Below are 72,089 nucleotides of genomic sequence, written 5' to 3' on the forward strand. Positions count from 1 at the left end.
GCCATCACATTGCATTTAAGAACAGAGAGAAAACAAGCCAAGGAGATACCAATGAAAGTATTTTAACACAAGTTTAAAAAGAAAGGTGACTGTGCTTGGTAGAGCATGGACACATACTTTGGAGGCGTGCACTGATGAGTCTCCCCCTTTTCCAGTGCTCTGCACATGGGTGGGTTTGGGCTGATGAGTCCTCATTCTGTGATCGTGGGCGTCAGACTCCATGTCTTCAAAAGGTTGCAGTGAAGATGAAATGAGGTTCCGTATAAGAAGAACCAGTGCAAAGCCTGGAACATGGTGATCATCCCCATCATCACCGTTACCACCACCACCAGTGTCTTCACCATCATCACCATCAACATCAGTGTTATTGTTGTCATCTTTCCTGTTACCTAACAGAAGCAGAAGATATTAAGAAGAGGTGGCAGGAATACACAGAAGAACTGTACAAAAAAGATCTTCAAGACCAAGATAATCATGATGGTGTGATCACTCACCTAGAGCCAGACATCCTGGAATGTGAAGTCAAGTGGGCCTTAGGAAGCATCACTATGAACAAAGCTAGTGGAGGTGATGGAATTCCAGTTGAGCTATTTCAAATCCTGAAAGTTGATGCTGTGAAAGTGCTGCACTCAATATGCCAGCAAATGTGGAAAACTCAGCAGTGGCCACAGGACTGGAAAAGGTCAGTTTTCATTCCAATCCCAAAGAAAGGCAATGCCAAAGAATGCTCAAACTACCGCACAATTGCACTCATCTCACACACTAGTAAAGTAATGCTCAAAATTCTCCAAGCCAGGCTTCAGCAATATGTGAACCGTGAACTTCCTGATGTTCAAGCTGGTTTTAGAAAAGGCAGAGGAACCAGAGATCAAATTGCCAACATCCGCTGGATCATCGAAAAAGCAAGAGAGTTCCAGAAAAACATCTATTTCTGCTTTATTGACTATGCCAAAGCCTTTGACTGTGTGGATCACAATAAACTGTGGAAAATTCTGAAAGAGATGGGAAAACCAGACCACCTGACCTGCCTCTTGAGAAACTTATATGCAGGTCAGGAAGCAACAGTTAGAACTGGACATGGAACAACAGACTGGTTCCAAATAGGAAAAGGAGTACATCAAGGCTGTATATTGTCACCCTGCTTATTTAACTTATATGCAGAGTACATCATGAGAAACACTGGGCTGGAAGAAGCACAAGCTGGAATCAAGATTGCCAGGAGAAATATCAATAACCTCAGATATGCAGATGACACCACCCTTATGGCAGAAAGTGAAGAGAAACTCAGAAGCCTCTTGATGAAAGTGAAAGTGGAGAGTGAAAAAGTTGGCTTAAAGCTCAATATTCAGAAAACGAAGATCATGGCATCTGGTCCCATCACTTCATGGGAAATAGATGGGGAAACAGTGGAAACAGTGTCAGACTTTATTTTTTTGGGCTCCAAAATCACTGCAGATGGTGACTGCAGCCATGAAATTAAAAGACGCTTACTCCTTAGAAGAAAAGTTATGACCAACCTAGATAGCATATTCAAAAGCAGAGATATTACTTTGCCAACAAAGGTCCATCTAGTCAAGGCTATGGTTTTTCCTGTGGTCATATATGGATGTGAGAGAGTTGGACTGTGAAGAAGGCTGAGCGCTGAAGAATTGATGCTTTTGAACTGTGGTGTTGGAGAAGACACTTGAGAGTCCCTTGGACTGCAAGGAGATCCAACCAGTCCATTCTGAAGGAGATCAGCCCTGGGATTTCTTTGGAAGGAATGATGCTAAAGCTGAAACTCCAGTACTTTGGCCACCTCATGTGAAGAGTTGACTCATTGGAAAAGACTCTGATGCTGGGAGGGATTGGGGGCAAGAGGAGAAGGGGACTACAGAAGATGAGATGGCTGGATGGCATCACCAACTCGATGGACGTGAGTTTGAGTGAACTCCGGGAGTTGGTGATGGACAGGGAGGCCTGGCGTGCTGCGATTCATGGGGTCGCAAAGAGTCAGACACGACTGAGCGACTGAACTGAACTTCCTGTTACTAGGAGTCAGGTGTGACAAGCCCCCAAACCTGCTTCCTAAGAGTTGGAGTGTGGGGGTCAGATTGGGAGTACTTTGTTTCCTCCTGTGTTAGGCCCAGTTGAATGGAAAGACAAAGAGAACCAAACTGAAGTATCTGAAGAGTCCTGACACACGGTGTGAGTGTAGTTCCAGGGTGTCTGCTTGCTCTGCTGGCAAGGAAGCAGAATTACTAGATCTCCTGGCATATAATCAAACATGTATTTGCATTTTCCATATGCTTAGTCTCTTAGATTGGCCTATTACCCACCTAATTATCCAAAGGAAAGCAGGAAAAGATATGTGGGAATGGACATCGTTACAGATACTGTAAAAGTGAAGGTTGGAAAAAAAAAAAAGTGAAGGTTGGAAAAAAAATGGGGAAAAGATTTGAATAGAAACTTTACCAAGAAGGAGATACAAATGGCAAATCAGCACATGAAAATCATCTCAACATCAATAGGCGTTTGTTGCTTAGTTGCTAAGTTGTGTCCAAGTCTTTTGTGATCCCATGGACTGTAGCCCACCAGGCTTCTCTGTCCATGGGATTTCCCAGGCAAGAATACTGGAGTGGGTTGCCATTTTCTTCTCCGGGGGATCTTCCCAACCCAGGGATCAAACCTGGGTGTTTTGCATTGGCAGGTGGATTCTTTACTACTGAGCCACCAGGGAAGCCCTCATTAGGCACTAGAAACATGCAAATTAAAACTACAATGAGATATCATTCCATCACTCTTAGGTGGTTAAATTTTTTTTAAAATGCCCAAGAGGAACTCCAACCCATTGCTGGAAGGAATGCAAAAAGCGTGTGAACACTTAGGAAACATTTCTTACAAGGTTAAACATGCACTTACCGTATAACCCACCAAACCTGCTCTTAGGAGTTTACCCAGTGGAAAGGAATGCCTCATTTCTGGACAGAGGTCCATGAATTATCTGAGAAATATTAGTCTTTAAACTTTATTTAGCATTTACTCTATGTCAGACATTAACTCCTAGAAGCCTCAAAACCATCCATTGAGATTAAGCCTGAGCAGCGCTCCCCATGCTGCTGTCTGCACCCTCCCTCCCCTCCTCTCCCTCCAGCTTTATGGGGCCCCCTCACCTGGGAGGTCACAGAGGTGCACCTCTCCAGGCCAGGGTATCAGACAAGGGCTGCATATACTTTGTACAAGCACAGACAATTTACTAGGGCGAGAAGGAGGAAGGAAGTCAAGGCGATTGCTGATCTTAGCTCTCTGTGACTTGGAGGGTCTTTTGTGCTCCCAGAAGTGAGGCTGGGCAAGGCTGCAAGCACTGCTGTGGGAAGACCCTTCTCTTCCTGGCTTTGTGGGAGCTTCTGCTCCTGGAGGGGACCGTGCCCCCAGCTCAGAGGGCTGCATCCTGGCCCCTCATTCTCCCCTGGCCACCACTGGGTCCAAGGATTCTGGAGAAGGGGTTCTGCTCTATAGAGCAGCTGTGAATGTGTGCGTGTTTGCTTGTGTGTGTGGTTCTTTGTGCTTGTGCATCTGAGGTCTTCCTTATCACCCTCAAACCTACAGGTGAGTGACCAATGTGGGCCAGGAGCAACACTGACTACAGAGTTGCAGGGCCTCCTGCTCCTCAGCGGTCAGCAGGGACCAGGCTGGGAGGGTCACCTGGGACCCCAGGACATTCCCTGCTGCTGGCAGCGGGTGAGGAAATGCTCACACAGCTTGCACTTCACAACCGCCAGGAGGAGGCTGGGGGTTGAAGACATACTAACATTGATTTAGAGAAAGTGCGCAGCACCTTTGCAGGCTCCTGGGAGTTGGCAAACTGCTGTCCACCGTCTACACCTGCGGGCTGGCTGGCTATGTGGGCTTTCCTGTCCATTGCTGGCGGATGTGGAAGCACAAACACCGTGGAAGAAAGCTTCGGAAAAAAACACAAAATGGTAGCTGTAGTTGTGCTAGAGTGGGAAGGTTCCCCTTCTTTTCTGTTCTTTCTTTGGTGTGTGTGTGTGTGTGTGTGTGTGTGTGTGTGTGTGTGTGTAGGGGGGAGTATTTTCAGAATGGTCGATCAGCATTCTGCCTTCAATGCACGAGACCTGGGTCTGATCCCTGGGTCGGGAAGATCCCCTGGAGAAGGGAATAGGTACCCACTCCAGTATTCTTGCCTGGGAAATCCCATGGACAGAAGAACCTTGTGGGCTACAGTCCATTGGATCGCAGAGTCAGACACAAGTGAACGACTAAACACAACGATAAACTGCTTTCTATTAAGGAAAATCCTCTATGCTGTGTAGGGTCCCGGAGTGGCCGGCAGGGGGCGCGCGCCATCGGGGACTCGAGACGGGCAGTGGGGCTACCGGGAGGTTCGCGCGCAAGACCTGGACCAGGTCTAGGGTTAGGGAGCGAGGATCTCGAGCGGGGTGGGGAGTGGGGGAAATCTGTGGACAGCCCACTCGGTCCTGAGCACTGTATCGGTAGTAGCCCAGCCTTGTGAAGAGCCTTCTGGGGAGGAGAGGAGGCTCCAGCTGAGACCTCAGGGCTGGGGAAACGGGATGCTTGGTGTGGCAAGGAGATCGGCATTCAGAATAGTCGGGAGCCCTAAGGAGTCCTCCTCGTCGCCCGAACCCCGCAGGGACCCGCTCAGCGAGGAGAAGAGGTGGCAGGTCCTCTCAGAGCCTTCTCGGGCCGGGCACGTGTCGGTGCTTTGCAGGTTTATCTCGCGGGATTGCACATGGCGTCTCCATTCCACAGGGGAGGCCCGGCAGCTGGGGGCCCTGCGCCGTCCCGGGGCCGGGGTGTGGGGCGGGGCGGCATACATTCTCCGCCTCCCTCATCCTCTTCAGCTCTGCAGAAACGAGGAAGAAAAGCGATTTCCTAGGCGTGTCGTGAGTTTTAAGCACAGAAACAGAAGGGGGGCGTTCTGTATGCAATGACTGTGGCTGTGAAGCTGTAGGGTTTGCTGAGCATCTAAGTCTTCTTTTCTCTGTAAGGTCCTTTGTAAGAATGAACCCCAGAGGGCGCCGGTCCGGCCCAGCTGCTTTACAAGTCCGGAGGGCAGAGGGCAATGGTCCCAGGTAGCAGGGCTCAGCTCCTTGATTCCCCTTCTTGTGAGTAATTTGGCTTCCCTGGTGGCTCAGTTAAAAGAATCTGCCTACCAATGCAGGAGACGCAGGTTGGATCCCTGGGTTGCCAAGACCCCCTGGAGAAGGAAATGGCAACCCACTCCAGTATTCTTGCATTCTTGCTTGGGAGATCCCATGGACAGAGGAACCTGGTGGGCTACAGTCCTTGGGGTTCCAAAGAGCTGGATAGTACTGAGCGACTAAACAACAGCAACTTGAGTAAAGATTCTATTTCCCGTGGGGCACAGGAGTCCTGTGACCTGGTCCTGGCGTGGCTTTCCTTTGGGACATCACCCATTCCTTCCCCCATCTCATGGTGGATGGCTTTGTCTGTGAGATGATACCTGTGCTGTAGTCTCTGGGGGTCTGACAGGCCCCCACGAGGACTTCTAAACCAGATGGCTTGTCTTGAGTCATCCAGCTGAGTTCTGAAGGCTCCTCTGAGCTGCCTCTGTTTGCCAAGACTCCCACCCAGAGTCCTCCAGGTGTTGCCCTTCCTCCTGTCTTCTGTCTCTGGTGTTAAAAAGGAACACTTGGGATCATTCCTTTTATGACAAGTAAAGACCTTGCATTACAGTGACCAAAATGGTCACACAATGGAAATATTCTATTTGTCTCTTCTGTGTGTATTGCCTACAAGGACTGTATTTACCTTAGGCATTTACTCACTGCAATCACATTATGACTCTAAAGTACAGTTTTTACAGGAAAATCAGGATAAATACTTGATTCCTCCCTCCCTTTTTACTTACAGTTTTCAGGATGCATTTATTTCTTAGAATCCTCCCATGGTGAACAAGTAGAGTTTTGTTTGTTTTAGTACCTTTCTGAATTCCTCAGTTTTTAACACATGTGATATATTTCCATCCACCTCTGTGACTGCTTTTTGCCTTTAATGTTAAAGAACAAGAAGTGTGAATACACAGCAAAGTGAAAGTGAAAGTCACTCACTTGTGTCTGACTCTTTGCAACCCCATGGACTGTATAGTCCATGGAATTCTCCAGGCCAGACTACTGGAGTGGGGAACTGTTCCTTTCTCTAGGGGATCTTCCCAACCCAGGGATTAAACCCAGGTCTCCTGCATTCCAGGCAGATTCTTTACCAGTGCCCAAGAATACTGGAGTGGGTAGCCTATCCCTTCTTCAGGGGATCTTCACCTAGGAATCAAACCGGGGTCTCCTGCATTGCAGGCAGATTCTTAACCAGCTGAGCTCCCAGGGAAGCCCTAATACACAACAAGGGCCATGACAGGGGGCATTCCAGTTGTCCCATGTTCCATTTCTGGAATTCAGCTCTCACGAAATCATTAAAAAACAGGTTTGAGTAAAAGCTTTATGAACAAAGATGTTGGTTGAAGTATTTAAAAAAATGGAAGATTGAAAATATTCTCATTCTGTAGTTCAATAGTTATTTAGTAAAATGGGGCACATCCATTTGATGAAATATTGTACTCTGATTAAAATGGTCATTCTTAAAACTGCATAACAGAACCTTTACGGAAATACATAATATACATACAATAGTCACCCAATTTAAATGTATTCAGTTAACTTTTTTTAAAAAGATGTATTTGTTTACTTATGGCTGAGCTGGGTCTTCGTTGCTGCATGTGGGCTTTTTCTGGTTGTGGTGAGTGGGGCTCCTTGTTGGGGAACAGGAGCTCTAGAGCGTGTGGGCTCAGCAGTCGTGACGCACGGGCTCAGGTGCTGTGTACCATGTGCAGTCTTCCCCGAACAGGGATCAACCCATGTGCCCTGCATTGTCAGGAAGGTTCCCAGCCACTAGACCACTGGGGAAGCCCTAAACGTGCAGAGTTAACTTCTAACACATGCATAACAGTTGTGCAAGCATGACAGTCCAGTGTGGGTTCCCACTGCCCTCAAATTCCCTCATGACCCAGCTGTTCCTCTCCTGGGTCTATACCCCAAGGAAACGAGAACAGGTACTGAAGAAAAAACTTGTTCGTGAAGGGCCACAGCAGCACTGTTGACAACAGGGAAGATGTGGAAATAACTCAGCTGTCCATCAGCTGAAGAACGGGTGAAAACTGTTGTATGTTCACACAGTGGAATATCATTCAGCCCTAAAAATGCATGAAGTACCAGCACGTGAAGCAATGTGCCTGAGCTTCAGAACATTATGTTGATAAAAGAAGCCAGGTGTAAGAAATCACATGTTATAGAACTGTATTCATAGGAAGTGTGCAGAATGGGCAAATCCACAGAGACAGAAGTGGGGTCTGTGCTGCTGAGGGCTGAGGGAGGGGGAAACAGGAAGTCACTGCTTACGGGCACAAGCTTTCCTTTCTCGGTGATATAAAGAGTTCTGAAACTAGAGAGGGGCTCTTGTTACATAGTGTTGTAAAGGTGCTAAATGCCACTGAACTGTACACTTAAAAATGGTTAGCCATGTTAATTTTACCACAATAAAAAACAATAGCCATAAATGAATGGCTTTTGGTAGCCTTTTGAGAAGTAGAGTGATACAGTGGAAAGAGCTAAGATTTTAGATGTAGGATAATTTGATTACCACTCTGCCACTTTGTCTCTCTGTGACTTGGGCAAACCTCTTGGAACTGGTTTCCTTACCTGAAATATATGGTAAGTCAGTGTTTCTGGGTGGATGAAATGTAAGCACAGATGCTTCGCTTACTTTGAGATGATGAGTAAGACTGGTTTTTTGGAGGAGGAGTGGGAAAGGAGGAGAAGAAAGAAGGACCATGAAGAGTGTACAATGAAAAGAGCAAGACAGATAGGTGTTCTCAGTGATTATGTATCTCACAGCCACCAAGTGCTGGGCCTGCCCCTCACTTCCATCACCCTCATCCCCAGCTGTGTTACTTTGGACAAGTTGCTTAATTTTTCTGTCTGAGTTTTCTAAAGACTAAAGTTGTAATGATGAATGAGGACTGGCTAGGCAGTGCTGGTGTTGCTGGTTCCTGGTGTGCTTGTCTTCAATAAGGAAAGAAGGAACATGGTTGTAAACTTGATAATCTCTGGGGGTGGTGTTTTTTTTTTTTTTTTCTTTTTATTTTTCAAACTGTGATTAAACTTTTCTGTAACATTTTAGAATTATACTCTGGTTGGTGGTCACTGATCTCTTTGGAAGAGCTCAGAGCTCACAGAGCCCTTTTGGACCCCATTAAAGAGCCACCTGCTCTCAGAATGGTGTTGTGAGGATTCACCCAGACTGTGGTCTCAGTGACTGTCTGACACAGACCTGGAAGGGAGCACAGAACATTAATCTGCAGATTACAAGTTTGGGCTCCACCACTTTTAGACCTCAGATCCTCCAAGTAAAGGAGGAGATTCTTGGCAGGCTGCCATGGCATTGTACTAGGGTGGAGTAAGAATGTCCCATGCAGTGTGTGGGACGTACTTATACCAAACAGTATTTGTTGCTCGTTTATTTACTTATTTTTTCGCTGCAAAAACCTTTATTGTTTCCATTTTGTCCAAGGCTTGAGAGAGGTCTTGGGGGTGTTAAAAAGCTGCCTAGTGGCTGCAGAGATGGACTTCAGGAAGCCCTGACATTAGCGGGGGGCTCCTCAAAGGCCACTGGCCTCAGAGGCTCCTAGTCATGCTTGAGGGTGAACCATTTGAAGAGATATGCACCCAACCCAGCCTGGGGACCAGCCAGACTGCAGAGGTTGGTCAAGTGGTCACCCAGCTTCTTGATGAGTTTCATCTCCTCACCTAGGAAGTGGTTCTCCAGGAAGTCACAGAGGTGGGGGTCTGCACTGGCAAAACCCAGGCCACGCAGATCCAAAAAGGCCTGGTTCAGATTCTTCTCTATGAGAAGGGCAACATCCATAGCATCCTGGGTTTTACCCCACTCATCTTGAGATGGCTTCTACACGTTCAGGAAGAGGGCATGGCTGCTGCACTGGCTTTGCATTTGCAAGAGATGCTTGCCGCCCTTGCACTTCTCCTTGGCCAATTTGTGGAAAAAAGTGGCCCACACCCTTCCTGAGTCACATCGTCTTGGTCGAAATAGAAGCCCAGAGACAGGTAGGTGTAGGAGTCCCCAGATGCTTGTTGACCAGGTGGTTGACGGCGGCCTCCACCTCAGTGGAATAATTCTGAGGAATCTGGGACTAGTGGTTGATCATTAATCAGGAGTTAAGCTCAAAAAATTGTGGCTGGTCCCGGTAATCATGGACAGCAGAGTAGCTGATGCCAAAAGTTGCCACTGGAATAAAGGTTGGGGGATGGTCAGAGGCTGGAGAAAGGGGCATCCCTGGGCCTGTTCCATCCAAGCACTGCTGAAGCAAGAGACAAATGCCTAGGACCGCACCTCCTATGGCTCATTTAAATTCAAGTTTAATGGGCCCTCCTGAACTCTCCCTTGCTGACTCTGGTGACCCTAATGGGCTAGAGCTGAGGTTGGCATGGGTGTGCGTAGGTTAAAAGGCAGCTGCTGTTTTGGGCCCAATTCCAGGTCCACACACAGGAACTCCTAGGGGCGCAGGCTGACTTGGCCTTCCCACCTCTGAATTTCCTGAGCCCAGGGGCCATGGCTTGATGCAAACTAAATGTTGAAGAACCAGCAGAGCCCCTGGCATTTAGAGTGTCGAGACCAAAAAAAGAGGAGGACAGGAGAATGGAGGAAAGAGGAAGGAAGGAAGGGAGGAGGGGAGCAAGCAAGGGAAGAAAGAAAGGAAGTGGGAGGGAGAGAACAGACCCTTCTGCCCTTTCAGAGCATCCATTAGCTGGGAGACAAGGTCACAGGTTCCAGACTCATGTCCTTTGGGGACCATCGTTGAGAGAATGCTAGTGAGAAAGTTGGCATCCGAGAAAAGGAACCACACGGCAGGTCACCTTTGTAGAGGCTTGCTGAACTCACAGGAAGCAGGCATTTGATTCCTGGTGGGATGTGGGACTGAAATGCTCGTTTGTGAACATGGAGCTGGGGGATCCTGAGACCCTGCCAGCTGTCCTGGTGAGCCAGGTGCCTTCTGTGGGTGGCCGTGGAAGGAGCAAGGTTTTGAGGAAGGCAGTGTTTCCTAAGTGTTTTTTTTTTTTTTTTTCTGTTTTGGTTGCACTGCATGGCTTACAAGATCTCAGTTCCCCAACCAGGGACTGAACCCAGGCCCAAGCTGTGGAAGCATGGAGTCCTAAGCACCAGCAAAGTCCCCTAAGTGGGGTTCCTGCTGCTTCTATTTGTGCTGCCCATGTTGGCCCCAGAGCCAAGCACCCTGTTGGCACCAACTGCCCCACTGCCCGCCTCATGGCTTCCTTGCTCCGAGAGGAGGTGGGACTGGGGTGTCTGAAGCCTGATACTGTCACCTGGAAGAAAGTTAAGAGGGGTCTTCTTCAGATAGAGAATCTGGAATTTAATCTAGCTGTGGGACAGTAGAGGCAGGTGCACTTGGCTGTTAGCAGATGTGAAGAGGCTGCCGGGAAGGCATGTGAAGAGCCCACATAGGCACCCGGGCACCCTTGAAACAAAGGGCATGGATCCCAGGGCATGGCTGCCCTCTCGGTCAGCCAGCCCAGGGCTGCCTGCTTCACGCCTCTGGTCCCAGCTGAGGCTTAGTGGCATCCTTTCCAGCTCCAACGAGGCCCGGCCTGGAGGATGAGATGGGCCACTCAGCGTTAGGGGAGAAATAAATCATGTTCCTTCTTTCCAGACACCAGCAACTCCATGAGATGAGCTGTTCTCGTCTTCTAGATCAATTGTGACTTAGAGCTGGGCTTCTCACTCTACCACCCTCCCACCTTCTCCTGTGCCTGGTCCATGTCAGTATTTCACACTGTCTGCTCTGTTTTTTTCCAATGACTGTGTCTGACAACCTGCAATTCCTCTGGATTCTGCAGCCCCGTTCTGTGGATGCTGTTCTTTCCTCTAAAATCCTGGCTCTTTTCAAACGCACTAGCTCCATGGTTCTATAACCTCTGCCTCCCTGAGTGTCAGTCTCCCAGCCCCCGGAGCCCAGGCTGTTTCATGGCCTCTGATAACCTGAATGCTGTCTCAGAGTCCTTCTTCTGGTGGAGGCCCCTCCAGCTGTGTCTGGGCTTGGCCATGTCCCTGTGGGGCCATGCCATGGGGCCTCTATTGGGGTGGTGTGGCACTCATTGACTCCAAATCAGATTTTCCTTTGGTATTTCGGGGGAGGGAGTGGTGTGCTGTGTCGAAGGTGAGAATTTGGGCCCTGCCCCCGGTGCCAACCAACTGCGTCCAGGCCTTGGGAGGGTGTCTCTCCCCCATGGACTGAGTTGGGTGACGTCCAGACGGCAGGTCCTCCCGGCTCCTGGGCTGGGCCACCCGTCCTGCACCAGGTATGCCCCCTTGTCCCCTGGCCCTGGGGCCTGGGCCCTGCTGGCTGCCAGGGTTTTCTCTTCATTACTTTCATAGGACATTGTCCTTTCTTGTGTCAATGGAAAAAATCAGTAGATCTAAGAAAGAAATGGAAAATTTTATTTGAGCCAGACTGAGGATTATAACACGGGAACAGACTCTCAGAAAGCTCCAAGAACTCTTCTGCCTGTTAGAAGTCAAAACACAGTTATGTAAGTTTTTGAGACAGAGGGCTGTGTACTACATGATGCATTATTGACAATTTGCACCGTCCAGATCTCCTTGAACAAAGTGATGGTGGGTCATGGGTCACCATGGCCCCTTACAAGGTTAAGAAGGAAGGTTCTCTCCTAAGGGGTTTGATCAACGCAGATGCACAACACACACCAGAGGTGAGGGAGGAGGCCCAAAGGGGCAAAGAAAAATTTGTTTAAATTTTTTTCATCTTGCCATAAAACATGAATTTTATTTCACCAACTGTTTCTGAAGTAAGCTAGTACTTTTAGTAGCAAAACCCCTCCTTTGGGGCTGCTGCATATTCTCAGTGGCTCCCCTTGTGCATTCTCTACCCAGAGGTTGCACCTGGGACTCAAATCCCCAAAACCGAGCAAGTTGCTCACCTCTTCTGTGGGCGCAGCGTCAGTGCTGGGGAGCGCTGCTCACTGGCCGTCTCGGCGGGGAACAATGGGGTTTTTGAGTGTTGTTGCCTGTGAAGTATCACACCTCAGCTGGACCGCTGACCTGCCCTGGAGGCTTCGGCATGGTTTCCCTCAGTCCTTGTCTGTAGAAGATGAGTCTGGACTATTTGATCTGGGCTGTGTGTTCTCATACCCCTCGATGTGTAGGGAGAACTGATGTGAAGGTGTGTGCAGCAATTTAAAGCTTTGCCCACAGTTGCCGTGTGTGTGTGTGTGTGTGGGCGGGGGGCAGGTAGAGTTGAAGAGATACACACCAACAAGCAATTCAGTTCCATCACCCTGTCCCCACAGACAGCATCAGACCCCAGAAGACTGCCCCCTCCCCCAGCTCAGACTCCAGTGGAAACTTCAGGTTGTCACCTGTGTTTCTTCTGACCAGTCTGCTCCAGGGAGGTCCCCATGACCCCCCTCCTCAGGTTTGATTAACTTGCTAAAGTGGCTCAGAGGGCTCAGCGAAACATTTTACCCACTAGATAACCAGTTTATTGTAAGGGGATATAACTCAGGAACAACCAGAATGGAGAGATGCAGGGGGCAAGACATGGGGAAGGACATGGAACTTCCATATTCTCTCCAAATACCCTACTCTCCCCAAATCTCCCTGTGGTCATCTACTGGGGAGCTCCCTGAACCCTGCCTTTCTGGATTTTTCTGGAGGGTTCATTACATACGCAGGATTGATTAAATCATTGGCTACTGCCAATTGATTGATTCCCCAGAGGTCAAGGGAGATGGAACTGAAAATTCTAACCTTCTAATCACAGGACTGGCTCCATTGGCAACCATGTTCCATTCCCAGAAGCTTTCCAAAGTCACTCCATTAACATAAAAAGAGACACCTATTGCTTTCTTCACTTAGGAAATCTCAAAGTTTCTAGTGCCAGAGATGGAGACAAAACCCAAATATACATATATATACATATATATATATATATATATATATATATATATATGAAGAGGGCATGGCAGCCCACTCCAGTATACTTGCCTGGAGAATCCCATGGACCGAGAAGCCTGGCAGGCTATAGTCCATAGGGCCGCAAAGGGTCAGACATGACTGAAGTGACTTAGCATGCTTGTATATATATGTGCTGTGTGCTGTGCTCAGTCACTCAGTAGTGTCTGACTCTTTGGGACCCCATGGACGGTAGCCCACTAGGCTATCCATGGGGATTCTTCAGGCAAGAATACTAGAGTCGATTGTCATGCCCTCCTCCAGGGTATCTTCCCAGCCCAGGGATCAAACCCAGGTCTCTCTCATTGCAAGCTGATTCTTTACCATCTGAGCCACCAGGGGAGCCCAAGAATATTGGAGTGGGTAGCCTATCCCTTCTCCAAAGGATCTTCCTGACCCAGGAATCGAACTGGGGTCTCCTGCATGGCAGGTAGATTCTTTACCAGTTGACCTACTAGGAAAGCCCAGGCATATATATATATATATATATTTATGATTATACATATATAATAATAAATATACATATATATATGTATAATATATAATCACAGTGTCACACAACTCCAGGGCCATGAGTGGAGAAGTCCTGGAGTGGATTGTCCACAAATCTCTGAGTTTCTCCATGTATTCAATTCCATTTTAGGGTAAATTGTTTCTCTCTTTTGTGCATGTTTCTCATAATGAACCAAATTCTGTAAAATATGATTGCTTGGCTCTGTGCAACTTCACATTTCTAGAAAATCATGTCACTCCCCAGTGAACCATCAAAAAAGATAAATCCTACTTTTTCTTACCGTACAGACATTTTTTTCATGTTTTCTGCCCTCTCTTCTCTTACTCAGAAAACAGATATTTCTTAAAAGCCACCACGCTGTGGTATTTTCCTAAACAAGTGCCTGTTATAAGATGGTAGAACTTTCTATCATGGGATAAAAACCTAGAATTGGCCATAGCGAGGGAAAATGTTTGACCCGTTTTGGGATCTGTTTTTTACAAGCTGTTTCTGTGGCTGGTGATACAGTCCATGGAGTCAGTTACAATCACTTCTTCCAGGGTGGGGGGAGCCTGCCAAGACAAGGCACCTTCCAGGGACAGCCAGGCTGCCTGGCTTTCTAAGCAGCTGTGAGGGGTGCCCAAGCGGACCACATCACGAGGGCTGCTCGGAGTCGGGGTTCACTGGGATCGGGTTAGGATGCTGTGTTCCTCCACCACCACCAGTGATGTAATAGAAGCCAGGGAGACTGCTGCTCAACAGAAGCTGACTTCTCACATTCCATGTTCCCGGGGGACTGCCACTCTGTCCTGCCAGCTGCAGGTCAGCCGTGACGTGGCTTGATCCTCCTGGCCCCCGCCCGTGACTTTTCTGCATCCTCGGTCAGGGACGGGGCCTCCCTTTTTCCTCGGATCTGGAACATCCTCTTCTCATAGCAGAGGGAAAAGAAGGCACCAAACATCAAGTTGAATGCTTCCGACAACATCAGCTTGAATCTGGTCCCCTACCGCACCTGCTCCCATCCCAGCATTCCTGGCAAATCCCAGGAGGAGAGCACCGCTGGGCCTGGAAGCACGCGGCATTTAAGAGGCGAGACACTGACCCATGCGTGGCCGTGGGCCGTGGGTCACAGTTTCCTTGCACAAGCAGGGCCAACTAACTGGGACCAGGATACAGGCTCCCATGTGGTCTTTTAGGTGCTGATGGCAAAAACCCAACCTCAACCAGGCTGAAAAAGGAACACAAAGGAAGCCAGAGGTACAGAAAGAAAAGCAGAGGGTCACCGCACTCCAAAGTCGCTCTGCTTCTGCAGGTCTGACCAAGAGTTAATGACCCAGCCTCCACACTGGGTGTCTAAAGGCAGTCTCACCTTCACTGCACTGACTCTGTCCCCTCTCGAGCCGATGGCCACCAGCCCAGCCCACATCTTCTCAGAATCAAGCTTGCTCCAAATCAGAATCGCTTTCCCCAGGAGCCCAAAGTCTTTTTGCTTCATGTTGAGTCAAATCAGGGTCACCCTTCCTGCATTCCCCCTGGGGTCAGAGGATTGCTCTGATTAGCCAGGTCTTAGGCCGCACTGTTAGAATCAGAGGGACAGGAAGAGGGGACGATGAGTCCAGAACCCAAACTTTCTTCTTAGTCGCTGGAGTCTGTGACCACTTTGAGACCAGGCAGATCACTCCTGGTGGATTTTATAGCCAATATAAATAGTATATATTTGCACTGGTGACTAAAAGGCTCAGAGTCAATATTTTCCCTCCAATTTTATTTTGAATTGTGCAACCCTCATGGAGCTCGGTTCCATGTGACCACCGCTCATGTCCATCAGTCATCCCAGCCGTCCCTTCTGATGTCCTCCTGAGCACTGCCCAGTGCTCACCCACCATCTGGGACCCCATAAAGATACTGGTGCTTTGAAAATTAAGTCAGATGATTGTACACTGGAAATGCTTTTGTTTTCTTCCTTTGACCATAAGCAAAGGATATTTTCTTAAGTTAGTTTTGTCCCTTTTAAAAGAATAAAAGAAGTGTCCACGAGGTTATAGAGAATTCTTTATTTTAGACTTCTAAAGTCTCATGGGGAAATTGACAGTTCTTCCACAGTTTCTCTAGTCCTAATCTTGAATACTGTCGGTGGAGAACAGAGGTCTGAGGCCACTCGAATAACAAGATTTAATTGTGGAGGAAGAAAGGGAAAGGAAAATAAAAAACCATACACAACAGTGCTGTCAGTGTAACCAAGGTCTGTGAGTACCAACAGGAGTCTCAGACAGCCCCTGGTGGTTACCACCAGAGCTTCTGGAGCCCCTGAGGAAGGCAGGCAGGGGTTCCCCCGCCCTCGACGGCCATTCTCTGAGAGAAGCTGTTTGCTCGTCTTTATTTTCCCAACACCCGGTATGATCCCTGGTACAGAGTGGGTGTCGGGCAAATGTTGGAATCAATGTTACTAACCCAGCGCCTGTATCAGCCCAACCCCAACTCCACCTCTTTCCCTGTCTAGTGCTTGTCCGTCACTAAGACCCCGATTATACTCCTTGTTTGTCATCTGTTTTCTCCAGAAGAGAGTAAACTCCTGAGGGTGGAGTTGGCTTTGCTTCTTACTGGTTTCCCTCCAGTTTGCACAAGGCTGGCTCACACTGGGTTTTCGTTAGTATCTGTTGACCAAATGGACAAAGTGAGAAATGTGTCCTCCCTCTGTAGATGTCCTCTCAGTGGGCATGGTGGCTTGTGTGTTCTTGAGGGGTAGCATTTACATTCATGGAGCACCCACTCTATGACCAACTGTGTGCTTTTTGACATCATCATGGTTATTGAATCCTCACACCAACCTGGTTTCCTCTAACCCATTCGTTTCATTTAATCCACTTCTGTTCTTATGTGGCACTGAGCTAAGATGTCAGGGGTTAAGGGAAGCTCATTTCTTACTGGGGAAAGGAAGATCTTATTTTCTTGCTTGATGGCACTTATAAGAAAGATAGCAAGTATATTCTGTCACTAGGGAGGAGGTGATTAGTTCTAGTGCTCAGTCGCTTACTCGTGTAACTCTTTGTGACCCCAGGGACTGTAGCCCATGAGGCTCCTCTCTCCTTGGGCTTTTCCAGGCAAGAGTACTGGAGTGGGTTGCCATGCTCTCCTCCAGGGGATCTTCCCAATCCAGGGGTTGAACCTGGTCTCTTATATTTCCTGCATTGGCAGGTGTATTCTTTACCACTAGTGCCACCTGGGAAACCTTGGGGAAGAAGTATTTATGGAAGATCAAATGCTCTATTAATTATTTGTAATGATGGTCAGGAAGGGCCACCATGGATGTGAGAGGCAGACGGTTTTGTGCTAGCTGCCATCACAGACCACCACAGGCTGAGGGGCTTAAACAACAGACGTTGGTCTTCTCGTGGGTCACAGAGCTGGAAGTCTGAGACCAGGGTACTGAGAGGGTTGGTTTCTCCCGCAGCTTCTTTTCTTGCAGATGGCTGTCCTCTTGCTGAGTTCTCTTGAGACCTTTTCTCTCTGTGTGTTTGTGATAGGGACAGAGTAAAGGGACAACTTAGGAGATTAAATAATTATTCTCACTAGGGGTTCATAAATAGAGAAAAAGTATGGAGACTCCTGTAGATTAATGATCTATCAAGAAAGCAGGCTTGCTTAAAAACAAACCATGCAGACTTGCTTGGCAATGAAACCATGCAAAGGAAGCATGAGACGTGCCCCAGAGCATAAACAATGGTGGAATGAGGCCTACATCCTGTTCATTGAAGTCAACAAATGAATGATCCTTGAGAAGGGGCTTTTTCTGCTTGTACTAAGAGCAGAAATATAGGGAAAGGTGACATTTTACTGAAACCTGAGATGGTTTACCATATTTTAGTATATGTTATCGCCTTTTTGCTCATTTCCATAGCTTCATGACAGTCCTGGTTTGACCACGTAGGGACAAGAAAACTCCACTGCATGAGGCAGAGGAAGAGCTGATGACAAAAACTTGACATCAAATATGAGGAAGAAGGTGGTCTTCTTCCCCTCCCTAATTTTATTTGATTATAAAAATGTAGCCCACCCAGCTTTCGGGGGATGGCACTCCCTTACCTGCTAACTTGTATCTCTCACAAATGTCCTGTATTAATAAACTCTTTCCTTACCCATCTCTCTGCCTTTTGCTGAATTCTCTCTGCACCAAGACAGAAGAATTTGTGCTCTGCTAAGACCCAAAATGCATTCTGTGGTTTCATTTTTCTGCGCTCTCTCTTTTTATAAGGACACCAGTCCTATTGTGTAATGACCTCATTGTACCCTAATTACTTTCTTAAAGTCTTCTATCCAAATATAGTTACATTGAAATTTAGGGTTTGCCTATGAATTTTGGAGGAGACACAATTCTACCCATAATGATTATCCAGCAGTGGGGAGACTGCCAGAAGGCAGGGCCGTAGAGCTCCATGGGCCCTCGGGGAGGTGACCAAAGGGAAGACCAAGGGAGGGGAGATTATTTCAATAGAACAGGCATGGCTGTTAAAACACAAAAGTCAAGGTTGCAGGGCAGTGGCTGAGATGGGATGAAACTGGAGAAATAGGAGGGCCTGGAATCTCACCTGTGGAGTGTGGGGACTCTCCAGAGTCCTGAAGAAGAGACTTGGTAAGATTGATGGTTGAAGAAAGTCAGTCTGATGACCACTGAGGTTTCTCTGTTGCCTAGCCACTCATGTGCTTCTGCCAAGGAGCACCCCAGAGGAAGCCCAGAGCCAGCTCTGGGGTCTTCTTGTGGCATGAGGGTGCTATCTCCTCATCAATTGTCAGTGGGGAGCAGAGGCCTTGGTTCCCTAGTGGCCTTTCAAAGACGTTGCAAAACACTGTGAGGGCTTGTGGGAACCCAAGCCTCTCCTACCTTCCCTTTTCTGTAAACAAAGAAACTGCCAAAATGGAAATGCTTTCCCCCTTGTCCTTCCTTCAAAGGCTGATAACGTGAACTATTCATCATTTTTATTTCAAAAAGATCAACACTCCTTTTCCCATTGGCCCATGCACTTTTGTCCCCATCAACAACTGGATCTGGCATCTACTGATGTTTATTTCAACTTCATAATTAAAGAAGAATGTTAAGTGTGTAACTCAACTCTATTCCAAGTGCTAGAATGATCTGGAACAATGTAACCCCTTGAGAAAAGTTTAGGAAAGGAAGAAAAAACCACATTTACAAATAACACTTTTGGAAATAACAGATCATCTCAGTTTGGGACACTTGCAACTTGCCTAGACTTTTTAAAAATCGCTGATCTGAAAATCAGCTGAAAGAGGTCAATTGTAATAGCAATTTCAGAATAACCGTTAGAAACCAAACAAAGGAAAACATCTGGAGATGATGAATAAGAGGATATAAGAATCTGCATGAGGATCATTTTATAGAAGTGACTGATGAATAAATACAAAAATTCAGTCACAAACTATCCTGTTTACTCATTTGTGCCAAATTACAGAATTTTAAAACAGAATATTACAGAATTTTAAGAATTTTAATAACTCTCTGAAGTTACTTCTCCACTGATCTCCAGTAGCATATTGGGCACCTACTGACCTGGGGAGTTCATCTTTCAGTGTCCTATCTTTTTGCTTTTTCATACTGTTCATGGGGTTCTCAAGGCAAGAATACTGAAGTGGTTTGCCATTTCCTTCTCCAGTGGACCACATCTTGTCAGAACTCTCCACTATGACCCATCCGTCTTGGGTGGCCCTACAAGGTATGGTTCATAGTTTCCTTGAGTTAGACAAGGCTGTGGTCCGTGTGATAAGTTTGGTTAGTTTTCTGTGATTGTGGTTTTCAGTCTGTCTGCCCTCTGATGGAGAAGGATAAGAGGCTTATGGAAGCTTCCAGATGGGAGAGACTGACTGAGGGGGAAACTAGGTCTTGTTCTGATGGGCGGGGCTATGCTCAGTAAATCTTTAATCCAATTTCCTGTTGTTGGGTGGGGCTGTGTTCCTTCCCTGCTATTTACCTGAGACCAAAATGGCGGAGAAGGCGATGGCACCCCACTTCAGTACTCTTGCCTGGAAAATCCCATGGGTGGAGGAGCCTGGTAGGCTGCAGTCCATGGGGTCGCTAAGAGTCAACTGAGCGACTTCACTTTCACTTTTCACTTTAATGCATTGGAGAAGGAAATGGCGACCCACTCCAGTATTCTTGCCTGGAGAATCCCAGGGACAGGGGAGCCTGTTGGGCTGCCATCTATGGGGTCGCACAGAGTCGGACATGACTGAAGCAACTTAGCAGCAGCAGCAAACTATGGTGGAGGTAAAGAAAGAAAGCTTCACCTTTCTATGAAGAAAGCTGAGCACCGAAGAATTGGTGCTTTTGAACTGTGGTGTTGGAGAAGACTCTTGAGAATCCCTCAGACTGCAAGGAGATCCAACCAGTCCATCCTAAAGGAAATTAGTCCTGAATATTCATTGGAAGGACTGATGTTCAAACTGAAACTCCAATACTTTGGCTACCTGATGCAAAGAGCTGACTCATTTGAAAAGACCCTGATGTTGGGAAAGATTGAAGGCGGGAGGAGAAGGGGATGACAGAGGATGAGATGGTTGGATGGTATCACTGACTCAATGGACATGAGTTTGAGTAAACTCCAGGAGTTGGTGATGGACAGGGAGGCCTGGCATGCTGCAGTCCATGGGGTTGCAGAGTCAGATATGACTGAGGGACTGAACTGAACTGAACTGACTTGAGAAAGGGGATGCTTTTGGCCTGGTGCTGCTCCTCCCTGTAGGCTTGCTCAGAAGTGGAGTTCAGTCCAAGGCAGGGACTATCTGGAGTTCAGTCCAAGGTAGGGACCCACTGCTCTGCCCCTGGGGCTATCTGTTGTGATGGGGAATGTCTAAATGAGATTACAGGTGTGATGCATATTTCCTGTAGTTGTTCCTCTTAATGCATTTCTCTAGGTACGTACTGTTTTAGAATATTAGCTTTCCTCGGAGAGGCGAGGAATGGCAATTCAACTCTTTACAGCATCATCAAAACACCAGAACATGTTTTTATCAAAGGGGATACACATTTTCTGATGGAAGTAAAATAAAAGTGTTTAAGTGTTAGTCATTCAGTTGTGTCCGACTCTTTGCAACCCCATGGGGTGTAGCCCCCCTGGCTCCTCTGTCCATGGAATTATCTGGAATACTGGAGTGGGTTGCCATTCCCTTCTCCAGGGGACCTTCCCCACCCAGAGATGAACTGTGTCTCCTTCATTGCAGGTGGATTCTTTACTCTCTGTAAAATGTAAATGGCTTGGCAAAGGTGAATGTCAATTGTATCCTACCTTAATGGGCTTCCCTTGTGGCTCAGATGGTAAAGAATCTGCCTGCAATGCAGGAGACCTGGGTTTGATCCCTGGGTTGGGAAGATCCCCTGGAGAAGGGAAAGGCTACTGTCCTCCAGTATTCTGGCCTGGAGAATTCCATGGACTGTATAGGTCTGGCCTAGAGAATTCAACAGACTATATAGTCCATGGGGTCGCAAAGAGTCAGACACGACCGAGCAACTTTCACTTTTATGTAGAAAAGAGTGCTGGGAAGTTGGAGGCAACAACAGGAGGCTTTGGAAGGCTGCACAGCTTGAGCCCTGGAGAGGCTGGGTGTGAGTTATTCTTGTGAAATGGCCAGGTTCTGGGACAGAGAAAGCTGGAGCTGGCTGGGAGGGAGGTCCTGCAGGAAAGGTGTCCTAGGAGTAGCTCCTGGCAGCACCTTGCTGAAGTTCAGCTGGCGTTGTCTATGATGCTCTAGGGTAGTTCTCCTCCACGAGGCCACTCCATTCAGGAAACCCATGTCCCAGGTCACAGCCTCATGCTGGTGGCTATTGTAGAACTAAAGGGTGTGAGTTGACAGGAGCAGAGCAGAGGATATCAGGGGCAGGGTGTGACCCCAGGTCTGAAGGTGGGTGGTGGGGAAGGGGTAGATGGAGTTTCCCAATGAAGACGGGATACAGGACATTGAGTCATTTGCACTTCAGTGCTCAAGGAGTGAGACCCTACAGGGATGGTGGTGGTGTTTTAGTCTCTAAGTCATGTTTGACTCTCTGACTCCATGGACTGTAGCCCACCAGGATCCTCTGTCCGTGGGATTTCCCAAGCAAGAGTACTAGAGTGGGTTGCCATTTCCTTCTCTGGGGATTTGGAGAAATACAGTTAACTGATGCCTGTGGGATTATAAATAAGAAAGAAAAACTGAAATCTCATCTACTGTGTACATAATTCAGTTTAGGAAGAATCAGCTTCACTGCTACCCAGGAAAAAATGTTTTTTTGGAGGGGCATGCAACCCTTGTAATAAAATCTGATGGCCTTAGAACCAAAGCAAAAAAAAAAAAAATAAAAACCACACACACAAAAATGAAAACAGTGCAGAATACATAAACCTGTCTGCAACACACTCCACAGCAACTCAGGCAGGAGGGCCGGCTGGCTCCGTACTGCACTCTCCCTTCACTGGGCCCATGGCTTTGCTTTCTTGCAACATCTTTTTTCTCTGAGGCCACTCTACACAGCAATTTTGGGTTCTTACCTAAGACTTTGACCAAGGTAATCCCAGAATCACCTGAGACCTAGCAAATTCTTTAAATCCTACTATACACACACACACGCCCACACAAAGCCCCCCCCACACGTATACCTGTGTGTGCCCGTTCATGTGTGGGTAGACAATGCTTTCATTCCTAAATTTAAAGCATTTTTCTCTTGTATATTTAAAAGCTTTGGGCTTAGGACCTCAGAGGAATGATCAGAGCAGTCAGCATGGACAGTGTCCAGTTTAAGACTGTCCCATCGGGCCTCTGTTTCGACACCATGCTCTGAGCACAGATTAATTGGACCCTGGACTGTTGCAGTGAAACTGGAAAAAGAGGAATGTGTTTTTCTTTCAGGAATGAGCTTTTCTTTCTTTTCTTTCCCTTTCCTGAGAACAAAGAAAATAAAGAGAACAGTGAACAGGCCTGATCACTCCTTGTTTTTGCTTCAACTCTTCCTAATCTGTAGTCTATAACTTAAGTTTATAGTCCTCAAAACTAACCTGACACTATGTAAGTTACATCCACACCTATCCTTTAAAGTGTGAAAGTGAAAGTGTTAGTCATCCAGTCGTGTCCGACTCTTTGCAACCCCATGGACTATAGCCTGCCAAGCTCCTTTGTCCATGGGATTTCCCAGGAAAGAATATGGAGTGGGTTGCCATGCTCTTCTCCATGGGATCGTCCCAACTCTGGGGTCAAACCCAGGTCTCCTGCGTTGCAGGTAGATTCTTTACTGTCTGAGCCACCAGAGATTACCCTTTAACTCTGTTAATTACGTCCTGTCCTTCACCAATCTCTTCAGACCACTCCTTGTAGCTTTTTGCATCTCAGAAATAAGGCCGCAGTGTAATAAACCAGAGATGAATGGACCCAATTACTGGGCTACCTGATGCCAGCTATGACTGTTTGGAAACAATGCAAGAAGAAGAATATTCAAGATTCTTATTACTTTGCTCCATATCACCTCCTCTTCCCCACTGAGAGCCCTATCTATAAAGTCTCTCAGTTCCCCTTGCAGGGCAGCACACAGTTCTTGAGGCAGTAGTCTGCTGTGTTCTCCCCTTGGCTCAGTTCAGTTCAGTTCAGTTACTCAGTCGTGTCCAACTCTTTGCGACCCCTTGGACTGCAGTATGTCAGGCTTCCCTGTCCATCACCAGTTCCTAGAGCTTGCTCAAACTCATGTCTATCGAGTCAGTGATGCCATCCAACAATCTCATCCTCTGTCATCCCCTTCTCCTCCTACCTTCAGTCTTTCCCATCATCAGGGTCTTTTCCAATGAGTCAGTTCTTCACATCAGGTGGCCAAAGTATTGGAGCTTCAGCATCAGTCCTTCCAATGGATATTTAGGACTGATTTCTTTTAGGATTGACTTGTTTGATCTCCTTGCAGTCCAAGGAACTCTCAAGAGTTTTCTCCAACATTACAGTTCCAAAGAATCAATTCTTCGGTGCTCAACTTCCTTTATGGGCCAACTGTCACATCCATACATGACTACTGGAAAAACCATAGCTTTGACTAGACTGACCTTTGTTGGCAAAGTAATGTCTCTGCTTTTTAATATGCTGTCTAGGTTGGTCATGTACTATTTAGAAGTGTGTAATTTAGTTGTATGTATTTGGGAAATTTTTCCAGATTTCTTTTTGTTTTTGATTTATAGTGAGAAATTACTATCAGTAAAGAAGGATGTTGCCAGGGTCCAGCCCCAGCAGGATCCAGGGGTACCCTCAGGATGATGGCCTAGGCGATAAAGATAGCAAAGCAGAGAGTAGGGCTTGATCTTCCTTGGTTTACACAGATAGCCAATAAAGCTCCTGTGTTCCAAGGAGTCATCCTGAAAGAAGAACAAAGAGAGAAAAGGAGGGAAAAGGAAAAAAGAACGACATGGGGAGACCAAGCTTCGGTGAGCGAGGCTCATAACTTTATTTTCAAAAGGAACTTTTATACCTTGACTTGTACATCGAGGGAAATGAAAGTTACAAAGTCATACAGAGTCAGCCCAAACATTACATCTGTTTTGTCTTTATCAAAACCAGGATTTTTTCTGCATACCTTTCCCATAAACAATGTTGTGTACATTATCTTCTGGACTTGGAGGCCTGTGGACATTTTATGACCCTTTTTTGATAAAGGCTGCTCAACCAGAAAACTTATTTTCCCTTAAAGTGTTTCTTCTTTATTTCTCCCAGCCTCAGAAAGTACTAAACAGAGTTACATTCTCAGGGAGCAAAGGTGCAGTGGGTCACAACAAAGAAAGAACCAATTAGCTCAAAGGTCTGATGTGGTGAATTCCAAGGCTGCTATTTGTTTTTCTTACATTCCAACTATGTTAACCAATGCACTCCCAGGTGCACAATGGATAAGGGATATGGGCACTTGGCAGCAAGCATTGGCCCAATGATGAAGCCCTTTACCAGTACTATCTGTTCGAATAATTTGTCATCCCTTAAAGGACTCTATGCTCATTAGGACTTTTAGAATGTTTTGGCTTCCCGTGCCTTTCAAGGTTAGGGAGATGTGAACAATCATGTGTGTTAATTGCAAGCATATGGATAAACCTGTCAGGCAAGCTAGAATGCCAACAGAGGGGTTAAAATAGAAATATTCCTTTCATGCCCAGGAGACTTATTAACTAAAGCCCTAAGTTGATTTTTTCCAAAGAAAGGTGGTCGGGGATAGCCCCTTGTTAATGTCAGAAGAGTTGGTGAAAGGCATAATATAGTAAGACAGACAGATTCTAGTCTTGGGGTAGATGCTCGAGCAGATTCAGGGGTCCCTTGAGCCATGATCTGCCTTTGCCTGTGATGGCTCTCTCCGCAAGACCTTTGTCATGGGTGGGATCTCCCGTGGTGGCTCCTGGCAGGATGTTACAGTTGTCAGTGATTGCGGGGCTTCCCTGGTAGCTTAAAGAATCTGCCTACAATGCAGGAGACCTGGGTTCAATTCCTGGGTTAGGAAGATCCTTGGAGAAGGAAATGGCAACCTACTCCAGTGTTCTTGCCTGGAGAACCCCATGGACAGAGGAGCCTGGCAGGCTACAGTCCATGGGGGTCATAAGAGTCGGTCACAACTTAGTGACTACCACCACCAATTTGAGCTGGTGAGTCCTACGGGAATGCGGGAAGAAGGATACCTGCCATCTAACAGCCATCAGACTACAGCCACTCCCTGCAGTAAGCCCTGAGGAAAGGAAGCTCAGGACCTGAAAATAAGATACTGGTCTCAGATAGGTGAGATGCATATGAAAGGAATGCTTTCCATGAGCCCAGACTCTTGCCTCTTCCCATAAATAAACACCCACTAAATTCCTTTACTTGGGATATCTGGTTTTCTTTAATTAACAAACATCTTTTGATGTTCAGACTATCTGCCCCTTATTATTGCAAAACTACTATGTACGCTGGCTCCTCCCCTCACCTCCTCAGAGCTTTTCTCTCAGGGTTCCTTGAAATGTTGCCTCCCAGGCTTGAAGTCCTGAAATTCCCGCTGAATAAAAAACAACTCTCAACTTTTAGGTTGTAAATATTTTTAAAGTCGACATTAGGTTAATTCTGTCTTTGTTAGAAAACATAATATGTATGATTCAAATCTTTTACATTTGTTAGTGTTAATTTTATGAGACTGCATATACCTCATCTTGGTGCATGTGTCTTGTGCTTTAAAAGGCATCTTCTGCTTTGTGGAATGAATTGTTTTATATATTTCAGTTAAGTCAAGTTTTATTTTATAGTGTTTTTTAAAATTATTTTTTTTAATGATTTATTCCTAGTTGGAAGATAATTGCTTTACAATATTGTGTTGGTTTCTGCCATACATCAATGTGAATCAGCCATAGGTATAACATATGTCCCCTCCTTCTTGAACCTCCTTCCCACCTCCCACCTCACCCCACCCAGGTTGTCACAGTATTTTTAAATCTTTTATATCCTTGGTGAATTTCTGTTTCCTTTTTGTAGTGAGAACTAAGGCTAGAGTGTGGAAATTTCCAAGTATAATTGTGAATTTGTTTATTTCTCTTTTCACTTATATCAATTTTCACTCTTATGTACCTGGAGTATGTTTTTAGGTACATCTCTGTATTTAGGATTATTATATCTTCTTGGTGAATTCATTATTATCATTGAATTGGATCCATATTCATTTCTGGTCCTTTTCTTTGTTCTGAGTCTGCTTTTCCTGATATTAATATGGTTCATGCAGTGTTACATTTTTTAAACTAAACATTTAGTTTTCAAATAATTTTAGACCAATGGAAAAGTTGATTACTTGGCACTCACTAGTTTTACTACTAATATCCTTTTTTATTGCTCCAGAATCTAGTCCAAGATACCACATTGCCTTCGGTCATGCTCCTTCCCTGGTCTTCCCTGGTCTGTGACAGCATCTCAGTCTCTTCTTCTTTTCCAAGATCCTGATAGTTTGAGGAACCCTGGTTAGATATTTTGTAGACTGTCCCTGAATTTTGAATTTGTCTGATATTTTTCTCATTGTTAATCTGGATCATGGATTCAGACCTTCTTGTGATTTGTGCTGTTTTTAACACTGCATTTGAAATGGGTTTCTGTGAAACTTGCTGTCCCTTAACTTATAAACTTGCTGTCCCTAATCCGGCTGCTTTGCCAGAATGAACTTCACCCCAGCTTCTCTCTGAGAAGACTGCTCCTCTTGTCTCAAGCTCAGCCCCAAAGCCTCCTTGATGAAGTTTTCTCTACTTCTCACTCCAGAAGGCTAGGGGTTTCCTGAAGAGTCTGGCATTTCAGAGTCTGACAAATTTCAGCCTATTTGTCATGTGTGTCTTTCTCTGTTAGACTTGTGAGTACCTCAAGGTTAAGAACTATGTCTTATTGATTTTTATGTTCTTCTCTGGCCTTCCAAAGACTGGCCAACTAGCACTTACTACTCAAAATGTGACCCATGGACCCTAAACATTGGCATCATCTAGAAGTTCATTTGGAAAAGGAAATGGTACCCCACTCCAGTATTCTTGCCTGGGGAATCCCATGGATGGGGGAGCCTGGCACGCTACAGTCCATGGGGTCACAAAGAGTTGGACATGACTGAGTGACTAACACACACACACACACACACACATACACCCCCACAGAAGTTCACTGAATGAAAATCATTAGGCCCTACCCAGGCTGGCTGCCCTGGGGTGGTTGCTGTAGTTACTTGCCCAGGCGATTCACATGGAAACCACCCTTTGGGAACTGCTGATGCTATCAATGCTTCACTAACTTTGTGCTCAATGAGTTAATAAATAAGGGATGGCAGCTAGCTTTTCTTCTCCCAAGTAATGCAATTGGGTTTGAAAGGGACAAGATGAAGGGGCAAAATAGGTGATTAAATAGTTAATCCCACTAGGGGATTATAAGTAGGGAAATATGGGAAACTCTGATAAGTTAATGATTACTCGAGAAAGCAGGTTTATTTAACCACACAACCAAGCAGGCTTGCTTAGCAACAGAACATGCAACAGAAGCATGGGACATGCCCCCAAACAGTAAAACAATGGCGGCATAAGACCCACATCCTGCCCAGTGACTCAGTAAGTTAATGACCCTCAAAACAGGCTCTGTGCACACAATAAACAATCATTGATGGGAAGATGACTTTTCAAAACGAAAAACCCTCATTGACTGAGACCTGAAAATATTTTTCCAAAATGCTTTGACAGTCCTGGCCTAACCATATAGGGAGGGACAAGTAAACTTCCCTACCCTATCTGGGGGAGGAACTGATGATGGAGAAATGACGTCTACTCAAGAAAGACAAAGAAAGTCCTCCTGCACCCTGCTTTTACTTTGCTTATAAAACAAAAGCCCACTAAGTTCTTGGGGAGCAGCATTTCTCACCCACCTGCTTATAAGCCTCATCAGCGTCCTGTTCTAATAAATCACTTCTTATCTACCACTTTGCTCTTGCTGAATTCTCCTCAGTGCTGACATAAAGGGCTATGGTACCAGAGATCTTTGGAGACTTCCTGAAATGACACCAGTCAGTTTCAGGTTGATCTCATCTATGCTCTCTCAGGTCGTCCAGCAGCCAAAGTCACACATTCACAGTGGGGCTAATAATAGATGTGCCATCTGAGCCAATGGGATGTTCTGAGTCTTCCCTTCTTCTCGTATCAAATAAAAGTTATATTCTTAGCTCCCTGGATTCTTATGAGTGTTAAATTAGATAACATGTATGAAGCACCTAGTACCATTTGCTTGGCACCTGGTGTGGACTAAACAATGTATTTGCTTTTGTTTCTTCAAGGCACCTGGTAGTCTTGTTTATTCCTAAGTGAGCAGATTCACTTCTGTTGTAATCAGTACATTCAGTTCTTGTTTTCAGGCCATTGACTCTTGGATATAGATATATCTGAAGGGATGATAGAGAGCCTTCCAGGGGAATTTTTGTTCACCACATTAGGACAGCAGTCCTATGAACATCTGACTGCCCCAGAACGCATGTTCTACCTAGATAATCTGCCCATGGTAATCTCAATTTTGAGTATATCAGAATAGGCTCAGAATTTGTACAGATTTCTCTCTTTCTCAAGAGTTGGCACTTGTTATTCTGGAAGAAAATACTAAAAATATAGCCTCCCTTAAAATTTCAACACCTCACATCACAATAATTCCTTGGTTTACAGAAAAATAAACTCCCCTAATTCCCTTGACACCTCTTACTTTGTTCTTTGGATTCTTGGATGAGTGGATGAACAGAGAACAAAGGTCAAATGATCATGCTGATCTTTTCTTGCCGCTTAGGGTCCCTTCTGCTACAACTGACTCTGACTTTATTGAGCAGATTGGGCAGAGTGAGAAGACAGAGTTTCAGTATTTAGCAGTTTGATCATCACTCCTCCTAGAGTGTGACTTTAAGTAATTTCTCATTCTCTCAATGGCCTCCTCTCAGAATGTCATTGTTTTGCTATTTGGAGCTTTCTCAGGAAAGCAAATGTGTGCTTTGGCTTACCATTACGAATGTTATAGAGAAACAAAATCGTAAAGTTATAAAACATTGAAGCTGGATTGAAAGGCAAAGTGTTTTGTTCAAAGTTACAAAGCTTGTTTGTGGATGAGTCAAGACCAGACCCTTTTTTTGTCTCTCAGTTCAGTTCAAATTCTTAGATATTTTATACATTAAAGTTAGAGCCATCAGAACAATCCTCTGCCCTCTCCCCTCACCCCATGCTACCTGTTGTAATAAGTAGCTGTGTGAGCAGTAACTGTGGGAGATTTTTCTGCTTCAATATTCCCAATGTAATATTGGGAAAGTTTTTCATATTATAATGAAAACACCAATGGAGCAGCATATGTGAAACTTAATCATAATTTAAAAGAATATATTTATTTGACTAAAGCTTTTGTAAGAGAAAATTCCTTTCCCTCATTGCAAGGCTCTATACCATCTTTCTAATTCAATTCTTTTCTCATCAACCTCATGATAACTCACAGCCCATAACAAAACATGGAGACATTATAGGAAGCTGCAAGTCTGCCCTTGTGATGTTTGCTTTAAATTTAGGTGGTTGCCTTCAGAAACTATAAATATCTAAGCTATTTCTTAGGTCTTTCCCCATGTCAGGTTTAACAGATGAGCCAAATACAGAAATTACATAATCTATGGGTCATCTAGAAAAATTATTGCTTAATTTGTGTATTTATTCAACATGTTTACTGATTACTTAATGCCAGATTCTCTGCTAGGTGCTGAGGACAAAATGATGAGCAAAAGAAGACAAGACATCATTTCTGTTCCCATGGACTCTCTGAAATGAATGTTAGTGTCCCCTCAGCTTTCATATTTGTAACACTGAGGTCCTAATCTATGAGGAACTCATAGTGGAAAGTTGTTGCTGAATCATGAAAAGATGCCGGGATTCTTGGCCTCTGGAGGAGAAGAATTCAATCCAGGGCCAGAGACGAGGCTGTTCGCTAAGATCTTTTGTGTAATAAAGTTTTATTAAAGTATAAAGGAGATAGAGAAAGCTTCTGACATAGGCATCAGAAGGGGGCAGAAAGAGTACCCCCTTGCTAGTGTTAGCAATGGAGTTATATACTCTCTAATTAGTTATTACAGTGAATCAAAAGAATGTCTGGAGGTTGTCCCTCACTAGACCTACTCCCATAATTTACATTTTAAGATAATAGGATTAGCCAGAAGGTTTTTTCCAGAGACTGTCCTCGAGCAGGATACATTATTGTTGTATAATCCTAAGGAATGTAGAGTGAAAAAAAAATTTTTGTCCTTTCTTCCTCCATGAGAATTCCAGATGCCTCTCTCCCTGGGGACCCCTAGACTTCTTATCAACCTGCCTAGGAAATGACTCTCTCAATAGGATTATGAGGACCTCATAGTGGATTATGAGGTCCAAATCCACTATGGCTGGATTTGGAGGTGGGCCTTTAAGGAAGTATTTAAGATTAAATAAAGTAATGAGGATGGTGCCCTGATCTGATATAATTAGTGTCCTCATAAGAAGAGACACCAGAGTGTGCTTTCTCTCTGTGTGTGTATGTGTCTTGTGAGGACATAGCTAGAAGGAGATTGTCTGCAAGCCATGAAAAGAGCAGTCACCAGACACTAGCCCTGCTGGCACCCTCATCTTCCAGCCTCCAGCACTGGGTGAAACAAATGTTTATAATTTAAGCCACCTGGTCTTTTGTAGTTTCTTATGACAATCCTGGCTGGCTAAGGCATGGGACCATATTCTAGCAAGGAGAATGAATGTCACTCTTGGAGTCACAATATGAGTTTCAAGTTATAACTGCAACAAGTAACTACAAAGGATGTCTCTGTGGAGAGATCAGGGAAGTGGCCCTGGGGAATTGAGACTGGGCTGAGCCCAGAAAGAAGAGGAGGTTTCCTTGCCCAAGGTGGTGGTATGGGGTGGTGCCCATGGAAAGACCCTCTTGGGCAAGTTCAGTGATGGGAAGGAGAGAAGTGTGTTCAAGGGCCTGGACAAGAGCAGTGAAGCCTGAATGCAGACAGTGACTGGGGGTCAGCCCCAGAGGATGCTGTAAGGTTGGCTTCATTCACACAGTGCCATCTACTTCATGGATGTTTGTGTTTACTCAAGAGAGATTTGAAACTGCTCAAGTGTTTAGAACAGTCATCTGATCAGATTTTAAAAAAACTTGTTCTATCTGCATAGTGCCTAGAAGGGTGTTCAGAGCCAATGTGGGAACTGGTGAGAAGGGTAAAGTTGAGGTTCAGCAGTGTCCTTATGGGTATCACAGCACATGGGTTGGGGGGGTGGTGGTGTCCATCTGTCCTCAGAATGGCAGAGCAGAGCAGAGATTGGTGTGGCTGGAATCCTAGGACTCCTAGCCTCTGGCCCCAGGCAGCCCCATCTTTGGCTGCTCAGAAGGAGGGTAAGAGGCTGGTTTATGTGGTGTGCTCATTCATGGTCTCTGTAGGTCATGGGCAACATGAGGGCCCCTAGCACTAGCTGCTCCACTACATCAGGCTAAGCTTTGCAACTGCCAGTTGCAAACACACCCAGTGTTTCACTGCTGCCCAAGAAGCAGACGTGCAGCTTCCTGTGAGGTCTGGGAAAGCCTAGAAGGGATCCTGTGGGAGTAGTTCAAGACAGCAACCTGGAATCTGTCTCCACCTGGAGCAGACACTTCTGTTCACAGCTGACACAGTTTTGCAGTAGTTTTCAGGCTGGCAGCAGAGTGTCTTCAAAGTTTGAGTTCTATCATTACATTGATAAAACTTGATGAGAAAACACTTGATTGAATTAAAATAATCCACTTTAATACATTTTAGTTGGTGTTCTGAGTCTGTGGTGTATTTTCCATTATATTTTATGCATTAAAAATTAGAATGTGGAGAAATGTTGCTACATTTTGTGTATTAATCTTGTATCCAGAAACCTTGTTAAACTTGCTTACTTTTTTCAATAATTTATTGAATAATTCTATGTAAATGGTTGTATCATATTCAGATACTGACAATTTTAGCTTAATTTTTTTGATAAGACAACTATTTTTATTTCAATCTTTTTTTTTCCTATTTTTCTCATTAAGTGGAAAATGGTGATAAATGGACCCAAACAAAAGCCCCATGCTGAGGACTGAAGAGTTGCCCCATCAAATTTTAACCATTCAACTCATAAGATGGGGCCCAGAGGGAGGCAGAGAAATCCTCACAGGGAAGATAGTGATCATAGAGACCCTGAAGGTGAGTAGAAGCTCAATGGAGAAAGACAGGGTGGTGTCACATGCAGAGGAAATAATTGCAGGATAGTTTATCCATATTTTTATTACTTTCTATGTTTTCTCTCCTGCTGACTGTTGCTTCATATCCAATCCCTGATGGCTATTTTTGGGGATATAAGCCTGTGATAAACTTTATTTGAGATTTTTCTATATGATCTATCAATAGAATACATATTTTTTCAAAAAAGATTTTTGTATTTCATGTATAGCATATAAAGATGCTTAAAACTCAATGTCCAATCTATCATTTCATTTCCACTTTATTTTAATGTTTTATATTAGCAAGTCCTTTGCCCAACAGAAATCTTTTATATTTTGATTTAATTCTTAACTCTGTTAGGAATTTATTTTGATAGGTATATGGGATAAGAACTTCTTATCTTTTTGGTTACAAATTGCAAGTCATTTTCCTAACGTAAAATAGCCCATATCCCATTTTTTTTCTAATGGATCCTTTAACATATACTAAGTTCTTACATACATTAAAGTCTACTCTGCTCATTATTTTATTCTATTAAAATCTGCTAGAGCAAGGGAAGGGTCTTTAAGTCTGAAGAGCCAGCATGAAACCTGGAGCATAGGAGGTACATAAGACATATTTATTGAATAATGTGTTAATATGCTTGTTCTTGATGACAAGACTTCACAAAGAAGGCTCAAATAATGGAGCCTGTTCTGTGATTCTAAGATAGTAAGTCCATGGATATGTTCTCCTTTGCTCCAGTCCTACAGAAATGACCCATCATGAACAGAAGCAGATTTACTTTCTCATTCCTGGGCCATCTGTCTTTCCTAAAGTGGTTCATAGAAGGTGAAGGCTGGGAGATCTCAGCTGAGCTCCTGGCTTATGCTGGAGGGAGAGCCAGACTTAGAGAAGCAATGCTTTTCCAGAGTACAGTTAGCTCTGACGCTCACCGTAAAAATCATTTACTAAATGTTAGAAGGGGCTGAACCTAATTAGGGACAGCAGGAAGAAATCACATCACTGCCTTGTGAGTTGCAAAGCCTTGCAGCTTCCAGCAATCATGGCATCGTCACAATGTCTGCCATAAATATTATTCTTGGAATCTAAACGGAGGTTCCTAGAAATCAGTGGTTTGGGGCAGGCTTCCGTTTTGCTGCAAATAACCATGATGTGTTACAGCTGCCTGTGGTCAAGTTGCCTCATGAATGTCAGGGCTGAGGGGCAGGGGTGGAGATGAGTGGCCCAGAGTGCCACACTGGGACTCTGCACTGTCATGTAAGGAGCTGAGGGGCTGCGGACCAAGGATGGTGGCTCATGCAGTGTAAGCCCCTAGAGCCAAGGCTGGCCTTGATGGCTACGTGCTGTAACTGGGTCAGGCATGGTAGTTAAGCAGGCTGGGATATCGGCAACCCTGGTGGAACAGGGAATAGGAGTGGGAAGAAGCAGGGAGACTGACCTAGTTAGAGAGAAAGCCCCTGGGAGAAGCAAGCCCATAGCCTGGAAAGACATGGCCATTTTTCTCTCTCTCTCTCAAACTTTAATTTATTGTGGTAAGAACTCAACCTGAGATTTTCCCCTTTAACAAACATTTGTGTGAGTAGTATGGTCCAGTAGACTATAGGCATGATGCTCTGCAGCCAATATGTAGTCATCTTACTTGACTGAAACTTTATCCCTGATGACTAATAGCTCCCCATCTCCCCCTCGTTCCTGGCAGTCACTACCCTCCTCTTCCAACCTATGACTTTGACTATTTTAGCTTCCTCAGAGGAGTGAATCATGCAGTGTTTGTCTTTCTGTAGCTGGTTTATTTCTCTTAGTGTCATGTCCTCCAGGTTCATATGTGTGTCCGTGGTTGTATATGGCAGAATTAGCTTCTTTTGGAAGGTTGAGTGGTATTCCACTAGTAACACAGCAGAGAGGGAGGGAAGGACGCTCCTCCTGGGCAGCTGTTACCAGATCTGGAAGGCCATGTTATCTGGACCATGTCATATCTACCACTCCAGTTCCTGATCACGACTGCCTTGCAACTTCCCTCCCCACCATGTTTACAAAATATTTGATCTGAGCAAGTAGTTACTTTTCTTTGTCACATGTACCTCAATGTTACATGTGTACTGTAAGAATAAAATGTTTGATCTGAGGTGTTTGAATCATGACTAACACAGGGGTTAGGAAAAGTACTGCAAGCTATGCCGCTTCAGTCATGTCTGGCTCTTTGCCACCCTATGGAGTGTAGCCTGCTAGGCTTCTCTGTCTGTGGGATTCTCCAGGTAAGAAAACTGGAGTGGGTTGCCATGCCTTCTTCCAGGAGATCTTCCTGATCCAGGGATCGAACCTGCGTCTCTTACATCTCCTTCATTGGCAGGAAATGTTCTTTGGGTTCTTTACCACTAGCACCACCTGGGAAGCCTCAGGACAAGTACTGAAAACCAGTGAAATCACAGGGTTTCTGGGGAACCATGGGGTGGGAAGTGGGAGAGGAGAGGGAAGACAAAAATGGAAGACATTGCCCACCTGTCCAGAAATAAGAAACTTCTGAAGATAAGCACTAATACAGAATTTCTGAAATAGCAACATTATTTTTGATGTCTTTAGAAAAGGCTGGAGAGAATTAATTTCCACAACTAAGCAAAACTGTCTTGGGACCACAGGCTAGATGTGACATTCTCAGTTACTGCCTATGTTAACCTGGTGCTGGCCTTCAAACTGCTGTCAGTTTCAGTTGCATGTGTTCAAATGTTTCCTGATGCAAAATTATTCTGTTCATTTGGGAAATGTGGCCCTGTCCTTTTTGTCTTATTTTCATTTATGTTCAACTAGTGAGAAACTCAAGATGGTGGCGTAGAAGGATGTGCGCTCATCTTCTCCTGAGAGAACTCTAAATTTACAACTCACTTCTGAACAACCATCGACAGAAGAATGTTGGATCCCACCAGAAAAAGACCCTATGTCCAAGGGCAAAGGAGAAGCAAGACAATAGGAGGGGCAAAATTGCATTTAGAATCAAACCCCATACTCACCAGAGACACTTGGAGGGCTCAAACAAAACCTTGTGTGCCCCAGGAGACTCCACAGAGACTGAGCCAGACCTGTCTTTGAGTGTTTGAATGTCTCCTGTGGAGAGATGGGTCAGCAGTGGCCTGCCGCAAGGGCAGGGGCTCTGGGTGCAGCAGACCTAGGTATGGCATAAGCCCTCTTGGAGGAGGTCGCCATTAACCCCACCAAAGAGCCACTAGAACTTACACAGGACTGGGAAAACAGACTCTTGGACGGCACAAACAAAACCTTGTTCGCACCAGGATCCAGGAGAGAGGAGCAGTGACCCCACAAGAGACTGACCCAGACTTGTCTGTGAGTGTCCAGGAGTCTCTGGCAGAGGCATGGGTCGGTGGGGGCCTGCTTCAGGGTAGGGGGCACTGAGTGCAGCAGTGCATGCACAGGACCTTTTGAAGGAGGTCACCATTATCTTCATTACCTCCGTCATAGTTTGGCCTCAGATCAAATAACAGGGAAGGAACACAGTCCATGAACAGAGAATTGGATTAAACATTTACTGAGCATGGCCCCACCCATCAGAAAACGACCCAGTTTCCCCCTCACTCTCTCCCATCAGGAAGCTTCCAAAAGTCTTTATCGTTCTCCATCAGAAGGCAGACAGAATGAAAACCACAATTACAGAAAACTAATCAAACTGATCACATGGACCACAGCCTTGTCTAACTCAGTGAAACTATGAGTCATGCCTTGTAGGGTCACCCAAGACAGAAGGGTCATAGTGGAGAGTTCTGATAAGATGTGGTCCCCTGGAGAAGGAAATGACAAAGCACTTCAGTATTCTTGCCTTGAGAACCCCATGAACAGTATGAAAAGGCAAAAAGATAGGACACTGAAAGATGAATTCCCCAGGTCAGTAGGTATCCAATATGCTACTGGAGATCAGTGGAGAAATAACTCCAGAAAGATTGAAGAAATAGAGCCAAAGCAAAAACAACATCCAGCTGTGGATGTGACTGGTGATGGAAGTAAAGTCCGAAGCTGCAAAGAACAATATTGCATAGGAACCTGGATTGTTATGTCCATGAATCAAGGCAAATTGGAAGTGGTCAAAGAGGAGATGACAAGAATGAACATTGACATTGTAGGAATCGGTGAACTAAAATGCACAGGAATGAGTGAATTTAACTCAGATGACCATTATATCTACTACTGTGGGAATCCCTTAGAAGAAAAGGAGTAGCCATCATAGTCAACAAAAGAGTTTGAAAGGTAGTACTTGGATGCAGTCTCAGAAATGACAGGATGATCTCTGTTCATTTCCAAGACAAACCATTCAATATCATGGTAATCCAAGTCTATGCCCCAACCAGTAATGCTGAAGAAGCTGAAGTAGAACAGTTCTGTGAAGACTTACAAGACCTTTTAGAACTAACACCCCAAAAAAGATGTCCTTTTCATTACAGGGGACTGGAATGCAAAAATAGGAAGCCAAGAAACACCTGGAGTAATAGGCAAATTTGGCCTTGGAGTACAGAATGAAGCCAGATAAAGGCTAATAGAGTTTTGCCAAGAGAATGCACTGGTCATAGCAAACACCCTTTTCCAACAACACAAGAGAAAACTCTACACATGGACATCACTAGATGGTCAATACTGAAATCAGGTTGATTATATTCTTTGCAGCCAAAGATGGAGAAGCTCTATGCAGTCAGCAAAAACAAGACCGAGAGCTGACTGTAGCTTAGATCATGAACTCCTTATTGCCAAATTCAGACTGAAATTGAAGAAAGTAGGGAAAACCACTAGACCATTCAGGTATGACCTAAACCAAATCCCTTATGATTATACAGTGAAAGTGACAAATAGATTCAAGGGATTAGATCTAATAGACAGAGTGCCTGAAGAACTATGGATGGAGGTTTGTGACATTGTACAGGAGACAGGGATCAAGACCATCCCCAAGAAAAAGAAATGCAAAAAGGCAAAGTGATTGTCTGAGGAGGCCTTACAAATAGCTGAGAAAAGAAGAGAAGGGAAAAGCAAAGGAGAAAAGGAAAGATATACCCATTTGAACACAAAGTTCCAAAGCATAGCAAGGAGAGATAAGAAAGCCTTCCTCATTGATCAATGCAAAGAAACAGAGGAAAACAATAGAATGGGAAAGACTAGTGATCTCTTCAAGAAAATTATAGATACCAAGGGAACATTTCATGCAAAGATGGGCACAATAAAGGAAGGAAATTGTATGGACCTAACAGAAGCAGAAGATATTAAGAAAAAGTGGCAAGAATACACAGAAGAACTATAAAAAAGTGATCTTCATGACCCAGATAATCATGATGGTGTGATCACTCACCTAGAGCCAGACATCCTGGAATGCAAAGTCAAGTGGGCCTTAGGAAGCATCACTATGAACAAAGCTAGTGGAGGTAATGGAATTCCAGTGGAGCTATTTCAAATCCTAAAAGATGATGCTGTGAAAGTGCTGCACTCAATATGCCAGCAAATTTGGAAAACTCAACAGTGGCCACAGGACTGGAAAAGATTAGCTTGCATCCAATCCCAGAGAAAGGCAATGCCAAAGTATGTTCAAACTACCACACAGTTGCACTCATCTCACACACTAGCAAAGTAATGCTCAAAATTCTCCAAGCCAAGCTTCAACAGTACATGAACCATGAACTTCCAGATGTTCAAGCTGGATTTAGAAAAGGCAGAGGAACCAGAGATCAAATTGCCAACATCTGTTGGATCACTGAAAAAGCAAGAGAGTTCCAGAAAAACATCTACTTCTGGTTTACTGATTATACCAAAGTTTTTGGCTGTATGGATCACAACAAACTGGAAAATTCTTAAAGAGATGGGAATACCAGACCACCTTACGTGCCTCCTGAGAAATCTGTATGGAGGTCAGGAAGCAACAGTTAGAACCAGACGTAGAACAACAGACTGGTTCCAAATTGGGAAAAGAGTACGTCAAGTCTGTATATTGTCACCCTGCTTATATAACTTATATGCAGAGTACATCATGCGAAATGCCAGGCTGGATGAAACACAAGCTGTAATCAAGATTTCCAGGAGAAATATCAATAACCTCAGATATGCAGATGACACCACCCTATGGCAGAAAGTGAAGAACTAAAGAGCCTCTTGATGAAAGTGAAAGAGGAGAGTGAAAATGTTTGCTTAAAACTCAACATTCAGAAAACAAAGATCAGGCACCTGGTCCCATCACTTCATGGCAAATAACTGGAACAGTGTCAGACTTTTATTTTTTTTTGGCTCCAAAATCACTGCAGATGGTGACTGCAGCCATGAAATTAAAAAACCCTTGGTACTTGAAAGAAAAGCTATGACCAACCTAGACAGCATATTAAAAAGCAGAGACATTGCTTTGCCAGCAAAGGTCCATCTAGTCAAAGCTTTGGTTTTTCCAGTAATCACATATGGATATGAGAGTTGGATTATAAAGAAAGCTGAGTGCAGAAGAATTGATGCTTTTGAACTGTGGTGTTGGAGAAGATTCTTGAGAGTCCCTTGGACAGCAAGGAGATACAACCAGTCCATCCTAAAGGCAATCAGTCCAGAATATTCATTGGGAGGACTGATGCTGAAGCTGAAACCCCAATATTTTGGCCACCTAATGCGAAGAACTGACTCACTGGAAAAGACCCTGATTCCAGGAAAGATTGAAGGCGGGAGGAGAAGGGGACAACAGAGGATGAGATGGTTGGATGGCATCACTGACTTGATGGACATGAGTTTGAGCAAGCTCCAGGAGTTGGTGATGGACAAGGAAGCCTGGCATGCTGCAATCCATAAGGTCTCAAAGAGTTGGACATGACTGAGTGATGGAACTAAACTGAGTGAGAAACTCAACCTGAGTTTTACTTGAAAGTTACTTTTCATGTAATGATCACTCATTCCCAGGACAACTGAATACTATATGCTGTTTCTACAGGGTTTCTGGTTAGCGATCATTTTTTTCCCTGTAGATTCTTGGCCTGGAATTTTATAGTAAAAGACTGAAGAAAGCATGAAAGCAGAAACACTTTTAAGATAAGCACACTTTTGAGATAAGGAGAGGCAAGACCAGTTCTGCAGAGAAGGCCATGTGTGGAGCAGCAGAAGAAAGGGAGATGGAAAAGGAAGCAGAGCACCTGCAGGACAGGTGGGCAGGGTCCAAGTGACCCCTCACAGAGGTCCCGGACTGAGTGTAGTGCCCACTCAGAGCAATGCTCCAGACTCTCATGGACCTGCAATCAGCCTGAGCTGGCACAGAATGAACACCATGAGTTTGCATTTGGCAATTGTTATGGGCCAAACCTGGAGAAGGCAATGGCACCCCACTCCAGCACTCTTGCCTGGAAATTCCCATGGATGGAGGAGCCTGGTGGGCCACAGTCCATGGGGTCGCTAAGAGTCGGACAAGACTCAGTGACTTCACTTTCACTTTTCAGTTTCATGCATTGGAGAAGGAAATGGCAACCCACTCCAGTGTTCTTGCCTGGAGAATCCCAGGGATGGGGGAGCCTCGTGGGCTGCCGTCTATGGGGTCACACAGAGTTGGACACGACCGAAGCGACTTAACAGCAGAAGCAGCATGGGCCAAATCATGTTACCTCCAAATTTGTATGTTGAAGTCATAATCTCTAGGACCTCAGAATGTGACTGTGTTTGGGGACAGGGTCATTGAAGGGGTGATTAAGATGAAGTGGAGTCCTAACCCCATAGGACTGGTGTCCTTATAAGAAGAGGAGATCAGGGGACCTCCGTGGTGGTGTGGTGGTTAAAACGGCACTTTTCAATGCAGGGGGTGCAGGTTTGATCTCTGGTCAGGGAGCTAAGATCCCTTGCCTCATGGTCAAAGGACCAAAGTGTAAAACAGAAACAATACTGTAACATAATCAATAAAGACTTTTTTTTTTTTAAAGGGAGATCAAGATCCAGACACGCAGAGCAGGATGACCATGTGAGGATACGGGGAGAAGACAGCCATCTATCTGCCAAGAGAAGAGACCTCTTGAGGAACCAGTGTAGCCTACACCTTGATCTCGAACTTTTAGCCTCCAGGACTGTGAGAGAGCACGTTTCTCTGTGGTGTTTGTTATGGCCATGGTAGCCATATCTTATAAGGGATATAAGACTGCTAATAACCATTGAGAGAGGTCTACTGTTGTTGGGGCTGGGAAGTGACAAGATTAGGGGAATTAGGGAGATTCCTCACTTCATGGTTGCTGAGAAAGGTTTGAATTTGAGGAAGAAAGATCTCTTTCTGGGCAGTTTGTCTCACCTCCTCTCCCTTTTTACTGAATAGTACATTCTAGGCATGTATTTTATACCATTTGGCTCCCCATGAGGCCCCCTAGTATGGATCCTGACCCAGGTTGTGTTGAAAGCTCCAAGATGCTGCTTTTTCCCAGGCCCAGGTGCCTCTGCAGTTGGAGCAGAGTCTGTTCACAGCTCTGGAAGCTCTTCAGCCTGGGTCAGGGTTTGGGGGGCCCCTGTATCTGCCTAAGTTCTGGGTCATCCTGGCCACACTTTTACTTGCCCTCCTTGTTCACTGGAACTTGATAACATGGTACAGCTTTTGGCAAGTAGCTGGCCCCTCCCCCTACTTCTGTAATTGCCCTCAGATTCTCTGCTCTGTGGGGTTCTCTGCTACTTCTGCCTGCCCATCATCCTGGGCCATGGACTCAGATGGATGGGAGTTCAGGTGTCAGCTCCTTCTGGGGGTGGTGAGTGAAAGTTGCTCAGTCATGCCAGACTGTTTGTGACCCCATGGACTATAGCCCACCAGGCTCCTCTGTCCATGGAATTCTCCATCCAAGAATACTGGAGGGGATTGCCATTCCCTTCTCCATGGGATCTTCCTGACCCAGGGATCAAACCTGGGTCTCCTGCATTGCAGACAGATTCTTAACTGTCTGAGCCACCAGACCAAAGGACACCCTATCAGCAAACAGTGCAGTTTCATGGTCCAGGGATCTCTCTGCTTGGCCAGGACCTGAATATCCTGGAAAAGAGATACCCTTGCTGAAGTGGGGCCAAGTGGGTTGGGGGCCTCTGGGTGCAGGAAGATGGGAAGACCGAATGCCAGCTGGAGGGAAGAAGAGGCCTTTAAACTAGGGACCTTGAGTCTGCGGCTCAAGTTCTATCTGCATGCAAATCATCTGAGGAGTTTCTGAAAAAGGTTCTGGTGCAGGAATACCCATGTTGGCATCCTCCCCAAGCAGTCCTGAGGCAGGAGCTCCCCAAATCCCTTTTGAGAAACATTGCCCAAGCTAGTCCACTGTTGTGATTTCTTCATGGGCAGAGTCTTCACGACCACTCTTTGCTTATTTCCATGAGGATATCTATTTGTGACTTAAGGAGAATATGAAGTATAAAATACAGAGCAGGACTTCCCTGGTGGTCCAATGGTTGGGAATCCTTCTTGTGATGCAGGGCACATGGGTTTGATCCCTTGTCCAAGAGGATCTAACATGCCTCGGGGTGGCTGAACCCACGTGCCATAACTACTGAAGCCTGCATGCCTAGCACCTGTGCTCAGCAACAAGGGAAGGCACTACAATGAGAAGCCTGTGCTTTGCAACTAGAGAAAACCGGCGTGCAGCAACAAGGACCCAGTGTAGCCAAAAGTAAAATAAATAAATGAAGTAAATAAATAAAAACAAAATACAGAGCAGATTTAAGTTGAAAAATACAGATGAAGAAATGCAAGTTGTATCGATGCCTGTGCCCTGACTCTTACCAGGCCCAGGGGTTTGTCAGCTTCCAGTCCCAATGCTCATGGGACAGAGACAGACGATAGACATGTGAAAATAGTGAAAAGAAATGCCAACAAGGCAATGAAAAGTGAAGAATCATTGAAGGAAACGTTTTAAAACTTGAGTGGGTAAAATGATAACTCTAAAACAAATGATGAAAAAGAGGAATAGTTAGCAAAATTATAATAAGAATCAGCTAAATAACAAAAGCAAAGAAATATTACTAAAACTAGTGAAATGGAAAATTAGCCTAGAAGTCCATCATGAAAGAAAAAGTATTAGGAGACTGAGGGAAGGAAAAATACATGGGGCGTGGTGGGGGCTAAAAAAGACCTAAATGAATACAAAATAATTACAAAGAAAAACAGATAAACATGAAAAGACTGCTTCTTTTACTCTCTTTTTGAGATAGGGGGAAAAATGGAGAAAAGTAAAATCAGCAAACTTGACAATTACAAAGATGGATGGTAAAAGATGGATAAGAATGCAAAAGGAAAGCAAAAACAGCATAAATCAGAAACACGGAATTTGTGAAACATGGCAGAGTTACAAGGGTTAAAGAGTTTTTAAAACAGAATAAATACATCCTCAAAGATTAATAAACAAAAACAAACACACTGAAAAAAAATATCCCAGAGTTGAAAGCCAGCAAGTGGAAGGTGTCCACAGCTTGTCCTTGAGCGGGGACAGCTGGCTGGGCCCGGCATGGGGCTGGAGCTGCCTAGATGGTCCTTGCCTCAGACTTCACCTGGCACCTGGGCCTCAGCGACACTTCAGGCAGTTCCTGCATTTGTCAGGGGGAAGCCACCTGGAGCAGAAAAACACTTTCAACTGTATTGCACTGTATAGGGATGGTGACAGTTTACATGTCACCTTGGCCAGGCCACAGTGCCCAATAATTTGCTCAGAATTCTGTCTAGATGTTCCTGGAAAGATATTTCTAGATGTGATTGATATTTCCAATCCATTGACATTAAAGTAAAGCAAATAAACCTTCATAAAGTGGGTGCGTGCGTGTGTGTGTGTGTGAGTCACTTCAGTTGTGTCAGACTGTGGTAGAGACCCTATGGACTGTAGCCCACTTGGCTCTTCTGTCCATGGGATTCTCCAGGCAAGAATACTGGAGTGGGTTGCTATGTCCTCCTCCCGGGCATCTTCCCAACCCAGGGATCAAACCCACGTATCTTACATCTCCTACATCTCCTGCATTGGCAGGCAAGTTCTTTACCACTAGCACCACTTGGGAAGCCCCCATAATGTGAGTAGGCCTCATCAATCAGTTTGAAGATCATCAGAGCAAAGTTTCCCAAAGAAGGAGTTCTACTTCAAGACTGTGAGAGAAAAACCCTGCTTCAGTTTCTCAGATTCATTGCTGCAACTTCAACTCTGAATTTGCAACCTAAGGCTTGCCCTGCAGATTTTAGACTTTCCAGACCCCACAGTCATATGAACCAATTCCTTACAATCTCTCTTTCTCCTATTGGTTCTGTTTCTCTGGAGAACCAACTAATATAAGAATTATTGTCTGCGTCTTATCTCTATAGTAGCTGAGACTCTCCACACATGAGAAGTGCTAAGGCCCCTTGTTTCTTGTAGGTGCAGACAGGCAGTGGGTCCCAGTGTCCCAGGCCCTGAGACTTTGTGTAGTGGGGACATCTGACTGTGGGCCCTGACTGAGGACTGGTTCAGCAGCTTTTTTCCTATCTGTGAGTTGAGAATGCTTGTAGGGCATTTGTGATGATTCCAGATACTATGCTGATGAATATCCTGGATACATCAAAGACACTTAGGAAAAGGTGCTGAGTCTTGTCATTGAGAGTTATTTCCTGGTGCAGAGTAATGACATGAGATGGGCAGGAACTAAAGAAGCAGGGAGGGGCTTCCCTGGTGGTCCAGTGGTTAAGAATCCTCCCAGCAATGTAAGGGACACCGGTTTGATCCCTGGTCCAGGAAGATCCCACATGTTGTGAGGCAATGAAGCCCGTGTGCCACAACTATTGAGCCAGCATTCTAGAGCCCTTGAACCATAGCTACTGAACACACAGGCTGCAACCACTGAAGTCTTCAAGCCTAGAGCTTGTGATCCAAAACAAGAAAAGCCACTGCAGTGAAAAGCCCTCATGCTGCAACCAAGAGTAGCCCCATTCGCTGCAACTAGAGAAAGCCCATGCAAAGCCATGAAGACCTAGTATAGCCAAAATTAATAAATAAATCTTAAAAAAAAAAGCAGAATGCACAAACTCAACTCTTCTTCTCATGGTCCATCCATTTAGAAGCAGCCCTTGGTGGAAGTTAAAACTACTCCTCCACTCATTTGTTTTCTGGGGCTATCAGACCCTTTAAGAATTGAAGAATTAAGAAAGATCCAATCAGAGGAGGCTTTGGTGGTTTTCAAATAAGAGGGCATAGCCAGACATTTGGCATGTGGACTCTCCTGGGCAGGAAAGGAAATGACAAAGTGGGTTCCACATTCCTGTCATCCACCTCCCAGTCCTGGGCTTTGTAGAGAATGCTTGTGGCATCTGTCACTGAGCAGAGGGACTCTGGGATGGTGGTGCTGCATCCCATTGGGTCTCCTCTCAACTGGGCAGGAGGAAAGCTGACTTTGAACAAGGTCATGTGGCCTTTAAAGATACGTGATCAAGAGCAAAGAACCACACCCATTCAGAAGCATATGAGCTCTGGGCTTGATTTTTCAGCCACCCTGTGGGAATCTCAAGGGAGATGGAATGAATAACATGGGTGTTCTGGCCGATTTTCTTAAAGGGGAGCTCAGGGCTGGGTTTCTTTAGAACAACAGGGATGAGTCATGCACTGGGAGCCCTCCCAGCCTTGGTCATGAACGTGGAAGTCCACATTCTCCTCCAGTTCCTTCTCCTCCAGGCTCCCAGGAGTATTGACTGTTACTCTGAACTCCCACAGTGACCTGGAATCTATTGATGAATGCAAGTAAATCTGGCTTCCAAACATACTTGTTTTAGGGATCAGGTGACCAGCTGGGGTAGAATCCTAGGGGTTATTGGAAGATCCTTCCAAAATTTGGTATCAAGGTTGAGCAAAGCCAAGCTGAAGGCTTGGAGAGGCAGCCATGGAAGCTGGGGTGGACTCAGCAACTAAGAGAACTTCCGGGTGGCAGTTGAGTTGGGCACCAAGGGACAGAAACATCAGCTGGAGGAGGAAGAACACATCAGGAGAGTTCGTTGCTCACCTTAGAGACAGGTGAGTATATGGTACAGGGCCACATGGGCTGAATTAAAGGTAGAGGCTGTAGATGCATGGGAGCTGGATTCTGTGTGTTGAGATTGTGCAAAGCCAGCTGGAATCTGCACTCTGCACCCCATGGCCAGATCTTTTTTAGAATGTTTTAATTTTTTTTAAATTTAACAGTGTGACTACTAAATCAACATAATTACAGTTCAAAAATGCTTCTTTCCTTCCAAGTGAACAGTAAATGAAGGTCACTCTTTAACCCAAATAACTAAATTACAAAATATGTGAAAGGCAAGATTTGTTCTGAAACCAAAACCACAAATTAAAATTATGAGGCAAGAAGTGTTAGAGAAATGTTTGACATTGATATTCGTGTCAGCAGTTGACCAAGTCAAACAAAAGTTTAACTCCTCAGTGTTTGCTGTAGAGATTGCTGGTGCCCACTTACATACATCCCATTCTCCACTCCTTGCTGGGCACAGGAAGACGCTACCTCTCAGCTGCCCCGCTCCTGCTTCTCGCCCACAGGCTACAAGCAGAATTACCAGGTGTTTCTTCCTACCTGTGGCAGTCGAGAGCTCTTGCTGGCTGTGTCACCTGTGGAAGTCCCTGCCGGGGTGACAGACCCACATTTTGGAAGCTGCTTGGAGTTCAGAGCCACTGCTTAGAAGGTGGCTGCTCAGATCCATGATCTGTAAAGCCATAGACATTTTTGGCTTCTTTGTTATCAATTACAAATTAGCCTATCTTGACTAATCCAGTGTTTGTTGGAATGTCAGGGTTATGTGTAAGCAACCCTATAACCCCTTAACTGAAACTCTGTTTGCATGCCTTATTCTTCATCTCTTTATTGAATAAACTCACTACTTAGCAAGACACTCAGGATACTTTGTAGTTTCTTCCCAGCCTGCTTTTTCTTTTGTCACTCCCAACACAAATACATCCCAATTCCACTTGGCCACACATGCTCTACTTGCCAGGCTTTTAAAAAAAAGTTTTTTTTAAATTAATAAATGTAAAATTTCCCATTATCAGTCACTTATTAAAAAACAAGCCCTTATTTGTAAATTACATAGCATGTCTTCTCTCTATAGTATTGTGCATCCCAACAATAAACATATCCAATGCTTCCAAAAATTCACTTACATTTAAATAATATTCTTAAAGAGAATAATTGATGTGAAATTTTAATATAAAAATTCAGGTCAGCTGTAATATGGGATATTGTATTATGGAATATTTTTAAAAGCAGAACACATAGAGGTTAACAAGCCAGCAGTTTTCACCTGGCTTTAGTTTCTGCATTATTTTTACTACCTCTCTCACTTCCTATGAAAGCTGTTCTTGCTACTCTTTGAATATTATCTCTGTAGGCTTTCTCCTGCACCTCTACATTCTTGCTCACGTTGAACCTTTGAATTTGTCAATCCATGCTACGTTCTTTGCTGTGTTTACTGAAAGAATAGTCCCCTTCAAAGCCAAGTTCAAAGATTTCTCTTTTGAAGCCCACATGGCTCTCAGGGACTGAGGGCTGATTCTTTTACACCCTCTGAGCTATTGAGTTACACTTCCTTTCTGGGATTAATCATGATCCATGGTGGTTGGCTAGTGGCCTCTGTCTTTTCAACTCTACTCTGAATTTTGCAAATAAAATAGGAATGCAGAGAAGTATAATCTCATGCTTGACCCATGAGATATTGAAAGATCATTAGGTTTAAAGTTTTTCTTTTCTTTTCTTCTTTGTAGAAATGTGATAGTCACAGTTGTTATAATTATTGTTAGACATCCTTCTGCCCCTTAAAGATCTCAAGTCAGTGTTCGGAGTTCAGGGTGAGTCAATCAAAACAGTGTTTAGCTATGAGACCTTGATGGCTTTATATGAACACGGTTTTAGCCCCTCAAAATGGGGTAAATGGGGCAAATAATGTTGTCATTGTAAAAATAAATGCTGTCCTATCTCTAACACAAGGTCTGGCAAGGCATAGATTTACTGAATGGTAATTGTGACTAGCATCTTTGATGAAGCACAAGCTGGAATCAAGATTGCTGGGAGAAATATCAACAACCTCAGATATGCAGATGACACCACGCTTATGGCAGAAAGTGAAGAAAAACTAAAGAACCTCTTGATGAAAGTGAAGGAGAGTGAAAAAGTTGGCTTAAAACTCAACATTCAGAAAACTAAGATCGTGGCATCCGGTCCCATTACTTCATGGCAAATAGATCGGGAAACAGTGGAAACAGTGTCAGACTTTATTTTTGAGGGCTCCAAAATCACTGCAGATGGTGACTGCAGCCATGAAATTACAAGATGCTTACTCCTTGGAAGGAAAGTTATGACCAACCTAGATGACATATTAAAAAGCAGAGACATTACTTTGTCAACAAAGGTCTGTCTAGTCAAGGCTATGATTTTTCCAGTAAGTCATGTATGGATGTGAGAGTTGGACTATAAAGAAAGCCGAGCGCCGAAGAATTGATGCTTTTGAACTGTGGTGTTGGAGAAGACTCTTGAGAGTCGCTTGGACTGCAAGGAGATCCAACCAGTCCATCCTAAAGGAGATCAGTCCTGAATGTTCATTGGAAGGACTGATGATGAAGCTGAAACTCCAATACTTTGGCCACCTCATGCGAAGAACTGACTCATTGGAAAAGACCCTGATGCTGGGAAAGATTGAAGGCAGGAGGAGAAGGGGACGATGGAGGATGAGGTGGTTGGATGGCATCACCCACTCAATGGACATGAGTTTGAGTGAACTCCAGGAGTTGGTGATAGACAGGGAGGCCTGATGTGCTGTGGTTCATGGGGTCATGAACAGTCGGACACCACTGAGCGTCTGAACTGAACTGAACTGATCTTTGACTGCAATATTAAAGCAAGTTTGCTTCCTCAGACTGTGCCTCTCTTTTCACGGTAGGGGAATGAGATGCAGTGACCTGAATTTCATCTTGGAAAGGGATCTGAGTGTTGTTTTGTGGAAAGACAAGAGGATCGTGGTCTCAGTAGATTCTTCCAAAACACACCTGGGCAGCTGCAGCTGGAGTCACCACCTGGTTACGTTTTGCTGATGCACATCCTCCAGGGTCCTTGGGAATCTGCAAGGTCTAACTGGTGAGTGAAACCGGGGATGGCGGGGCTGATAGGAAGCTCTTCTCCTGGTTCCTTCCAGCACTGCATATACGCATGAGTGTCTGCGGGCTCCCTGGATATAGTGCTGCTTTTGGCCATTGCTTCTTGTTTACTTTCTTAGAAAAAGTGGAAAGTTATTGCCTTGAAAGTTCACTTCTTACCCAAGAAAGATGATAAATGTTTCCTCCAAAAGTCATGAACATAAATGTTCATATGTGCTTTATTCATAATAACCAAAAACTGAAGACAACTTATATGGTCACCAAGAATGGAGAAGTAAGTACTGATATCCTCATGGTATATACCAGTGATGATATGTCTCACACATGAATGAATCTTGCAGTCTTTATGTTGAGTGAAAAAAATAAAAGGCAGAAAAAATATTCCATGATTTCAATATTTAAAAGACATGGTGATAGATGTTAGAAAAATAGTTACCCATTGGTAGGGTAGGGGAAGGTTAATTACTGACTGGGATGATGCATACAGAAAATTTATGGGTGTTCTGTTAATTTTGATCTGGGTGGATGTACCCACAGTTGCATACATTGATATATCTAAAATTTCACAGAGCTACACTAAGATTAGTTTACTTCATGTTAAGTCTCCATAAAAAATAAAATGAAAGAGTGAAATAGGGAGGAAGGGAGAGGGGAGATAAGAAGGGAGGGAGAAAAAGAGGGAGCGAGGAAAAGACTAAGAGGAGAAAAATTGGAGAAAATGAATACTAACTTTTTTACCTTGTCATTAAATGGAAGTAACCAGACAAATCACCCTTTTTAAAAAAAAAATGAAGTTTTTTTTTTTTTTTTAATTTACAATGTGTTAGTTTCTGGTATACAGCAGAGTGATTCAAATATATATATATCCATATTCTCTTCCATCATGATTTATCATAGGATATTGAATATAATTCCCAGTGTTATACAGTAGGACCTTGTTTATCCATTCTATATATAATAATTTGCATCTGCTAATCCCACTACTGACCCATCCCTCCCCAACTCTCCTTCCCCTTGGTAACCACAAGTCTGTTCTTTATGTCTGAGTTTGTTTCTGTTTCATAGATAAGTTCATTTGTGTGACATGTATTAGACTCCATATATACATGTATATATATGTATGATATATAAATATACATGTATATATCATATATATGATGTATATATACATGTATATAAATATATAATGTCATATGGTATTTGTCTTTCTCTTTCTGATTTACTTCACAGTACAATAATCTCCAAGTCCATCCATGTAGTTACAAATAGCATTATTTCATTCTTTTTCTTTAATAACTGAGTAGTATTTTATTATATATATGTACCACATCTTTATCGATTCATCTGTTAATGAACATTAAGATTGTTTCTATATCTTGGCTACTGTAAGTAATGCTGCTATGAACACAGGGATGCATGTATCTTTTCTAATCAAAATTTTGTCTGGATATATGCATAGAAGTGGAATTGCTAGATCATATGGTAACTCTATCTTTAGTTTTTTGAAGAACCTCCATACCATTTTCCATAATGGCTGCACCAACTTACATTCCTACCACCCGTAAGAAGTTTTCCTTTTCTCCACACCTGCTCCAGTATTTATTTGTAGACTTTTTGGTGATGGCCATTCTGACCAGAGTAAGGTGGTACCTCATTGTAGTTTTGATTTGCATTTCTCCAATAATTAACAATGGAGAGCATATTTTCCTGTGCCTATTGGCCATCTATATTAGACAAATTATCTTAATCCTGTGATCCTTAACCCTATCTTAATCTGAAAAAGAAACTGGGGACTTAGGTCTGTGTGGAAAGATAGAATGCTGTACAATTGCTGGAAGTTGCTGATTTCTTTACCACACACCCTGCCCAGGATTAGAGCTGCTGTTTTCCACTTTTCCATGTATTGATATCCTTTCTGTCACAAAATTTAATCTGGAACCAGCACAGGAGTGATAATCTATTCTGCTAAGATAGACTTCAGTGTTGGCTATGCTGTGGTTGAAAACCCAAACCCACCCATGGGGAAGCCTGTCTCTGAAACAGTCCTGCGACGCTTCCAGAAATGCTGTGCTCTCACCAGGCATCTCATACAGATTGCTTTCTTGTTGTATAATTAGGGCATTGTCACAAGACACTGTGACACATTCTCTGAAACCAGTTTCTCTGTCAAACTGAAGTACTACATACACAGTGAAAATAATTCAACAATGCTTTCAAAGTAAGTGCAATATTTTACCAAGTCTACGAATGGCAAATGTTGGCAAGGATGTAGAGAAAAGGGAACACTTTTCTGCTGTTGGTGGGAATGTAAATTGAGGCAGCCACTATGGAGAACTGTATGAGTGTTCCTTCCTTAAAAATCTAAAAATAGAGCTATCATATGACCCAGGATATACCCTTTTTGGGTATATATTTGGAAAAGTTAAAAATTTAGTTTGAAAAGATACATGCGCTCCAATGTTCATAGCAACATTATTTACAATAGCCAAAACAAGAAAACAATGTATGCCCATCAATATATATCAGTTCAGTTCAGTCACTCAGTCGTGTCTGACTCTTTGTGACCCCATGGACCACAGCATGCCAGGCCTCCCTTTCCATCTCCAACTCCCGGAATTTACTCAAACTCATCTCCATTGAGTTGGTGATGCCATCCAACCATCTCATCCTCTGTCATCCCCTTCTCCTGCCTTCAATCTTTCCCAGCATTAGGGTCTTTCCATATAATGGAATAGTATTCAGTCATTGAAAAGAATTAAAGTCTGTCATTTGCAACAATGTGGATGAACCTAGGAAATATTATGCTTAGTGAAATAAATGAGACAAAGACAAATACTGTATGATTTCACACATAGAATTTTAAAAGTAATACAAAGGAATATATATGTCAAAAAAAAAATAGATTCACAGATATAGAAACAAACTTGTACCAAAGGAAGTGGGAGAGGGACAAATTAGGGGTATGGGTAACAGATACACACTACTACATGTGAAATAGATAAGCAACAAGGATTTACTGTATAGCTCAGGGAAACATAATGCCTATATTCATTATAATAACCTATAATGAAATGTAACCTGCAAAATTACTGAATTACCATGTATAGAAAAGACCCTGTGCTGGGAAAGATTGAAGGCACCAGGAGAAGAGGATGAGATGGTTGGATGGCATCACTGACTCAATGGACATGGGTTTGAGCAAGCTCTGGAGAGACGGTGAAGGACAGGGAAGCCTGGCATACCTCAGTCCATGGGGTCTCAAAGAGTCAGACACAACTGAGTGACTGAACAACAGCAACCATGCTGTACACACGAAACTATCACAATACTGTAAATCAACACTTCAACAAAAATTTTTATTTTTGTTTCTCACCCACCTACTTTCTCTGTTTTTTTTTTTTTAACGTTATATTATTTTTTATTTTAAAAATTGTGTGCAGGCTTCCTTGGTGGTCCAGTGGTTAAGAATCTGCCCTCCAACGAAGGGGACATGGGCTCGATCCCTGGTCAGGGAACCAAACCCTACATGCCGTGGGGCAACTAAGCCCATGCACTGCAACTCCTGAAGCCTGCATGCCACAACTAAGGCCAGACACAGGCAAAAAAAAAAATTCTGGGCACACTTCAATGCATACATTTATCGAATTGATCTAGACTAGGGAATGTGAGGGATTTTCTCTGTGTCACTCAGCTACATTTTATTTGGCTGAATGGAATGTGAAATATATCATGTTCATACCAAAAAGAGTCCAGAGAACATAATGCAAAAGGAGAACCTTTTCAGGGGATCAAGCCAGGCAGGCTTGGTAGAAAGGCAAAGAATTAGAAAAATGTACTTACTGGCACCAGGAAATGAAGCTGGGAGGAGTCCGGGAGGCTTCATCACAGCTAGGGTTGACCAGGCAATGGCAGGCTTGCTGGTCTCTGAGTCATGGGCCATCTCTGGGCACAGGGCTGATCCACACATTTCATGCAGAGTCCCATCAGAAGATGCACTGCTGACCTTTTTGATTTACAACTCTTACTCTGAAGTCATCCAGATTTTTATTTCATGACTCAGAATGACTTTGGTGTTTTTAATTTCCAACTACTGCCACTCAGCTTTTCAGAGCTGATATATTCCCTGTGGACAAGGTCAGACACATACGCATTTTGTTATTACTTGTGAGGCTTTGGCCCCAAATCCTGACAGAGTTCTCTGATTTTAACCCTGACAGCCACATGGAGCTAAGGCTATCCTGGTGGCCAGGAAACAGAAGAGTCTATGGACACCATGGGAGAAACCAAGTGCCATGACTCTCAGTGCACCTACTCGCCCTGTGCTACCATCCAGTTTTAGCATTAGAGATTCTAACACTATGATTTTGAACAATAGTAAACCCAAGGCAGCAAAGAGAATCGCACCTCTCCCTAAGATTTCGAAATCACTGGTTCTGTTCTTCATAGCCCAGTACACCTAAGAAAGCGCGACGCCTTCCATAGCGAAGGAGGCTTGTGCCACTTTAGTCAGTCAATCCAAGAGGTTGAGAGAAGAGAGACAGGAACAATTGAAGCAGATGAATCCTCAAAGATGGTCTTAAACACAAGGACATTTTGAGTGCATCATCAGAACTCTAAGCTTAGATTCAGCCCAATAAGACCAGTCCCCACCACTTAGTCCTTTATGCTATAAATATACTGACTTTTAATCAGTTTCACCATCTGGAGAGCGTCTTGAGTATCAGTTCAGTTCAGTCACTTAGTTGTGTGCAACTCTTTGCAACCCCATGGACTGCAGCATGCCAGGCCTCCCTGTTGATCATCAACTCCGAGAGCTTATTCAAACTCATGTCCGTCGAGTTGGTGATACCATCCAACCACCTCATCCTCCATTGTCCCCTTCTCCTCCTGCCTTCAATCTTTCCCAGCATCAGGGTCTTTTCAAATGAGTCAGTTCTTTGGATCAGGTGGCCAAAGTATTGGAGTTTCAGCTTTAGCATCAGTACTTCCAATGAATATTCAGGACTGATTTCCTTTAGGATGGAGTGGTTGGATCTTTTTGCAGTCCAAAGGACTCTTGAGTCTTCTCCAACACCACAGTTTAAAAGCATCAATTCTTCGGTGCTTGGCTTTCTTTATAGTCCAACTCTCACATCCATACATGACTTACTGGAAAAACCATAGCTTTGACTAGACGGACTTTGTTGACAAAGCAATGTCTGTGCTTTTTATATGCTGTCTAGGTTGGTCATAACTTTTCTTCCAAGGAGAAAGCATCTTTTAATTTCATGGCTGCAATCACCATCTGCAGTGATTTTGGAGCCCCCCAAAATAAAATCTCTCACTGTTTCCCTTGTTTCCCCATCTGTTTACCATGAAGTGATGGGACCGGATGCCGTGATCTTCGTTTTCTGAGTGTTGAGTTTTAAACTAACTTTTTCACTTTCCTCTTTCACTTTCATCAAGAGACTCTTTAGTTCTTCTTTGCTTCCTGCCATAAGGGTGGTATCATCTGCGTATCTGAGGTTATTGATATTTCTCCCGGCAATTTTGATTCCAGCTTGTGTTTCTTTCAGCCCAGCGTTTCTCATGATGTTCTCTGCATAGAAGTTAAATAAGCAGGGTGACAATATGCAGCCTTGACGTACTGCTTTCCTGATTTGGAACCAGTCTGTTGTTACATGTCTGGCTCTAACTGTTGCTTCTTGACCTGCATACAGATTTCTCAGGAGGCAGGTCAGGTGGTCTGGTATTCCCATCTCTTTCAGAATTTTCCACAGTTTGTTGTGATCCATATAGTCAAAGGCTTTGGCATAGTCAATAAAGCAGCAGTAGATGTTTTTCTGGAACTCTTGCTTTTTCGATGATCCAACGGATGTTGACAATTTGATCTGTGGTTCCTCTGCCTTTTCCAAATCCAGCTTGAACATCTGGAAGTTCATGGTTCATGTACTATGGAAGCCTGGCTTAGAGAATTTTGAGCATTACTTTGCTAGTGTGTGAGATGAGTGCAACTGTGTGGTAGTTTGAACATTCTTTGGCATTGCCTTTCTTTGGGATTGGAATGAAAACTGGTCTTTTCCAGTATTTCCTCATAGTCTTCACTATGGAGAACCATAATTTATCAAATAGGTGACTAGACAGGTAGGTAAACAGACAAATATATAGATAGATAGATAGAAAATCTTAGGAGAAATCAGAAGGATGCAGGAGATCCTGTCAGCATGAGGCTCTCACGTGCTGCAGTATGGTCCTCCTCTTCAGTTAGATAGCATTTCTCTCTTAACACTCTTCTCATGCTCCCCATCTATACTACTCAGTTCAGGCTGCCGCAGCAAAGCATCACAGACTTGGAAGCTTAAACAAGACATTTTCCCCTCAGTTTTGGAGACTGGGAGTCCCTGACTGAGGTTCGAGCTAAGCTGGTTTCTGGTGAGACCTCTCTTCCTGGCTTGCAGATGGCCACTGTCTCCCTGTGTCCTCACCTGGCCTTTCTTTTCTCTGTGGGTGTGTGGAGAGAGATCAAGAGAGCTCTAGTGTCTCTTCCTCTTTTTTAAAGGACATGAGTCCTATCGGTTCTGGACCCCTTGATGACTTCATTTAACCCTATCTCAACATGTTGTCACATTGAGGGCTAAGGCTGCAAAACATGAATTTCGGAGGGACACAATTCAATCCATAACACCATCCAATTCACTTGATTTGTGTAGATTGTCTCAACAAGTGATTGATTGAAAGGAAGATCCTGAGTGATGTGGGAGGAAATCACACCAACCACACAGGTGAGGTTGGCATTGGAAACCAGGGTCCTTTTTCCCTGGAGAAAAGAGAGGAGAGAAGGCATGGATGAGAACAGGACCCCTGATCAGGGAGGTCAGATGGGGTGGGAGGTTATCTCATATGGATGGCCCTCATCTGTGACAACTTTGCAAGTGACTTCCTCTTTTTGAAAGACTTTTTACAAATTAATTGCCTAAATAGGAAGTAGCTGGGGGTGACCCATGTGTCTCAGACCCAGCAACTCTGACATAGAAAATAAGTCACCATGTGACGCAGTGAGCTCTGTAATACACATGTGCTTTGAGAAATCATATGAATAATTGTCTGAGCTCTAATATTATTGAAATGTGATCTAAAAGTCCAAACAGGAGAAAAGCTTTCTACGATGCTTCCTTGTTGCCCTCTGACATTGTGGTAAAATTTAACTGCTTTGCATGGGTGGCCCTTGCAGGCAGCCCTTCCCCCAAAGAACATTAGAAGACCTCCCCTCTGGTTGGGAGACACATCTATCTACTGTCTGTTGTTACTGTCTTATAGCATCATCATGTTTCCACCAAATCAGTGATGCAGATTGCGGAATTCCAGACTGGAGAAATGAAAAAGAAATTTGGAGGTGTCTGGGCATCCATCTTTGTAATTTCCAGGCATGCAGCATTTCATTTATTTTCAGAAAGAAGTGGCAAAACTCATATGGCAGTGACTCCACGGAGCTGTTTTCCAGTGAGTGTGTGACACGTGATTTTCACTTGCTGAGATCTCCTTCTTGTCTCATCATCAGAGATTTGCTTGAGAGACTTCTGCACTGCCAACATGAGGTGAACCTTCCTTTCCTGCCTGCCTTGAATTCAGGGGAAACCTTTCACGCTGCAGGAAGAAGGCTAATCTAATTCCCACTGTTCCCGACCCCAGTATATCACTGTCAGAGGGAGGCCTGAGGACAGGGTCATTGAGGAATGGGTCATTCTGAGTCCCATTCTGCTCAGAATTGGTTCCGAGGCATTTGGAAGGCATGGCCCTTGCCCCAGGGCTGCTTGGCTGAGTGTCTGCATCCATCAGACACTATGGGACTCCTCTCTTTCCCAGGGAGCTTCCAGGCCATCTGATATGGTCTAAATGAGGACTAAGGGCCTGGTCACATCTGTTTGTCTAGACAGCTGAAAACCAGGGCTGTTCCTTCTCTTTGAGCATATGTGAGTAAAGAAACTGCAACTTAGCTTTCATGGACAATAACTTTTGTAGGAACATGGTGTACATTCCCTGGTTTAGTGGAAACCTGCAGTCTTTAGGGGCTATTCAGCCACCCTGAATGTAAAAGAAATTGAGAACAAATTTTGTAATTTATTTCCTGAAGTCCATGAACTCACTTAGACTTGGCTGATGTTACATGGCCACTTGGTGGCAGCGTGGAAATTTAAACCCAGTCCACTGGCCTCTCGTGGCTTTGTTTTCCTACTCTGCCATATTACCTTTGGAGAAGGCAATGGCACCCACTCCAGTGTTCTTGCCGGGAGAACCCCAGGGACGGGGGAGCCTGGTGGGCTGCCGTCTATGGGGTCGCACAGAGTTGGACACGACAGAAGCGACTTAGCAGCGGCAGCAGCATATTACTTTTGGTAGTAAGAGAATGAATTCTCTGAAGGTTTCCAACTTGAGAGAAGGCAGGTTTCCAACTTGAGAGAAGGCAGGATGGCAATCAGGGAGAAAAGGACTAGGCCACTACTTCTGAGATGGAGACATAACAGAGAGGATACAATTTAGACATAAGATACTACTATTTAGGAGGCATCCCTGTTGCTGAGCGCAAAGACTGGAAGATTGCCTGAGAGAAGTGGCTAGTCCTTTATACACATAGTGGGCTGTGCTGTTCTGGAAATGCTGGCCACGAGTCTGCCCTGGGGTTGGACAGGAGTCCAGTCATCACACAGGCCCCTCCAGAGGATCCAGAGATGGGCTGGTGGCCTAGGAACACACATAGGTAGGGAGGGACTCATGAGGTCCTGGGTTTATGAATGAGCTAAGATCTCACTTGATGATTCTAACTGAATGACTGCACGGGGGGATTCACAGTGATGAGTGTGCGAGCAGGAAACCAGGCCCATTGGGAACATGTCTTTTAGTACAGTTCCTGACTGAGGGGAGGAAAAGTGGAGAGTGGCACAGGTCACCAGGAGCAGCAGTCCACTCCAGCACAAACCAGGAGTGAAACGTGAGTGAGTGAAAAGATGAGTTTGTACAGAGTTCAGTTCTATAGCACGATCCCTGCCAAGCCCACGTTCTCTCTCTCTATCTCTGTTCTGGTCTAAACCTCTCTCTCCTTCTCTCTGTCCCTTCCCCCTTTCTCTCTGTCTCTGTCTCTCTCTGTCTCGGTCTCTCTGTATCTGCAGAATTTTTCTCCAGTCCACGTCTCTCATGAACTGTATCCCACCCTGTAACTGGATAGAGTCTTTAACTGGTACCCTTTTTGCTCCTGGAAGGAAGGCTTCTGGGATTCAAAGTCCTGGACGGTACAGCCTACCCACAGATGTTTTGGTTCAAATTTTCTATGAGTTCTGCCAGTTCCTTTATGAGTTTTTATGATTCCTCTTTTTCTCTGGAGTCTGCTGAGGGGCTGATAGATGGCAGAGGCCTCTGCAGGTGATGAACCCAGCCATCTCGATTGTGGTTCCTGCTGACACTTGCTGGCTCAGGGCATCCATGCCTTGGGGATGCAATAAAGAAATAAGAGAAGTGATGGAAATGGAGGGAAGACCAGGCGGGTCACGGAGGACTGTGCGGGAAGGGCCCTGGGTCACGCCGGGCACACCAGCTGACTGGGCAGAGAAGGAAACCACTAATCCAGGGGCAAGCACTGCATGTGGACAGCAGAACCAGAAACTGGGTTTTCTGGTGTCAATCAGGAAACAATTAAACACATAAACAAATAAGATTATTTCAGACAGGGCTGGCCCAACAAGGAAAATAAAGCCAGGAGAAGTGATAGGACCTACGCAGAGAGTGACCTTTTTAAGGAGTAGAATATGAAGGAGCAGCCAGTGATGAACAGGTATGGAGAGGAGACATTCTGGTCATGGCAAGACCTGGTGCTCACACTCTGGGGAGCGGGTGCTGTGTCTCTACGTGCTGGAGACCTGGAGTGGGGTGAAGCTGGGGACTGGAGGGCAGCAGGGGTCCCTGGTCTGCTGCAGCTGTGGGCCACAGCACAGAGCAGGAAATGCTTCCATTTTTGTCTCAGTCAGCTCGCTTTGATGGGGGTCTCTGAGCCCCTCACCCCAGATCCACTAATATGATAGAAGCCGGAGATGCAGCACACACTTCACTCCTGTCCCATGTCCTGCTTTCATCCCCTGAGTGGACCCCAAATGGCAGTGGGGACACTGAAGGCTACTGTGCCTCTCACTGGGCTGGGCACTAGCATAGGGAGATGAGGGATCCAGCAGCTCCCAGGCTGTGGTCCATGCCTGGGCTGGGCTCTGTGAGTCTTGTGTAACATGAGGGCTGTCCATGCCCATGGAAAAGTAAGAAAGGACCCTACCAAGTCTGTGCACCTTTAGGTGCTATCCCAGCACCTGCATGAAGGGCACTGAAATGCTCTCCCTGAACGTGAGGGCCAGTCCTTGATTGTAAGATTTTTAAAGATGTTGAGTTTCTCAAACCGTCCCACACCCTGCATGGACGGTGGTGCCCTTCAATTCAGAATGGTGGAAACCCGAGGACATTACTGGCGTTGGTCTTGGTGGTCCCAGCTCCCCCTCGGCGAAGGGCTGGTGACTCAGAAACAGCCTTTGGACAAGGAGAGAAATAGAGAGAGACAGAGAGGGCGAAGGAGATAGAGGGAGAGAGGAAGAAAGAGCACACTGAGCTGTGTTCTCCCTCAGAAAGTACCTGGCAGGCTGGAGGCAGCTCCAGGGCCAATATTTGGAAGCTATAAATCAGGTCTGTGTGGACAGGCCCCCGTGAATCATGGGAATGCTGAACTCGGGGAGCTGGAGTGGAGGGTGAGTGGACCGAGTGCTCTTTCCAGGGCAGGTATCCTCCCTTCAGGAAGAATTCAGACAGGAGGAGGGGCTCAGGGGGACACGCACTGTGAAGTCAGACACGCAAGTTCTTTGTAGCTTAGACTCTCCAAGCCTCATCGGTTCAACCTGTGTGACTTAACCAGAGGGAGAGTGAGCGCAGGTGAAGGCAGTAACCTCCACGCTGGATCCCTCATGGTCGTGCTGGTAATGCCAATGTCCTTGTCCATCAGTGCCAAGACTATCCCCTTCTGCAGTAGCCAGAGCCCCTGCTCATGCCCCGTCTGCACCAGGCTACCCAGCCACGCTGCTGCATTCACTCCAGGCAGCTACACTGCTCCATTCAGCCTACACCTCAGGAGGACGGCACACACGCAGCTAGCAGGCATGAAAGGAGACAGGTGGGGAGGAGGCAATGTGCACTCAGTTTCCCTCGAATTGAGGGTCAGCACCCTGTGTCCTGGAGAAGGCAATGGCAACCCACTCCAGTACTCTTGCCTGGAGAATCCCATTGACGGAGGAGCCTGGTGGGCTGCAGTCCATGGGGTCGCTAAGAGTCGGACACGACTGAGCGACTTCACTTTCACTTTTCAGTTTCATGCATTGGAGAAATAAATGGCAACCCACTCCAGTGTTCTTGCCTGGAGAATCCCAGGGACGGCGGAGCCTGGTGGGCTGCCGCCTATAAGGTGGTACAGAGTCGGACACGGCTGAAGCGACTTAGCAGCAGCAGCACCCTGCATCCCTGGGCTGTATCCAGCCTCCACCTGTTTCCCTAATTTGAGTTTTGTGAGAAGATCCATGCCACCATCTTGGCTGCATATATATACCCTGGCTTGGTCTTCCGAATGGACATGTGGGGGAAGGAACAGGGGCTAACTGGAGAGGGGAGTGGGCAGAGTTGGTGGAATGGATCAGATGAGCCTGTCTGTCCCACTGAGGAACTCGGACCTTCTGCAGTGGACAGAAAAGCAGAGGACTGATGGGACTGGATCTCTGTCCTTGTCCTGGGTCAGTGTGGGGTGGGGTGGTGAGGCAGGGTAGGGTGGGGGGGTTAGCTTGTTCGAGATCTCAGAGCAGGGACAGGAATTCAGATGGGTCCCACATACCTCGTCCCTTTCAGGAACCCTTTTCCTTTCTTGGGCAATGATGGAATTACCCAGGGAGTGTGCTCAAAATGCTGAGTCTCAGGCCCCTGCCAGACATCCTGAAATGGACTGTCCAGGAAGGGGCTTGGGAACCTTCATTTTAACAACCTGCTCGTGGTTGGGACATCGTGAAGGCTTGTGCTCCACAACATTGCCCTGGGGAAGCTCAGGTATTTTGGAACTCTCAGCGGGTGCCAGAGAGTGTCTGAACCTCATTTACCTAAATCCTTCTCCAGATTAACTCATTTGTGGCTGTTTCCCATCACTGGCTTCTTTGAGCCCCAAACAGAAAAACCCTGCTAGTTTCTGGCCCACCCTCTTTCCAGCAGATGGCGGTCTCTGACCAGGAATCTCATGGACCAGCCCCCATGGGAAACTGCTTCCTCTAAAGAGCAGTTTTCCTGGGAATGTCCAAGAAAACCCAAATTAGACAACATTCTATATTATTCCCTAAGGACAACTTGTCTAATGAAGAGGAAATACTTTCTGTCACACAATTGAATGTGGATACTTTTCTTTGGTTTCTGCCAAACGAACATCATCATCTTTGATGATTTTTGAATTTGACCTTTGATGTCAAATTCCTCATGATTCCCTTGACTCATGCAGAGTCTCAGGGCACGCACGTCTACTCTCAAAGAAGATCATCTCAGGAACATTTTATTCAAAGTCACCTAGGTGATAAAATTATCTAAGGCATGGCTTCTCCCGGTTCACCTTGATTTTTATCTTGTCATTTTCTAAGAAAATAGAAAAAGCCACTGTCTTTTTGGTTACTGGGACAGCTCTGACTGGGTCTGCCAGGTGGGGAGTGGGTTGGGTTATTTTCCTGAGAGAAAACAAAGATGTCCAGTGAATATGTTCTCAGCTGCTTCAGAATCTTGGGAGTAGGGTAGGGGTAGCGTAGAGGTGGGAGAGGGAGGGACAGGATGAGGGAGCTGTGAGAACCAGCTTTCACTGGTTTCCTTGGCTGGGAGGAAGGAAGAGAGAAAGGGTCTTCTTTCTCCACCTACCAGGCTCTTCCGTGGATCTTAGGGAAGATCCCTCCTCACCCCTCCTGCCCTCTCCCTCCCCTTCTATCCCCTTCTCCACCCCAATCTCGCTCATGTTCTATGTGTACTTTTCTCTGGGGCTACAGTGGGAGCCAGGCTCTGTGATTCTGCAGTAGCAGCAGGGAAGGACTGGTTGCATGAGGATGTTCCTTAGTAAGAATGGTGGGTTCACATCATTCATTCTCCCTATGTGAGTGCATCCTGAATGGCTTCAATCCTGTCTGACTCTTTATGACCCCATGGACTGTAGTCCACCAGACTTCTCTGTCCATGGGATTTTCCAGGCTAGAATACTGGAGTGGGTTGCCATGGCTTCCTCCAGGGGATCTTTCTGACTCAGGGATTGAACCTGCATCTCTTAAGTCTCCTGCACTGGCAGGTAGGTGCTTTACTACTCTCGCCACCTGGGAAGCCCATTCTCCCCATGGCTGGGGTTTAAATGTCCTGGTGTCTGTGCTGAGTGAAGGGCACCCTCCCACGAAGTGAGTGTGGTGGCACCAGTCCTGGAAACACCTGTTTAAAGGAAAGGAAACAGCCTGTTTATTTCACCAGAGACCCATGGTGTAGGGAAACCATGACTGGCCTGCCTTCCTTCCAAGCTGGGAGATGTATGGAGCAGCAGGATTTCTCAAATCCCAGAGAGAGCCTCAGAAGCTCCACAGGCTCTCTCCACCATCAAAGGAATAGGTCAAGTGTTTTAGACAGTAAGACATCCTCAGGGCTTCTCAGGTGGCTTAGCGGTAAAGAATCCACCTGCCAGTGCAGGAGATGCCGGTTCAATCCCTGTGTCTGGAAGATCCCCTGGAGAAGCAAATGGCAACCCACTCCAGTATTCTTGCCTGGGAAATCCCATGGACAGAGGAAGCTGGTGGGCTACAGTCCATGGCGTCATGAAAGAGTTGCACATGACTTAGCAGCTAAACAACAAGGGCAAGAGGCCCTCTGTCTTGGTTCCTAGCCCCTCACTCAACTCAAACCTCTGAACTAAAATCGTTTGATCCAAGCAGCACAGTCACTCAGCACCCACCCTGCTCCCATTGTCCAGTCCTGATTTTCAAATATTCCCCATGAGAAACACAACTAGAGGTCTTCTTCACCCGCAGGACCCTGGTGTCCCTGTTCCATTTTCACGACAAGCACCTTGCTTCTTGTGCAAGGATGCAAAACCAGGTCTGCTTCCAAACCAGCCCATTTCTCTCTCTTTTGTCATTGCTTTCCTTCTGCTCAGCTACTGTCACATTATGTACATTTTCCTTGTCTTCTTGGTCTCTGGCGTGTCTCTGTTTTGTTTTGTGCTGTTGAAATGGTTTCCCTCCCTGGGTGAACACTTCCTCAGGGCAGGGGTGCCTCTGCCTTTGAGATCCCCAACTGCAGTAGCTCTGGTTTGGCCTGGGCTTCCCTGGATGGGAGGGGACCACTGGCTCTGCCTCTCTTGTAGTCCCTGTCAGTGAGCCTTCAGTTCAGTTCAGTCGCTCAGTCGTGTCCGACTTTTTGCGACCCCATGGACCACAGCATGCCAGGCCTTCATGTCCATCACCAACTCCTGAAGTTCACTCAAACTCATGTCCATTGAGTCGGTGATGCCATCCAACCATCTAATCCTCTGTCATCCCCTTCTTCTCCCACCATTAATCTTTCCCAGCATCAGGGTCTTTTCAAATGAGTCAGCTCTTCGCATCAAGTGGCCACAGTATTGGAGTTTCAGCTTCAACATCAGTCCTTCCAAAGAACACCCAGGTCTGATCTCCTTCAGAATGGACTGGTTGGATCTCCTTGCAGTCCAAGGGACTCTCAAGAGTCTTCTCCAGCACCACAGTTCAAAAGTATCAATTTTTCGGCACTCCGCTTTCTTTATAGTCCAACTCTCATATCCATACATGACTACTGGAAAAGCCATAGCCTAAATTGTCAGTGACCCTATATCAGCAAAAAAGCACAGACCTCTCACCCTCAGACAAAGCCCATGGGGAGAAGTTCAGCAGGAACAGGGAATGAGAGAGAAAGCTGCTTCTGCTTTGCCCTCCCCACTCCCTGTGTTTATGAGGGGCGCTTGCTTGGGTCTAGATGAGCGCTGGACAAGAGTCCAGCTGACATGCAGGCCTGACTGCATCCTCACAGAGTCCAGGCTGCCCTGACACTGCTGTGTGTGGTTCTGCAGTCCAGAACCTGGAAGTCTGCATAGCGGCCCCATGGAGCGGGCTTTGGAGATTGGGCTACCCTGAGGGAAAGCTGCTTCCTTGGGGATCCTCAGGCTTCATGCATAAAGTGGGCAGAATCATGCATATTTTACAAGGGCATGTGTGGATCAGAGCAGTGCATCTGAGTCTGCAACATAGAAACACACATCAGAACATCATACAACTTCCCTCCTTAACTTTGTGCAGCACCATCGGAGGAAGCTCCTCATCCACCGTCAGACTGACTGGGAGGTGCTCTAGAGGGTGGGGCTTCCACCTGTGCACTTACAATGAAACAGGAATCATAGGAAATACAGGGGTCCACAAATTTTGATTTGAGGTATATCTGATTTGAGCCTTCCCCAGTGGTGCTAGTGCTAAAAAATCCACCTGCCAATGCAGGAGACATAAGAGATGTGGGTTTGATCCTTGGGTTGGGAAGATCCCCTGGAGGAGGGCATGGTAACCCACTCCAGTATTCTTGCCTGGAGAATCCCATGGACAGAGGAGACTGGCGGACTACAGTCCATAAAGTCTCAAAGAGTTGGACACTCCTGAAGTGGCTTAGTGCACACACACACACACACACACACAACTAAAATTACACATCTCAATTGTGTGGTACTTGGCTGAGTAGGTTTGCATGTGTAAACTTAAATGTGGTCCCAATTATTCCTGTTGAAAGCAGAAGACAGATGCAAAGGCACTGGGTTCTGGATCAAGTTAAGATGAGGTCATTCAGTTCAGTTCAGTCAGTTCAGTCAGTTCAGTCACTCAGTCGTGTCTGACTCTTTGCAACCCCATGAATCGCAGCACGCCAGGCCTCCCTGTCCATCACCAACTCCCAGAGTTCACTCAGACTCATGTCCATCGAGTCAGTGATGCCATCCAGCCATCTCATCCTCTGTCGTCCCCTTCCACTCCTGCCCCCAATCCCTCCCAGCATCAGAGTCTTTTCCAATGAGTCAACTCTTCACATGAGGCGGCCAAATTACAGAGTTTCAGCTTTAGCATCATTCCTTCCAAAGAAATCCCAGGGCTGATCTCCTTCAGAATGGACTGGTTGGATCTCCTTGCAGTCCAAGGGACTCTCAAGAGTCTTCTCCAACACCACAGTTCAAAAGCATCAATTCTTCAGGCTCAGCTTTCTTCACAGTCCAAATCTCACATCCATACATGACGACTGGAAAAACCATAGCCTTGACTAGATGGACCTTTGTTGGCAAAGTAATGTCTCTGCTTTTCAATATGCTGTCTAGGTTGGTCATGTCATGCCAGTGTATGTTCCTCGGTTCTTTGTCTCATCACAACAAAAATTTGGAGCGACAGATATTAAAGCCCTCGGTGCGTCACAGCTCTCAGGTCTTGGACCAACCGTGTTATAGCTCTTAGGCAAACAGCTCTATTTTATTTAGAAGATAGCAGGAGAATCCATCCTCAAAGCACAGGGCATGCCAACCCAAAGACTCAAAGAGAAGAGAGTGGAGGAGCGCACGGGGGAGAGAGAGAGAGGGAGAGAGAGAGAAAGAACGCATGCACATGGGTGAGAAAAAGAGAGAAAAAGTGCTTTGCTCCTCCTTTTATATGTTCTTCCTTCACCTGGGGCTGCCCTATTCAAATTGGGCTTAGCCAGGAGTGCTGTTTGTTTTACCTGAAGTCTTCACTCTGGTCCTCGGACCTTCCTTTGACCTTCCTTTGTTCTATTTTCGCAGGCTTTTCCCTTTCTTGTCTTTTAGCCACCTCCATTTTGGACTCCTTTTCCCTATTCTCGGAGAAGGCAATGGCACCCCACTCCAGTACTCTTGCTTGGAAAATCCCATGGGCAGAGGAGCCTGGTAGGCTGCAGTCCATGGGGTCGCTAAGAGTCGGGCACAACTGAGTGACTTCATTTTCCCTTTTCACTTTCATGCATTGGAGGAGGAAATGGCAACCCACTCCAGTGTTCTTGCCTGGAGAATCCCAGGGATGGGGGAGCCTGGTGGGCTGCCATCTATGGGGTCGCACAGAGTCGGACACGACTGAAGTGACTTAGCAGCAGCAGCAGTTTCCCTATTCTACCTACCTAACATTCCCCCCTCAAGAGATGGGAGGCCCAATTCTTTGGGAATAGGGGCGTCGAGGTCTTTCTGGCTACTTCCTGCTGAACTGGGATGGCAAGGGGTATTGGGCCTCCCCCTTTCTAGTCTCAAGCCTCAGAGTCCTTATAGCGGTGTCCATCTAAGAGTGTGTGATATTTTCCGTGGTCGGCTGTAGTTTTATATCTTTGTTGAACTGGCACTGCATGTTGTGGCTTGTTGACCTGGGCAGAGACAAAAGAGGTTAGACAATTGACAGTACATGGAGTAATCATGAGCATCATCAATATAGCATAACAAGGACTAGTAGGGGCATTAGTCAATTTTAAATTCACACGGCCAGGATGGCTCGCTCAAGTCCCTCCTTGTTCAGGGATCAGAAGATCTATCTCCTGTCTGTTTTGGAGTACAGGCTCTGTCAAGCTGTGTTAGCTCTTTAGAGTTATCCTGAGAATGGCATTCATTTGTAGTTCTGAATAGGTATCTGAGCTCTTCTAGGGGCTCACAGGTGTATTGAGTGTCCTCTTCTGTTTTCTTCCACGGCTTGACTTGTGAATAGTGAATCCAGGAGTCATGTCCTGGTACCTTGACTGCTGTGCATACACTCACATGACAGTCATAAGTTTTCTTCCAAGGAGTAAGCGTCTTTTAATTTCATGGCTGCAGTCACCATCTGAAGTGATTTTGGAGCCCCAGAAAATAAAGTCTGACACTATTTCCGCTGTTTCCCCATCTATTTCCCATGAAGTGATGGGACCAGATGCCATGATCTTTGTTTTCTGAATGTTGAGCTTTAAGCCAACTTTTTCACTTTCCTCTTTCACTTTCATCAAGAGGCTTTTTAGTTCCTCTTCACTTTCTGCCATAAGGATGGTGTCATCTGCATATCCGAGGTTATTGATATTGAGATCATTAGGGTGGGTCATTAATCCAATGTGACTGTATCCTTATAAAAAGGAAATGATAAAGGGACACAGGGAGAACTTGGCCTTCTGAAAGCCAAGGAGAGAAGCTTGGAACTGATCCTTCCCTGGTGTTTGAGGAAGTGTGACTCTGCCTGATTTCAGACTTCTAGTCTTTGAAACAGTGAGACAGTATATGTCTCCTGTTTAAGCCAGCCAGTCTGTGGTCTTTTGTTATGGCAGCTCCAGCAGATGAATGTGCTGTGTTTTCCTGAATGACCTTGACTGTGAGTTCTCAGTGTACGAGGGATTTGACTACATAAGATATAATCACAGCTCGAGGTGGTAAGTGCTGGAAGGATACCTCCTGTGGAGGAGATTTTGATACAGGGCAGAAGGGCTCTTGGAAGTGATAGGAAGACTTCAAACCTTCCTATCTCTCTTGCCCAACCTTGAGTGACGTTCTCGAGGATGACTAAGAGAGAGCTGGGATATAGAATGAGATCAAAGGAAGAGCGTCCCCTTGGCCTGGTGACATGGCAGGGTTTATGCCACTAGTGTGCTGTCACGGGATGTGAGATCCCCAGGTTACTAAATGTTCCTTTACAGGAGGACTTTAAACAGCTACACAGATCCAGTTTTATTACGTCACAGTTTTATTTTAAGCAGTCTTCTTTTAAGTAGTCTCATCTTTTTTTTTTTCCAAGTACAAAGAACTTAGATATAGGCATTATTATGGTTAAGTTTTCATGCATATTTGTATTTTAGAATAAATTGGTTCCAGTGTAACCTTAAATGTCACAATACATTTAACTTATTTTTTACTGCTGAGGCCATCTCTCTTCAGGGGGAGAGACCAGAAGAGGCATGTTCAGGAGAGTCACCAACTACTAGGGGTGTGTGTCTAGGGCAAGTCCACACCATCCCTTGCCACCAGGGAGAGGCAAATGGACACAAGAGTGCCTTATAAAGGCAGGTAGTGTAACTGTCCGTCACTGGCACTGAAAACTGTCCATATGACTAGAGTGAAACAAAGTCCTTTGGGTTTTTAGCTGTGAAAGATGGAAAGTTCTGGCAGAATGGAAGAGTCAGATGGAAGATTCAGGCAGAAGGAAAGTGCGTTTCTGCACTGCCCTCATTCTAGAAGACCCACCTATTCAGAGGGAAAAATACCCTGCGAGGCCAATCACTGACATGACGTCTGTTGTCTCGGATACTGGACACAGGTTAACCTGCTCTGCTAGAGTGGGGGCCACTCCTGTGGCCACAGCAGCCACCAACAGCTGCTTGGCTGGATTTCATGGTTCTGCTGCAGTGGCTCTAAATAAGTGGATTATTTACTGAAACACCACCAAGGCAGGTCCCTCTTGTCTGGTTAGGATTCCACACCTGAGCCATGGTAGTCAGTGCTGCAAAGCACTTCTACTGGGAGACAGACTTGGGCAGCTTTTGGTGTCACACACATGGAACCATGGTTGATGTGTGCAAACTGTGATAAAGACCATGGGCCTCGGGCATGTGTTGCTACATTCAATTTGTTTCTGACAAGTACTTACAACTTCTGATTGTCAGAGACAAACACTTGCATTTCAGACTCTACCCTGGGGACTTGGCATAGAATGTATATTTACATTGTTCATCTAGAAAATAATATTCCTTTCCTTATTTATAATAAAGTTTAAAGTTGGGGAAAACTTTTAGACAATTTACCTTCACAAGATTCAGTTCAGTTCAGTCGCTCAGTCGTGTCTGACTCTTTGCGACCCCATGAATCGCAGCACGCCAGGCCTCCCTGTCCATCACCAACTCCCGGAGTTCACTCAGACTCACGTCCATCGAGTCAGTGATGCCATCCAGCCATCTCATCCTCTGTTGTCCCCTTCTCCTCCTACCCCCAATCCCTCCCAGCATCAGAGTCTTTTCCAATGAGTCAACTCTTCACATGAGGCGGCCAAAGTATTGGAGTTCCAGCTTTAGCATCATTCCTTCCAAAGAAATCCCAGGGCTGATCTCCTTCAGAATGGACTGGTTAGGTCTCCTTGCAGTCCAAGGGACTCTCAAGAGTCTTCTCCAACACCACAGTTCAAAAGCATCAATTCTTTGGCACTCAGCCTTCTTCATAGTCCAACTCTCACATCCATACATGACCTCAGGAAAAACTATAGCCTTGACTAGACAAACCTTTGTTGGCAAAGTAATGTCTCTGCTTTTGAATATGCCATCTAGGTTGGTCGTAACTTTCCTTCCAAGGAGTAAGCGTCTTTTAATTTCATGGCTGCAGTCACCATCTGCAGTGATTTTGGAGCCCCCAAAAATAAAGTCTGCCACTGTTTCCACTGTTTCCCCATCTATTTCCCATGAAGTGATGGGACTGGATGATTAAAAGAGCAAAATAAAACCCTACCTTTTTACTTGTCACATGTTAATCTTTTTTATAGACAACATCTTCAGATACAATATACGTACCATTCACCCATTTAAAGCATATAGTTTGAAGGTTTTTAGTGTATTCACAAAGTAGTACATCCATGGAGATCAATTTTCCAACATTTTGGTCACTCCAAAAAGATACCTGTACCCCTTAGCTGTTCTTCCACTTTTATCCCAATATTGCACCTCCCCAGCAACCCCATCCCCACCCTCCACCTCTGACTCACTGATCCTCAGCCTTTGGCAACCACTCATTTATATTCTGTTTTTACTGCCAACTCTGCATATTTTATGTAAATGGAATTGTACTGTATATGTTGTCTGTGACTGGTTTCTTTCACTTGGTATGTTTTCAAGGTTCAACCATGTAATAGCCTATGTCAGAAATGTGTTTCTTTTTATGGTCAAGTAATATTCTATTTTATGGATATATCACTTTTTGTCCTTCTGTTCATGCTTTAACGAACATTTGAGTTGTTCCCACTTTTTGCCTGTTGTGAATAATGATGCTATAATATTCATATACAAATTTTGGGGTGGGCACGTTTTCATTTCTCTTGGATCTATATACCAAGGAGCAGAAATGCTTGTTCACATGATATCTCTATGCTTAACCTTTTGACGAACTTCTGGACTGTTCTCCAAAGTGACTCTACCAGTTTACATTCCCACCAGCAATGTATGAGGGTTCTGCTTGCTCTACATTCTTGCCAACCTGACACTGACTTTTTGATGCTGGCCGTCTTGGAGAATGCAAAGTAGCATCTTTTGTGTTTTTAATTTTCATCTTCTCAATGGCTAACATTGTTTAACATCTTATCATGTACTTATTGGTCATATACATATCTTCTTTGGAGAAATTCTATTCAGATCCTTTTCCAACTTTAAAATTTGGATTGTCCTTTTATTCACATCATAATCTTTGCAGTATTTTTTGAAATGTTTCCTGTGTTATTTTCATGGAAGATTTATGGATCTTTCTTCTTTCCCAGAAGTCATGAGAATGGCTGAAATATTAGGCAAGCACTCTCTCTCTCACACACACAAAACATATAAAATTTAATTACTAGAATGTGACTTTTAGCACATATATCAAATATTGAGTCAGCTGTTCTATGGGCTACTGTTTTCTAGGCCATGTCATCATTCACTTTCCTCACATGTAGCTATCTGAGTTATGTGTTGGTGAGATAATAAATTAGTACAGAATCACTGAAGAGTGATTAGACAGTATTACTCTAAATTAAAGGGCTTCCTTGGTGGCTCAGGGATAAAAAATCTACCTGCCAATGCAGGAGATGTAGGTTTGATCCCTGGTCTGGGAAGATCCCCTGGAGAAGGAAATGACAACCCATTCCAGTATTCTTGCCTGGGAAATCCCATGAACAGAGGAGCCTGGTGGGCTACAAGTCCATGGCGTTGCAAAGAGTCAGAAACAACTTAGCAACTGAACAACAACAATCTAAATATATATTTTTTTATTTCTTTATTTAAAATCTTCCTACAGATATCAGTTCAGTTCGGTCGCTCAGTCGTGTCCGACTCTTTGCGACCCCATGAATCGCAGCACGCCAGGCCTCCCTGACCATCATATGTGCAAGTACTTATTCGCAAAAATGTTGACCACATTTTGGAAATAGCAGAAGAGTGGAGAAAACTTAGAGTTTCATAGCTAGCAGAGAAGGTAAATTATTTATGGATCATCCCTATACTATGAACTATTGAAAAGAAAAGAAAATAAGGAAAAAAGAAATAGTGTAATCTCCAAACATATTAATTTAAAAATAACACAAGGTACAGAACAGTGGATAACAGAAAAAGATCTGTGTAAAATGGAGCTACCTCTACATGTTGTTAAGTTGCTAAGTGGTGTCCAACTCTTTGCAACCCCATGGACTGTAGCCCACCAGGCATCTCTGTCCATGGGATTTCCCAGGCAAGAATACTGAAGCGGGTTGCCATTTCCTTCTTCAGGGGATCTTCCCCACCCAGGGATAGAACCCGTGTCTCCTGCATTGGCAGATGAATTCTTTACCACTGACCCACCAGGAAAGCCCACCTGTACATATACCTGCCTGCTGCTGCTGCTAAGTCGCTTCAGTCGTGTCCGACTCTGTGCGACCCCATAGACAGCAGCCGACCAGGATCCCCTGTCCCTGGGATTCTCTAGGCAAGAACACTGGAGTGGGTTGCCATTTCCTTCTCCAATGCGTGAAATTGAAAAGTGAAAGTGAAGTGCTCAGTCGTGTCCAACTCATAGCGACCTCATGGACTGCAGCCTACCAGGCTCCTGTGTCCATGGGATTTTCCAGGCAAGAGTACTGGAGTGGCTTGCCATTGCCTTCTCCGGATATACCTGCCTGTGTATGTACAAAATATTTCTGAAAGCATACACTCCTGTCTGTTACCAAGAGAATGTTCATAGGCACTGGAGGGAAATGGGTGTATTATTCACTATATATCCATTTGATTATTGCATTTTATTGCAGCATGTATTATTTAAGTAAAATATTTTTAACATACATTTAAATAGTCAGGATACTTTTCAAGTTTTGAGACTGTTGTAGAATTCTAACAGATTAAATTTGGTTTCCTTTACCTAACTTAGCAATTATCTGCAGAACCAGTCTTGTCCCATCTCTGCCTCAACTTCTCCCACCCCCACTGCATTTATGGTACAATGAATTCCCAGACCTCATCTCATTTCACCTATTTTCAATTTTTTTTTTTTTTTTGCTGTGATGCTTGGCTTGTGGGGCTTCCCTCGTGGCTCAGCTGGTAAAGAATCCGCCTGCAATGTGGGAGATCTGGTTCAATCCCTGGGTTGGGAAGATCCCCTGGAGAAGGGAACGGCTACCCACTCCAGTATTCTGGCCTGGAGAATTCCATGGACTATATAGTCCATGGGGTCGCAAAGATCTGGACATGACTGAGCGACTTTCACTTCACTTTGGCTTGTGAGATTTTAATTCCTTGACCAGGGATTGAACCCAGCCCTCAGGAGTGAGAGTGAAGAGTCATAATTCCCTGGACTGCCAGGGAATTCTCCCCATTTTCAATCTTATCTAACAGATAAGAGTCTTTTTAAACAGAATAAATGATGCTT

At 45.0% G+C, this 72,089-nt stretch overlaps 1 long non-coding RNA gene and 1 pseudogene across 1 annotated transcript; one reads left to right on the forward strand and one right to left on the reverse strand.

Annotated features, from left to right (window-relative positions):
* Positions 1-8,696: 8,696 nt before the first annotated feature.
* On the reverse strand, positions 8,697-15,083 carry LOC107132420 (ferritin light chain-like; annotated as a pseudogene).
* A 14,403-nt stretch (positions 15,084-29,486) lies between these two features.
* On the forward strand, positions 29,487-46,406 carry LOC112446402 (uncharacterized). The gene is made up of 3 exons (XR_003034387.2): positions 29,487-29,903; positions 32,159-32,312; positions 40,250-46,406. It is a non-coding gene; the product is annotated as an uncharacterized lncRNA (long non-coding RNA).
* The last annotated feature ends 25,683 nt before the right edge of the window (positions 46,407-72,089 follow it).

This window comes from Bos taurus, chromosome 4 (assembly GCF_002263795.3).
Source record: "Bos taurus isolate L1 Dominette 01449 registration number 42190680 breed Hereford chromosome 4, ARS-UCD2.0, whole genome shotgun sequence".
In the NCBI taxonomy this organism is placed as follows: Eukaryota; Metazoa; Chordata; class Mammalia; order Artiodactyla; family Bovidae; genus Bos; species Bos taurus.